General features: G+C 31.6%; 8 protein-coding genes and 2 long non-coding RNA genes across 10 annotated transcripts; 3 read left to right on the forward strand and 7 right to left on the reverse strand.

The window, feature by feature from the left end:
* Window positions 1-11,373: 11,373 nt before the first annotated feature.
* On the reverse strand, window positions 11,374-13,470 carry LOC131601243 (uncharacterized). The gene has a single exon (XM_058873018.1). It carries the CDS (start codon window positions 13,063-13,065, stop codon window positions 11,539-11,541), a length of 1,527 nt encoding a protein of 508 aa, XP_058729001.1. The 5' UTR covers window positions 13,066-13,470; the 3' UTR covers window positions 11,374-11,538.
* Window positions 13,471-29,751: 16,281 nt separating this feature from the next.
* On the forward strand, window positions 29,752-30,442 carry LOC131604109 (uncharacterized). The gene is made up of 2 exons (XM_058876597.1): window positions 29,752-29,800; window positions 29,913-30,442. Exons 1-2 carry the CDS (start codon window positions 29,752-29,754, stop codon window positions 30,440-30,442), a joined length of 579 nt encoding a protein of 192 aa, XP_058732580.1.
* Window positions 30,443-30,592: 150 nt separating this feature from the next.
* Window positions 30,593-31,955, forward strand: LOC131604110 (uncharacterized). Its single transcript, XM_058876598.1, has 2 exons — window positions 30,593-31,726; window positions 31,797-31,955. Exons 1-2 carry the CDS (start codon window positions 30,593-30,595, stop codon window positions 31,953-31,955), a joined length of 1,293 nt encoding a protein of 430 aa, XP_058732581.1.
* A 224-nt stretch (window positions 31,956-32,179) lies between these two features.
* LOC131604111 (protein MAIN-LIKE 1-like) lies at window positions 32,180-33,619 on the reverse strand. Its single transcript, XM_058876600.1, has 3 exons — window positions 33,011-33,619; window positions 32,516-32,899; window positions 32,180-32,398 (listed from the first exon to the last, which is right to left on the reverse strand). The coding sequence occupies exons 1-3, from the start codon at window positions 33,617-33,619 to the stop codon at window positions 32,180-32,182; spliced, it is 1,212 nt and encodes a 403-aa protein (XP_058732583.1).
* Window positions 33,620-37,621: 4,002 nt separating this feature from the next.
* LOC131601247 (uncharacterized) lies at window positions 37,622-39,407 on the reverse strand. The gene is made up of 3 exons (XR_009283601.1): window positions 38,747-39,407; window positions 38,383-38,503; window positions 37,622-38,238 (listed from the first exon to the last, which is right to left on the reverse strand). It is a non-coding gene; the product is annotated as an uncharacterized LOC131601247 (long non-coding RNA).
* Window positions 39,408-39,576: 169 nt separating this feature from the next.
* Window positions 39,577-40,743, forward strand: LOC131601246 (CASP-like protein 4B1). Its single transcript, XM_058873020.1, has 3 exons — window positions 39,577-40,008; window positions 40,152-40,287; window positions 40,413-40,743. The coding sequence occupies exons 1-3, from the start codon at window positions 39,779-39,781 to the stop codon at window positions 40,596-40,598; spliced, it is 552 nt and encodes a 183-aa protein (XP_058729003.1). The 5' UTR covers window positions 39,577-39,778; the 3' UTR covers window positions 40,599-40,743.
* Window positions 40,744-40,849: 106 nt separating this feature from the next.
* LOC131601245 (probable WRKY transcription factor 26) lies at window positions 40,850-43,698 on the reverse strand. Its single transcript, XM_058873019.1, has 5 exons — window positions 43,427-43,698; window positions 42,727-42,885; window positions 42,203-42,639; window positions 41,898-42,065; window positions 40,850-41,585 (listed from the first exon to the last, which is right to left on the reverse strand). The coding sequence occupies exons 1-5, from the start codon at window positions 43,667-43,669 to the stop codon at window positions 41,159-41,161; spliced, it is 1,434 nt and encodes a 477-aa protein (XP_058729002.1). The 5' UTR covers window positions 43,670-43,698; the 3' UTR covers window positions 40,850-41,158.
* Window positions 43,699-46,252: 2,554 nt separating this feature from the next.
* On the reverse strand, window positions 46,253-49,263 carry LOC131606200 (uncharacterized). The gene is made up of 5 exons (XM_058878468.1): window positions 48,533-49,263; window positions 47,653-47,710; window positions 47,494-47,535; window positions 47,036-47,304; window positions 46,253-46,900 (listed from the first exon to the last, which is right to left on the reverse strand). Exons 1-4 carry the CDS (start codon window positions 48,584-48,586, stop codon window positions 47,120-47,122), a joined length of 339 nt encoding a protein of 112 aa, XP_058734451.1. The 5' UTR covers window positions 48,587-49,263; the 3' UTR covers window positions 46,253-46,900; window positions 47,036-47,119.
* A 6,073-nt stretch (window positions 49,264-55,336) lies between these two features.
* LOC131601248 (F-box/LRR-repeat protein 3) lies at window positions 55,337-59,466 on the reverse strand. Its single transcript, XM_058873021.1, has 6 exons — window positions 58,670-59,466; window positions 57,739-57,870; window positions 57,521-57,625; window positions 56,610-57,428; window positions 56,278-56,529; window positions 55,337-56,173 (listed from the first exon to the last, which is right to left on the reverse strand). Exons 1-6 carry the CDS (start codon window positions 59,306-59,308, stop codon window positions 56,120-56,122), a joined length of 2,001 nt encoding a protein of 666 aa, XP_058729004.1. The 5' UTR covers window positions 59,309-59,466; the 3' UTR covers window positions 55,337-56,119.
* Window positions 59,467-68,498: 9,032 nt separating this feature from the next.
* LOC131606201 (uncharacterized) lies at window positions 68,499-69,194 on the reverse strand. Its single transcript, XR_009284759.1, has 2 exons — window positions 69,107-69,194; window positions 68,499-68,740 (listed from the first exon to the last, which is right to left on the reverse strand). It is a non-coding gene; the product is annotated as an uncharacterized LOC131606201 (long non-coding RNA).
* Window positions 69,195-72,089: the final 2,895 nt, after the last annotated feature.

The following is a 72,089-nucleotide window of genomic DNA, read 5'->3' on the forward strand; positions in this document are numbered from 1 at the left end:
AAAGTTTTTCAATCATAAAAATAATAATAATCTTGGGATAGTATTATACTCTCGCACCTTTTTTTTAGTTAGTGTATTTGAATCGGCCTTAAGTCTAAAATAAAGAAAACACAATTTTGCCTACTATATAAGTGCCACCATTAGCGCTAAAACATGTATGTTTTTTTTCTTTCCGTAATTCATTACATCTCCATTACTCAAAGACAGACTTGAGCGTTTGAGTTTTAGTCTTGCATATCCATCCTTCACAGCCATGCCGGAACAACGTGAGTCACCCTACAATCACTCTAGAGAAATATGTGTCATCAATTCAAGGATTTGCAACAATAACTTTGGTTCCAACGTAAAACGGTGGCACTGTATGGGGAATCGACTATGGATTCCTACGAACTTCCACAATCATATCTCTGATTTAGCCAGATCTCTTAGTTCAATCATATCTCCTCTTATTCATATCTTATCCAATTTGACCAATACTCTTAGATGGAAGTAATCATGAAATTCCCCAAATCCATTCCTTTTTCAACTTTCGATATAGATACAATCGATGAAGATTTTTTAAGACTAATTGAGTCTCTTCTTCTAGGATATGACGAATCCACATTGTAAGCAAGAACCAAAATGATGATGGGTCAATCCTAGGGTTTCTAACTCATGATAATGTGGATGGAATTCTAATGTTTCTCTTTTACTAATCATCACTGCCACCATCGTTAATCACTGTGTCATTGGGATCCTCGTGAAAGATGGAAATTCCTATAATTTGGTTTACTTCAGAATTTTCACCAAACTTGGTTTCAGTGAACAAGATCTAAATTCGTGTGAATATCAAAGTCTACTTGTCTTCAACGACTCTTGTACTCGTCTCTGCAAGCAGATGCACTTATCGCTCACCTTGGGATGTGGGGGTAGGAGAAGGAAAGTTGGGGTTCGTTTCTTTGTGGTTTCATGTGAAAGCGTCTACAATAACATCCTTTACCATTCGTTTCTAGCAGCTTTAGATGTTTTAGCCTCTTTTGTGCACATGAATTTGAAGTACCATGATGACTTTTTCCCACCCGTTGTAATTAAAGTCGTCATCCATGGAGCTCAATAGATATAGGAAGCAATAATGAAAATGTTTGTGCCTATCGCCATCTCCCTTAAAATAGTGTCGAGGAGGATAAGGATATGAGAAATGTATTTGACCTTAATGCCCATGAGGAATAACTCTCCTTAGGAGAGAAATTAGGAGTCTAGGTCGGGACCAAAGCGAAATTACTAAGACTAGATCTAGACGGGGACTTCGAGTTTGTTTAGCTGGACAACAACCCAATGAAGTTAGTAAAGATATGAGTCATTCTACCTACTGAAGTAAAAGAATGATTAATAAGATGTTTGAGAGCTAATGCCGACCTCATCTCCAAATCAAGTGAAGAAGAATAACATGACCAACACCTCACCAGAGTTTTTTTTAATAGTTCGACAATATAATATGAGGCTTAATCCGGAGAAATGCACCTTAAGAATGAGAACCGATAAGTTTCTGGGTTTTTATTTGACAGAAAGAGACATAGAAGTGAATTCAAACAAGTGTGAAGTCGCCATTTAAATGACATCACCCACCACAAAGAAGAAAATCATGAAACTTTACGGGATATTGACGGCCTTAAATATGTTCATTTTGAAGTCGGCACATAATATCTTTCCTTTTTTTAAGCTATTAAAGAATGAACCATTTTTCGAATGGACCCTTGAGTGCCAACAAGCATTCACATCTTTGAGGATGGCCATATCAACTCCTCATGTGCTATCTCGGTCTCGGCCTACACTATGGGAACCTCTATACCTTTATTTGGTAGTATCCGAGGAAGCACTCATTGTCGTCCTAGTAAGAAAGTCGGGTGGTCGACAAAGCCCGATTTATTTCATCTCGGAGTCCTTGGATGGACCCGAAACGTGGTATTAAAAGATAGAAAAAGAAGTGATGGCATTGGTAACGGCATCCATGAAGCCTCGACGCAATTTGTTTTTATAACATACCATAGCGATCAAGATTGATTTATCGTTAAAGCAGGTCCTCTATCTACTAGATTTAGTTGGGAGATTCACGAAATGGTCCATCGAGATGTAAAAATTTGATGTTTCTTATGAAGCTCAGAAGTCTCTGAAGGCACAATTGTTCACAAATTTCATAGCGGGAAATGGCCTTAGGCGTACCAGAGTCGGCACACGCTTAAGTAATATTTACCGATGGATCATCTAACAACAGAGAAGGTGGAGCATGTCTTATCCTAAAGAGTGAAGTCAGGCTAATCATTGAGATATCTTTACGTTTCAAATTTTGTATTACCAACCATCTGACCGAGTATGGAGCAATTATAGTAGACGTCACACTGACATTTAAGATTGGGGATGAAAGCATCAGGTTGAGGACAGACTCCCAACTTATAGCATCCCAAATCAAAGTTGAAGCCAGACTAAGCCATTACTACAATGGTTTCACCTTTTCTCATCAATATTTTGATTAAATTTTACCAACAAGAGATTCACGACATTATTTCTATGGATAAAAGGTGATTCACTTTTAGTTGTTTCTTCCACAAGATCCTCAACTACATTAACATTAAGAATTTTCATTTTGATGACGTATAACCTCACAAACATTGAAAATTCATTGAATTTTAACATAACTTGATCCACCTTATAACTATAAATGACCTCTTAAAAAGTAGCTCTAGATTTTTTTTAATTTATGATATTGGAACCTCATCTCCTCTACTACTATATCTTTGATTTTTTTTTTTTCATCTATTAATCTTCACCCACAGGACAGGAGCCATTGGCAATTGGTATATTAAAAATTTCTATCAGTAATATTTCCTTATTTCTGTGTAACTTTTACGATTTTCGTAAAATTCTAGTGAATAATTTAGGATAAGTTTTAATTGGTTGAATATTTTTTTCTTTTTTTTGAATTTATTCTCGGATTTTACCAGCAGATTCGAGTTCCCCTAATACTCGTGTTTATTGAATCTTGTTTATAAAAAAAAATTCTTTATATTTTTCAATAATTTAATAAGAACTCCAGCAGATATATTTAATTTTATCTCCAATAAATATATATAGTAAAACCATTACAAGTTTTTGTCTTCAGTTTCCTTACCTATTACAAAAGGGATAAAGAATATAATCTTAATATATATAAATGGAAGGTTGTCATGATGACAACCCTAGCCATGTGTCATCATGATAGTCATTCTTAACAAAAACCCTAATGTGTTATTTACTAATATGACCTTACACCTATTGTGTTATTTACTAATTTGACCCTACATTAAAAATAAATAATAATAATAATAATAATAATATAATATTTCGGCACTACTATTAATAATAATCATATAAATAATAATATAATAATATATAATAATATATAATAATATAATATACAATAATACTATCCAGATAATAATATTAGAAATAATTTTATTTATAAATATTATAATTTTTTGTATATTATACAATAGTCAAAAATAAAAAATATAAATACAATTTTAATAAATATATAATAATATCATAACAATCAACATAATAGTAATAATATTAATAAAATAATAATAAAAATAATAAACCACCAATAATAATAATAATAATAATAATAATAATAATAATAATAATAATAATAATAATAATAATAATAATAATAATAATAAAAAATCCAGATAACACAATTAAAAATAATATTATTAAACCGCCAATAATAATAATAATAATAATAATAATAATAATGATAATAATAATAATAACAATAATATTAATATTAATAAATTATCCAGATAACACTATTAGAAATAATATTATTTATAAGTATTATAATATTTTGTATATTATACAATAGCCGAAAATAATAAATATAAATACAATTTTACTAAATATTTATATTAAAAATATATAAATAATATAAATAATTTTCAATAGAGAAGAAATACAAAAATCTAAATAAATTTTTTTATATATATATTTATCATTTCTAAAATATAAGTTGAAAATCTCTCTCTTCTTCAATATATATTTAAATTTAAATAATAATTTTAAATTATAAGTTAAATGTTAAAAGTTAATATTATATATTTTTAAAATATAACTAAATATGTACAATAATATGACTTTTTGTAGCAAAAAATAATGTTAACATTACATTTATTAAAAATTAATTTTAATGTAATGTCTTTTGATATATCATTTTTCACTCAAAATAAAAAATAATTTATTTAAAAATAATTTTAAAAATTAATTAAAGTTTCTAATAACCGTTTTTACAAATAGTTTTGAAAAAGAAGCAATTTAAAATTTATATGAGTAATAGATAATAATTTTATTCTTACTCTATTTATTTTGTAACAAATTGTATTTTAGTAATAATTTTTAATTTATTTAATTTATTTAATTTTTATTTTTTAATGTTATCATCATTATATTGTATAGCAATTACATTTTAATTTTAGTACAACTATTAGTTACAATTTTAATTATATTCTTTTTAATTATTATAAAAATTAATGTTTATAAAAGGAAGAGTTTTATAAAACGGTTAATTCAATGAAAATTAATTACAATGTATTTTGGACCTATCACTCTAAATAAAAAAATTAATCTGAAAATAATTTTAAAACTTGATTAATATAAAAATACATAAAAATATGAGTAACTAAATCCAAGTATTTAGGACCTATCATTTTTCATTGAAAATGAAAAGATAATTTATTTATAAAGAATTTTATAAAATTTAAATAACATAAAATTATATAAAAATATGGGTAATTAAAATGAGTATTATATATATTATTAAATGTTATTAAATTAGAAATACATGAACTTCTTTAAAAAATAATATATTTAAAGTATAAAAAGTTTTTATTCTTCCATGATTTTTTACGATTATAATATAAGATATCTAAGAACATTTTGATGAAATCATTGAATTAATGGAATCAATGTAAATAGGTGTCATTAGTAAATAAATTAGAGGATTTGGGGTGACAAAATTAATTAGAGAATGTTAGAAAGGAAGACTGTGATGTAATTAATTAATTAATTTTTTATTACAAATTTTTAATTTTAATTACATTGTTATTATATTATTTTATTCTTAATATCTACCAACAATATTTGTTTTGGTTACTATCAATGAAGTTTCTAATAATCATTTTACAAATACTTTTAAAAAATGAAGCAATTTAAAATTTATATAAAGTAATATATAATAATTTTATTCTTACTCTATTTTTTTAGTAAATTATATTTTAGTAGTCATTATTAATTTATATAATTTTTTGTTTTTATATTTTAATATTATCATAATTATATTGTATATCAGTTACGATTTATTTTAAGTACAACTATCTGTTACAATTTTTTAATTATTGTAAAAGTTAATGTTTAAAAAAAGAAAGAGTTTAATGAAACGGTTAATTCAATGCAAATTTAAATTATAAATTCAATCACACAAATATATAAATTAAATTTAATAGTTTGTATTTTCTTTATAAATTCAATCAAAATATATGTGATGTTTTATTTCCTTCCATAATATCATTTTATTATTCTTAAACTATCCATTTGTCCCACTTTCTATATTAAATATATAAACTCCTCTTGCTGTCTTCATGACACGTATATTTTAGAACATGCATAAAATGGAAAAGCATGAGATGAATGGGCAAACTATTCAACACCCATTAAAAAACAAAATTGCTTTTTCTATCTTTATCTAATGAAAGATTTCATTTTTTTACAACAATTCAAATCAATTTCATATCCATATTTTTCTCTATAAATTTTAATTTTATTGTTTTGATCATATTCCAATTCATTTTATAAATATTAATTTGATCATGTTTAAATTCATTTCATACTTATATTCATATTTTTTAATATAATTTCTAATTGTTATTTTGCAGCTTTTGCAATTTAAATAAGAGTCCAATAGGCTTCAATTTTTACAAAGAAAAATCTTAGAATGAAGATAAAAATATAAGTCTCTTACTCTTACAATCATTTGGAGGGCTTTGACTAATATGCATAAGGATTTTACTTATGCACCATGCATAAGTTTACATAAGCCATTGGATCATGTTTTTAATCCATCATTGAGTATTGAGTATTGAATATTGAGTGGTGAGTATTGAGTCTTGAGTAATAACAATTGATATCTAGAATTTGATCCAATGATCCAAGGGTCCATAATAATCTATGTATGGTGCATAGATTTTTATCTATGCACGGTAACTGCACCCCATTTGGAGCATCACAATTTTAGAAACTGAGTTCAAATATTTTTTTTGTATTGATTTTTATTTATTTTTGTGGGTTTAATTTCCTTCCTCTTTCTTCACAAGTCTAAAATAACTATGTTTTCTTTCTGATAATTTTTTATTTATTTCTTTAATATAAATTCTAATTATTATTTTAATTTTATTTTGTACTCATAATTATTTTGATATAGGTTGTTTATTGTCTTTGTAATAAAGATTCACATAAATTTACACTGTCATTGCTTTCGTCTAGATCTACCAATTAAATTATTTTTATTAATTAATTTATTTTCATTCAATTGTTATAAACATACTTTTTAAAAAATTCTTCTATAAATTGACTTATTATTCTATATTTTATTCTGCTGCATAAAAAAAACTATAATTATGAGGAGATGTGTCAGTTGAGAAATATAAAATATGAAAATAATAAAGATTTTAACCTTCACGGAATTGGTAGTGACAAAAATAAATGATATAGCCGCGCATCGCGCGGGTCACACACTAGTAAAGAAAATAGACAAGTAGGGTAGATAGTGAACCCTAAAATCAAAACAAGTGGGGCAGAGAATGAACCGTTATGCCTCAAGATCATAGCCAATAGAGTTTCGTGTTCAGTTTCCTAATCTATGGAATTATTGGTTAGTGAGATGTTGGGATTCATAACTCTAAATTAAGTGTCTTAAATAAGACATTATATGCACACATAAAAAAATTATTTAATTTTAATGGTAATTACATTTAAAATTGAACAACTGTGTAAAATTATTTACATCACCAGTATATCTCTTATTTTCTAAAATAAACCAAAATTCAATGTTATTGAAATATGCATGGGTAAAAACTATTAAGAGAATATCAAAAAAAAAAATTTTAAGAAACAAACATGCATGAGTTTAAAATTATTATGTGGAACAAGTGGCACAAAGATTCCTACTCTTAACACTATCACTCAACCGTTATGATTCTTTACCTCTAGGTTCAAAATCTCTTGACTCTCCCAAAATCTCTTTAACTACTTTTCTAATCTCTTATGCCACTTGTTCCACATATCATTTGCATTATACTGTGATTGGGAGATGTTGAGAGAGTCAAGAGATTTTGAACCTAGAGGTAAAGAATCATTATGGTTGGGTGATGGTGTTAAGAGTAAATTTAGATTTAGAAATGAATGTTTTTAAGAATGGTCTATGTGTAAAAATGTCAAAACATGATAAAAGTATAAGAAAGCTATGAAAGAGGCTATGGAGTCGTTGAGTGAACAAAGAACTCAAACTTTTGATAAATTATATCAATCTTTAAAAACCGAGGGAGAAAAATCCAAATATAGACTTGCTAGGGCAAGTGAAAGAAAAATAAGAGATTTTGATTAAGTGAAATGTGTTAAGGATGAAAAAGGAAAAATCTTGGTTTAGGGAAAGTAAATAAAAGATAAGTGAAAGACGTATATTTACAATATATTTAACGAAAGATGATATCTCATCGGACTCTAATAAGTTTGAAATTTGAGAAGAGGGTCGAAATTATAATTAATGTCGTCGAATTAAAAAATAAGAGGTAAAAGAAGCATTGAAAAGGATGAGTACCAATAAGGCTGTTGGGTTAGACCACATGTTTATTGAAGTATGAAAAACTTGGAGATAGAGTTCTTGATTGAATCACTAAACACTTTAACATAATAATGAGGTCAAAGAAAATGTCTGATGAATTGAGAAAAAGCATTTTAGTTCCAATGTATAAGAACAAAGAGGATATACAAAATTGTGCAAACTATAAGAAACTTTGTTAAATATGCTTGGATCTCAACCTCAAAAGCTAGCTCAAGAGGTGAGGTTGTCCTCACATATTTATACACCTAACAGTCCGGGAACCTTAGCAATGTGGGACTTCAAACAAACTCTAACAAACACAAATACCAACTTCAACACCCACCCTCACGCCTAGCGTGTAGGCCTGGGTCAAATGCCCACATTGCAGTCCTGAACCCGGCTCTGATACCATGTTAAGAAGTGTGGTTGGGCCTAACTCAACCCTACAAAACCGGCTTGTAGGATGAGGATTACCCCCACTTATAAGGACATGTTTAGGCCATATATTGTCCGATGTGGGACTCTTAACAAACTTATGATTCATACCCATAAAATTAATGGAAAGAAAGATTGAACGAAGACTAAGAAAAGAGACCCAAATTATTGATATTTAATTTGGTTTTATGATTGGGAGGTCGACCATGAAAGTTCTATATACTACGACGTGTGATAGAGCAGTATCCAATGGACCAATACGACGTGTGATAGAGTGTATAGAGAGAGAGAGAGAGATTTTGTGAAAATTCCTGAAAAATAAATGGATTAGGATTTCCTATATTCAAGCTATCCAACATATGTACGAGAGGGTATCGACTAATGTCCGCACACATGCATGGTGAAAAGATGGACTATTTTCCCGTTACAATAAGATTGCACCAAGGTTCAACTCTAAGTCCTTGCATGTTTACTTTAATTTTGAATGTATTCACGAAAAAACATCTAAGAGTTAGCACCGAGATATATGTTTTTGAAGATGATATAATTACACTTGAAGAATCGAAGGAGGATTTAAATGAGAGGTTGAAGACTTGGAGACAAGCATTAAAAACATATGACTTTCATTTAAGCACGAGTTCGATGGAGTATATGAAATATCAGTTTAGAAAAGGCAGAAGTATTTCAAATCTAGAAGTGAAAGTTGAAACAATACCACAAGTTGTACGGTTTAAATGTCTTGAGTTTTTAATACAAAGTGATAGAGAAATAGAAAGAAATGTTAACCATCGAATTCAAGTCATGGGGGTTGAAATGGATTAGGACTTCAAGAATTTATGTGAAACAAAAGTGCCGTTCAAACTGAAAAGAAAGTTTTATCAGACAATGATAAGACATGTGATTCTCTTTTGTCAAAATGTTGGACGATTAATAGTTAGCACGAGAATAAAGTAAATGTAGCTGAGATAAGGATGTTGTGTTATGTGGTAAGACTATACAAGATAAGATTAGAAAATGACAATATTAGAGAGTGTTAGGATATCAATTATAATAGAAAATATTGTTGAAAATAGATTTAGATGGATTAGACATGTAGAGAGAAGAATTAAAACTGTTGTAAGGAGAGTAATTTATATACATATGAGTCAAATAACTAGAGATAAAGAGAGATTTAAAAATCATAAATATTATTAAGAAATATTTCAATATTAATGAATTGATTATAAACATGACTTTTTTTATCCAATTATAAACACGACATTGGATAGAACATTGTAGTCTAGTATGACCTTGTAGCCGAATTCGCGGAGTTCACTTAATGAAATAAGGGTTGGTCTCTTGGTAAAATCTTCAGTCTTAAGAGTATGATCTTCATAAGATCATAACCGTTAATAAACAAGATAATTAATCCCAATTAATTAGCTCTAAAATATAAAATTGTATACTAAATCTCTAAAATAATTTTTTTTTATTTAAAAAAACTGTATTATCTCATCCAACTTCAATAATATTCCTTTATTCATGATTTGTATTCCTTCAATAAGGGTTCCTCTATTTCTTTTTTCCCTTTCATTTTTTTGTGCTAATCCATGCCCTTGATATCAACATCAAATCTAAATTTCTTTTAATCGAGAAATTTGGTCTCCGTTTTTACTATCAGTGATCCTTTTCTCGTGCACGAAGTTAGCACTTTTTCAACTACATGAACCTTTAATATAACCCCACATACAATAGTTGGAAAATATGTTCAGTACATGTTTCTTCATTCCTTATAGAAATAGTGATCCAGTTAACGGCAACAAATATTTAGATTTTATTCTAATTTTAACTTTCTTGATTTAGGTACATAATTGATAACTGTCTTCTTATAATAAACAAACAAAACAAAGAAACAGTTTCGGTTTTAAGAAGTGACAGCTTAAAAATCAAGTATTAATAACAAATTGCTATATTTTGCATGTTGGCTAGACATTTCATATGCTCATTAATTATTAGGTTTCAATAAATGCAGAAAATCACGTTTTTGAGTCAAAGAAAAAAAAGAAAGAAAATCACGTTTCAACAACCATCATATAGCTGGAAATGGAAGAGAGCTCCATTAAAACAGTTGTACTTGACATCACATGGCTGCTCAATTAATGACATATTGCTTTCTTTCTATTATTAGTTATTAACTTATTAATCCATCAAACTTCATATATTACTAAGAAACCAAAGCATTAGCGTGTTCGGCTTCCGTAAAAATGAGTTGAACAACAAATTTCAGTGTAAACATCACGTTTAAACTTAACAAATTCTACCATCACGTATTCTCAACTCTAAAATACAAAATCAAGTATACTCAAGAGCAACCAAACATGTCAAAATCAATTATACAAGAATCAATTCTAAGTACTTCAGTCGTGAAACCAAACATACAGTTAAGAGATAGTACTATTCAAGTTTGAAAATTACCTTTAGAGCCCAACATGGTATTGGAGAAGAGTTGATGACAAATTTTTCATGTGTGAAGATGATATTGATTTCTGGACTCATCATCGATCATTTACGTTGCAGCTCAATCTCGTATAAAAAAAAATCAACTGTCTCATTGTTGACCTAAAGTCGCAGCTCAATCTCGTATAAAAAAGAATCAACTGTCTCATTGTCGACTCGATTATTAGTTTCGTAGCAGACTCAACATATAAACCACAAGATACCTTGAGACACCTACTAAAAACCCTAACTAACATAGGTTAGAAAGGAAAAATACAGGTAGCTATTTTCAGAGCTAGTTTGTTTTATGCAACAAGAAAACTAAAGAGGAATATACTTTGAGAAACCACAAACAAAAATTGATCAAATTTGTCCCTACAGCAAATTTTAAATTGTAACTGCAATCACAAGTTACAAAATCAATCACATTTTCAATCGTGATTACAATCACAACAATCATGATTACAATTTACCTATAAATGTGGCTAATAGAACCACATTTGAACACAACATAGTGGCAGAGTTCACAAATTGCAAAAATCATAAAACAAAAGAAGAAACATATGTAACAGATAAAATTATTGTAAAGTGCTGATTTTCATTTTCACTTGCCATTGTTACAAGTAAACAAAATCATTATAAAAACAGAGCAAATTTCTCTATTGGATTGTAAATATAAAACAAGAAAGCTACATAAAAGTGTAAAGAATTTTCACCATTTCACCTATGAGATAACTCTATCACTAAAACCATTGATGAACAAGAACACCACTTTCTCTAAGAGAATTGAAAAGCTGCAAACATTGACCATATGTTTTCTCATACTTCGGACTTCTTTGTCCCGGACAACATCTCTGCCATCTATTGTAATGACACTCAAGAAAAATTTCATCAATCAAACAAATCGCTCCGGTTTCAAACAATCTGGGAATCAAATCGAATTCCGTACCTTCCACGTCCATTTTCATCACGACGAAATCATTCATCGTAACCGTTTTCTTCAACCATTCCGCAAAATCAAACCCTTGCGTCGTCTGAACACCACCGCCCGCGCCACCTTGTGAATCCAAGGGCTGAATCCTTCCCATTCCTCTCCCTGCTTTCTCTTTCTTCTTATCACCCGGGTCATTGTTGATCTCGAAAACCAAACTCTCGTTCCTAACCCATGCAGCATAAGGCAACAGAGTTATCCCTTTCTTCGTCGCATACTCTTGATGAAAAGTTTTATCAGCCTCGATTGCGTAAACATGAAAGGTCTTATTCTGTTTCGGATACTGTTTCTTAAACCAGCTTCCAATACTCGAACCATAGCTTCGAGCCCCAACATCAACATACACATACCTATTCTTAAAGCTTATATCAACCATTGATGGTGCATACTTTATGTTCTTCACATTCTTCTTTAGGGTTATCCATGGCTTCAATGGTTCTTCCTCAATCAATTCCTCAGCATTCTTAACCAATTCTCTCTTATAATCTGAAACCAAACATTTCTGATTCTGACTCCTATTCAAATCAAATTCAGAATCAGTTTTTCTATAACCGGTTTTCTTCACGAAGATTTCTCTTATCACCGGTGAAGTATCGAAACCATGAATGTCATGGAATTTCACCACTTCACAACAAAATTTAAACAAATCAACAAATGAATTGTAACTGTATGAGTCTTTAGCATTTACATGGAACACTGCAAACCCTTCGGGTTTCAGCGTCCTCGCAATCTCAGCCGCGAATTCCGACGGTTTTATCGATCTCTCCAAACCTCCCTCACCGGAGAACACAAAATCAAAGGTACTATTACCAAACGGAATCCGGTGACCTTCACCGGATTTCACCAACGACTTCACCGCCTTCTTCGCAATTCCAACGGAATCTTCAACACCGATCTCCTTCAACGCGTACACATCCCTTCCGGTCGGTGTATCGACGCAGAGCGACTTCGCGTTCCGCGAAAGATCGCCCGTGGCGATCATGTTCTGGAAAATCGACGAGTAGAACCGAACGCCGGTGATCCAATCCTTGCTTGATTCATGCTCCGGCGTGGATAATTCGGCTGATGATCGGACGGAGAGTGCTCCGGAGCCAGATCCGGCGACGGCGGCGTTGATTTTCGCCGGAGATGAAAAGAAACAGAAATCTCCAACGTTGCAGTTTTCACCGGCGATGGTGATGACGTAAGCAAATCGGAAAAGAACGACGAAAACGCCGAAGAGAAGTAACCGAACCAGAACGTTCCGAAGGGAGCCATGCTTGCCTACGGTAGGGTCCATGGGAACAGATTGTGCACTTTTTTTTACAGAAAATAAAAATAATAATCAGAAATTTCTATAAAAAATGAATAAAATCGAAAAAAAAAAGGAAAAAAGAGAAAATGATTTTTGAGAATCTAGCGAGAGCAGAATCTGGCGGAGGTGTGGTTTGCACCGATGAGGGAAGGTTTTGCGGTGGCGGAAGTGATTGAGAAACGGTGAGGGGCAAAATGGGAAATCATGATTTTGTGTTTTTTTTTTCTATGGGGAAATGGAGAAGAACGAGTCCATGAAACGGAGTGTGACTCGGTTATGGTGAGTCTGTGGAATTTTATGGTAACGGGAACGCGGTGAGAGGTGACCGGTTACCGGACGAGAAGGTTTTGGATTATACGCGGAATGAAATGAATGAAGTTATAATATTGCCGTTTGCGTTTTATGGATTTGTTTCTATATATAATTATGTGTTTTGTGAAAGGTTGAAGTGTTTTTGTCACTTTTCGAAATGGATAGCCACGTCTCTATCGTGTAAATAAATAAAAATAAATAAATAAATACAATTGGTTGGTTAGTTGGTCAAGTCACATTATTCTTTAATTTTGTCAAAAATAAAGTCACATTATTCTTTATTATTAATCTCAAATCTATGATTGGATAGAATTGCTTATAGATTAAGAAAATCATTTTTTTTTAAGAGTCTAGTAGCTGAAATTCATCTTTTAAAGGAGAACAAGTAAATGTCGTGGGTTCAAACTCGTGTCTTTATATTTGATGTTTTTGCAAAGCTACCAATTTAACTGCCTTAATAAAACAGAAAAACAATATTTTTATTAAGCATATATTGTATTCTAGGCCGGCCACATAGGCTAAATCATAAGTCTAAAGTTATTCAACCTATGCATTGAAGGTATAATATAATTTGAGGTTAACACCAAATTTACGCCATAGATTGCTACCTATTATTAGATGTCATCGGGTAGTCTCGTGCATTCCACGTTAAAAAGCAACAGATGTCCATAATCACCTATTAGCCTGGAATTTCGATGTCATTGAGCTCGATAGATAAAGGAATTCAAAAAAATACTGTGAAATTTGTGCATCTTAGAGGAGTATTTTGACGAAGATAGCTTAGTCCAAATAAGTTGAAGTCAAAAGCACTTTGACATAAAGAGTTTTTTGTCTAGGAAGTCAAAGTCGCTAATTACAAAGTCGAAGTTGTGACTTAGTATTTTTCTCAAAGTTATATATATTCAGGACTTCGACATCAGCAGCTGGAACCAATTGCAAGTTCAAAATAAATAACTGATTTTTGATATTGTCCATGTCAAGAAAAAATGTGGAATTAAGCCTACGAACGAAAAGCATGCAACGGAATACATGTTGATTTTTAAGGAGAAAACCATTGTAGGCAGTTAGTCATGTTTTAGTATAAAAAAGAGTTCCAGCATTATGATTCAGGGTGTCAAATTCATTATAGAAACTCAAACACTCAAAGTACCCAAGCGAACAATGAGAAACGATTCAATTGAGCGACTATGTATGATCATGAACACCACTTTTACATATTTAAGTAAAGTTCTTTTCATTTACCTTTACTTATCTTTTGTCAGCATTTCGACTTCTTTTACCTTGCCTTTTACCAAGATTTTGACCACGTCGAAATCCTTTACTTTTTTCCTACAAATTTACTTAATTCAGTGTAGAATTTAGAATCTATTTCCATTTTATTCAACAATCAAACATACTTTTCAAGAGTTTATGCACATATGTCCTAGGATTAACTAGTCAATCCTCTAAGTAACTATTTTTAAAAGACTAGCGCTTGTTTACTAAAATTCACGGTAAACATCACCATTCATATATAAGGCATTCTACGTGAAACTTGAGGTATTCTCCGAAACGTAACTCACATTACTCTTCATTCTCTTACTAACTTGAGTGTGGGAATGATAACCTTGCAAGTTCACCCCGCGTCGTCGCTCTGGAGATTTGCTTCGCCATATCAAGACTATACTCCATCATTTCACCAAGCATTTCTGATTTCCTAGAAAATGGTGGCATTAGAAAATAGACTTCTGATTCATGTGAATTTTCACAGTCAAGTTCCTTTTAATTGAAAATCACGAATCACTACCGCAACTAATCTTGAACGAAGAAGATGACTTCTGATCCAACCGCCGAAAAATACGACATATTCTCTGACATCTAGGTTAGTTGTATATCGATCCTCCATCTAATATGTGGCCCAACGAAGAAGGTTGAAGAAACCATGAAGACAATCAAGAGTTTTTTATGCTAACTTTATATCCAAAGTGGTATATAATACAGCCAATTACAAACTCTTATGGTTTATGGATGTGTACTCTATTTATTACCAAATACACAAGTATGAATTAGGCAAAGAGAAAAAGCCTTCATGAATGAGTGAGCTAATTATCAATAAAATGTGATGCCCCGAGTTGTTCGAATTGGAAATGATTATCTAATGTAATATTTTTTATATAAATAAATTATTCACTTTTATTGAAATTGTATGGTTGTCTTTCTTAAGAGAAAATATATGATATGGGATGAATAAGGCGGACGAAGTCGTAGTCGACACACCCCTCTTGGTAACTAGTCACTCCAAAGCGTAGACACAAGAGTGCTAGATACGTTAGTCTCAAACCAGATCTTGATCTGAGGGCAGGGAATGGGAATCGATCCTTGGTTGTGTACGATTCCTATAGACATAAAAGCATACTTCAGTCTCCAACGGGGGGTGAAAACATGATGAAATAAAATCATGAGAGATTATATGATGAAATAAAACCATAAAAGATTATATAATGTAATAAAATCATATAGTATCACATGATGAAATAAAATCATGGAAGTTTATGTGGCGACTAAAGTCACGAAAAGCTAAATAATGAACAAAGGCAGGCAAATCAAAGGAAAACAAGCAAGTCAAACTATGCAGCAAAAGAAATAAATTCATTTGAAAGAAAAATCATAATGTGTTTGATGCAAAATTATTAAAATTGTCAGGATCATAATCAAATTACAAGCATTAATCAATACATCCATAAGGATCATTTGTCATCACTAACTAACTCCTTGTCCACAACTACTTTCTTCAAATTTAACGACTCCCAAGGGATAAATCAGGATAAAACAACTTCACCTAGTTGAGAGCATTCTGTAATATAGCATGAATGACGTTGATGCCATCATTGACAAAGGAATCAAGCTTCTTATTTACCTTAACCAAGCTATCTTCACAAGCTATCAGCTCCTTAGAACGGTCCTCTTTCTCTTTTTGGAGGTTTGTCTCGACATCCTTGAACTTGGAAGGCAATGCTTCTCGGGCTTTCTCAGAGTTGGCCAAAGAACTCTTAACCTTTCAAAGGTTATCTCTTTATCTTCCAAATATTCCTTCAGGAAGGATATCATCAAGGCAAACTCTTATGGGAAGTTATGAGTTTACATGTCCTTTTCAAGACTAGTAAGTTTCTCTTGGAGTTGATTTCATTCATAAAGAACAAGGTCATGTTAGCATTTCAATTTTTTTCTCCTTATAAGAGTTAGCATACGCAAACACCTCACCACAAGCAGTAGCCACCAATGACAATAAGGAAGCACCATGGTATATGTTGAAGGTCGTCTCCACCATTAGCTCCAACTTAGTTGTATCAAAGAAATTTAAAATGCAGGTGTAGTCCCCTTCGAGGAAGCAAGATTGGACTTCCATGGTAGTACGTGGGTCTCGAGATATGAAGACATATGGAAGCTTGAAGACAAGAGAAGCATATGGGTTGCCTCCCAGGGTTACCCTTTCAAGGGAAAACCCGTATGGCTTAGATATTTTGGAAGGATTACCCCTGTCATCTTGTTTTTTTATCACAATCCCTTTTGGGAGTTTTTCCAACAATGGATGAAGATCGATCATGAGATTTCTTGCTCCGGGTTTTAAATGATGGGCACCATCGGTCCACCATATTTTGTCGCACAGTGTGAGCCACTTGTGTTTGCCTAACAGGTGAAGTCTCGTTCTTTCCTAAGGTCGTTTCTACTCTTGTTTCAACTTGGGTAGTTGTAAGTTTATAGGAAGGTGATATAGTGGTATCCTTCTCCATGTGGGCTTTCTTCCTCTTAAAGATGTTCTGAAGCACCCCCATGCTATTTGCAAGATGAAATAAAGAAGACATTCAACATAAATGTTATCTGAATAATAAAGGAAAATATAAATAATTCCTTTTCCTCGCCAAAGAGATCTTTTCTCTCGATAACAGTGGTTGACTACACACCTAAATGTGTGTTAATATATTGTATTTTCTATTATGAGGGTGATACATCCTAAGGGTCGTCTCCTTTTTCATAGCCCAAGCTCTTCTTGAAGGCCAATAAGACATCGTTGAATGACTCTTCCTCCAGGGTCAAAAAGTCAAAGATAAAGGCATATGTTTTAATAGCACGGACGAAATAGTTTTAGACCCAACTTTTTCAAATCCAATATTTACATTTCAATGACTCCGAACAAGAGGATCAGATGGTAAAGGATCATCTTCTGGAAGGATGCAAAATACATAGTGGACCTCTTGATTCTTGGGGGTCACCAAGAAGTAATGGCCCTTCAAGTTTTTTCTGTGGAACCTTATTTTGCAGGTAATATACCTTTAACCAGGAATCATCTTTTGATGATGACAACTATAAGGACAACTAAAAAATACATCTATAAGAACAATCATAAGCAGTGTAAAATATAGAAGATAATATCCGACAAAAGGCTTGTAGAAGGAATTAATCTCCTAGGTTAGTAAGTGAGTGACCTTTTGTAAAAGCAAAAGGGAATTTCAGTAAAATTATATGGCTATAAGCATACACACACACACACGCTAAAACCTTTTTTCAAATATATTTTATCAAGAGTAAACCTTTTCAAAAATATCTTGATGTTGTGCCATATGACTTAGAAGCTGTGGAAATGACTAGAGGGAAATATTTGAATCATTTAATCGATTTGGGACTTTCGGTTAATCAATTAAATAAATTGGAACTTAATCCCCAAGACATTTAGGCAGCACCTTAATAATGTGCAACAGTAACATATCCTAATATTCCATTTTGGAAACATATAATCGATTGTTATTTGAAATTTAATCGATTAGCATTTTGGTTTAATCGATTAGCTAACTGTAAAAATCATTAAATGAGAATTATGTTTTCGGCACATCTCTTGCCTATAAATAAAGTCCTCATTTCTCATTTCAAATAATCTAGAAACGTGTTTTTTCACTTCCCTCTCTCACTCTCTCTCTCTCTCTCTAAAGTTATAATTAACTTTCTCTCACTATGTGTTATAGTCAAATGCTTTTGTGAGAATTTTTTTTTAAAGTGAGGATAATATTGTATTTCTGGAAGGATGGAATTGTAAAATTCACCGAGGCAATGTCTTATGAATAGCTTGGTTGAATAATGTCTAAATAAGGATTATATATGTGGTTAGAAGCTAAACCCGGTAAAAGCTTTGGTTGGAGATTATGTGATCAATTCCTTTTTAGGTTAAAGATTATCCGTTTTTAAAATCTTCCTAGGTTTGAGATTAGCCCGGTTAAAATCTCAGAGGTTATGGTTTATCATGTTAAACCAAAGTTGAGCTAAGATATTTGGAACTTGAAGACTAACCGCTACAAGGTTTGTGTTCGTGGAGAGGAGATTATCTGCTTTAATCCGTAGTTAGGAGGGAAAATTGGCCACTTCACTCTCAGTAGTTTATTGGAGAAAAGACGCAAACTCCCATATCTATCGTCTTGTATCAATTGGTTGAAGGTCAACCACCATTTCCTTGTATAAGGAGGTTCGCAAGTCTTTCATACTAAAAGCTCTCAAGTATTATTGAAAACTCTCAAGACCAAGTCTTGGAGAGAGGAGTAGGTCCTTTAGTTTTGGCTGAACCTCTATAGTTTTTTGTGTCTTTTTTCTTCCCTTAACTTTTACTTTCTACTATTTATTTTCCACTGTTTTTTATTTGAAAATGTTTTTAAACTCTGATTTAATTTGCCAAAAGTTTTCAAGACTAAATTTTTCCAAACCACACAATTCACCCCCTATTGTGTGTGAAGTCTCAAGTCCAACATTTCCAACTCTTGTCCCTAATCTTCACTAGTAGAAGTGCGCGCCACGTTGAAGAGGTGGAAAAATAACCTCAAAGTAGACATTTTCCCCAGTACTCACATCAGTACATGAATACTTTGACGAAGACCAAAGCTACCAGGTGCAATTAAGACGAAGCAATTCTTAAATGATTGAATATTCCCTCCTCAAAATTGTTAAAGGATAACTTGAACCTCAGCTTGTAAAACAAACATTCATAGAGAGGTATGGAACATCCATCAATTGAGCTATATATATATCCTCTTGTCGAGGTCGACAAGGGAAACAAATTAATCAGAGGAAAATCTCATATCTCTATAAGCACCTTCTAAACTAAGCGTGTTGTTGAAAAAGGAAATTGTCCCTACTAACCCTTCCTCTACCCAATGGTGTTGAGCAACATCAACATGCATTACCAAACCTTAACGATCCTTTCAAACCATATCCTCTTAACTGTCATGAAAAAGATAATGTATGTCAAGAATTAGGGTATGACTCTGAAAGTTGAGATTATCCTTAACCCCCTTATCACTAGGTTCCTGACCATTTACAGACTTAAATGAGTTAATAAAGAGACGAGTCTCTAGTTCATTCTGGTAAGCCTCAACATGCTCAAGATCCGTCATATGTTGGGCGGGGAAGTGTGACCAACATCAGTATTCCTAATAACCAGACGATCATAATTCACACCTCTTATTCTTTTAATTATTCTTACGGGTTTATCATTTTAATAAATTAATTTTTATTACTATGTACAAAAGATCACTTGATTCTACAAAGTAATCTTTTCTAGAATCAGAATCAAGGAGATGATAATGAATCTCTTTCAATTTAACCAGATGTATTGGGTTTGAACTCAATTTTGATATATCATAAAATTAATTTTTTTATTTATAATTATTGATATATCAAATTATATAAACTAAATACATATTAAATAAACAAACAAGTAAATTGTATTTATAATAGTAACGGAAGAATTATTTAATATAAGAATTTGCTTAAATGTCAAGTTATGATAGCTTTCGTATAGTTAAAGCAATTTACTAGTAGTAAAATTAAGTGGGATCTCAATCCCATAATATAAGTGGGATCTCAACCTGCATTTGGATGTGCTTGATTGCATCTATTGTCGCCAAGATGCTTGCTTACAACACATACAATTTCTTAAAATTTTAAATCAACTTGGCATAAGTAAAACTTGTACTATTTCTATTCTTTATAAGTAAAACTTGTACTTTTTCTATTCTTTATAATTTTCTTCTTCTATTATAGAATTCCATTTCTTCTAAGAATCTAGATTCAGTCATTAATTTTGAGAAAGTCAAAGCTGATATCTTAGTTATAGTTTTGGTAATGGAGATATCTGCATATTACCCATTAACAATTAGATCAAAATAGACTGAATTGTACTACCTGTTACATTTATTTTGGCTTTTAAAATTGGTGCCGTAAGCTTAAAACACTGAGTAGTTCTTTTATATATCTTTTACTAGAGACCTATAGTACGATGCTCAAATATATTGTTATTAAATTATTTATTGATGATTATTGTAGTTGAAAATACCACTCTATGATATATTGGTATTAATTTCTTTTATATTTTTATATATAAAACTAGTATTAAATTAATAGTTAAAATGATCTTGTTGAGTGTGTGTAAAATAGACTATCGCACAAGATTTAAAATTTGTCATGATTAAATTGTGATTGGATAGAGTCTCATAAAATATTTGTCAAAATAAATTATGGTTAAATAAAATCTCTATTTATTTTACTATAGTTAAACGGATGAAGTTCGGTAGTTAATCTAAATCTCATTGACCGGGACAAAAGATAACAAAGTTTAACAGTTACACCGATTCTCCACGAAGGGACAGGTGACAATGAGCTTCAAAGACCTTGTCGGTTCCTTCCCAAGGAGAGACCCGCGTAAGATAATACAAATGATACAAGTTCCTACTTAATGGTACAATCAAGTTCAATCATAACAAGGGCAAAATTTATAAGCTTGTTCGAAGCTAAGAGATTGAGCCAAGAATGACCTAACTAATATAACAGGAAGACCATGAAGAATACTAAACAAGTTACGACAGACATAAAGAAAACATTAGACGAAGAAAGGTAAATAAATTGATATTGTTGTTAATACATGTAACAAGGAAACATAAAAGCACAACACCCTATACACCATAGACATAAATATAAAGTCAGACCTCATCATCTTGAGGCACAACGTCATTGTCCTTCACCAAGGCTTAATCCTAAACAAATTTAAGCGGATCAAGTTGCAAACAAGGAACATGAATATCTAGATGAAGTGTTTCTAGTTGGTTGACAACTTAGTTAAAAGCCCAATACGCCCTTTTAAGGATTTGGTCAAGGGCCTCATCAACCTCCTTCTTTAATTCAACCACTCGTCCCTTGTTGGCCTCCTGCTCCTTAACTCAAGACTCTTTCTCCTGTTGAAGAGCCTTAACAACCTCTTCAGTACAGGATTTCATCACTGCAATAGTAGTGGTGGTCTACTCTTGAGACTTTTTCTCCGCTTTTAGGGAAAATTTAAGCTCAGTAGTCCCGACAGTAAGAGATGAAAGGGATCCATGAACTTTCGCCTCCTCATGAAGAGACTTTGCCCAACTCGCTTTTTCCAGAAGAACCAACACTTCTTATTGAAGTTTGGATCTTCTTGTTCAGCCACCTCACATCTACCCTTCTAGATATCCCTTTCATTGGAAAGATTACCCATTTCTAAAACATCACTTCGGCCATCAGTAGTCACCGAAATAGAGAAGCAATCTATTAAGTGTAAAAAGTGGCCTCCAAGAAGAGTTTCATCTTCTTTGTTTTAGGAATAGATCGCAACAAGTGTCTCTTGAGAAGTGCGGGGAATTCGGGACATCAAAATGGTCGACAACTTGAGCAGAAGGGTAGATGATCCAAAAGAAGCACCCCAAAACAAGCGAGTATGTTTGACCAAATCTCCCCATGGAGGAGAACTTTGATCTCGATCCCTTTTGTTATTAGTATAAGTGGATGGAGTATGGTCTTCAACAAGTGCAGTAGCAACCCCCCACATAGGGTTGATCTCGGGTAGATGAAATCATGGGGATTTTAGTAGTGGCATATACGTCAGGACCAACTCCGCGTATTTACCAGCAAGTGATCTATTAGTCGTCTCATTGTGAAATTGTGTTCCTACAATAAATTATTAAATTAATAAAAGAAATCAATTTCATTAAGTAGAGAAAATTAGAAATTAAAAATCAATTTAATCATAGAAGAACACAATTTGTCAATTTCTAATCCACCATTCCACATTTCCACCCCTTTCTTTTTCTATTTGAAACAAAAGAGAGAAAAGTGAGTTAAAACAATTAAAAAACAAATAATAAATTAATTATTCTAAATTTTATTATGATTCACCTATTCAAAATAGTAAAAAAAAAACTTTATTTAAAGTGTAAACTTAATACGTAAAAGATTCTCAATTGTTGATGTTCTAATCAATTTACGCATCACTAATACGTTTTATAAAAGAACCCCATATCTCAATTGTTGATGTTCTAATTAATTTAGGGTGTGTTTGGTTCGAGGTAAATGGAGGGGAGGGGAGGGGAGGGGAGGGGAGGGAATGTTTATAATAAATTGTGTTTGGTTCAATTCTTAGGAGAGGAGGGGAGGGGAGGGGGGCAAAATCCCTCCAAATCACACTTTTTGCATTCCCCCGAATCAGGGGGATTCGGAGGGGAGGGGAGGGAATGTGAGTGCTAATATTTAATAAATTAATATATTTACTAAAATATCCTCAATTTTTTTATTATTTCAAAATTATTATTTTCTTTCGTGTGCTTCTTTTTTTTTGTGATTTTTCTCTATTGCTTATATCAATTTATTATAATTATTTTTTACCTTAAAATTATTATTTTTATTTAATAAAAATTATAATCACTATAATTTTTAATTTTTTATTATAATTTTTATTTTGATGTTTATTTATATCAATTTTTTTTCTAATTTTATTATATATTTTTTATATAAAATTTTAAATCATTCATTTATTTTGTTTTATATATATATATATATATATATATATATATATATATATATATATATATATATATATATATATATATAAGTTATTTTATGTATTCAAAAGTTGTTATCAACATATAGATAATTTTGTGCCGAAAATTATAATACGTATCAAGTGTATTCAATTTTTTTAACGGTACGTGGTAAGTTATAAATTTTTAATCACTCAATATTATAATAATTATTTCCAAAATTTTTTTTATGAAATTTTCACTTTTGAATATCATATCAGTTATATAAAATCATAAGGATAAAAATGTAAATTATTAATATTACCCCTCCCCTCCCCTCGTGAACCAAACACATTTTTAACCAAAATCTCTTCCCTCCCCTCTCCTCCCCTCGTTTGAACCAAACATACATATAATTTATAAAAATCCCTCCCCTTCCCTCCCCCCCTCATTTGAACCAAACAGACCCTTACAGATCACTAAAATGTTTCATAAAAGAACCCCCATGTCAGAACTAGAAAGAAATGTGCCATTGTATTTTTGAAGCAAGGGAGATAAAAAAATGTCTCATTTTTAATATTGTGTTTTTTTAGTATTTTTATGTCCAATAATAAACTCCTAAAATTTAGGATCATGCAGTAGAGCAACATGCTCATTTGAAGGGCCGACCCTAGAGTGAATATTGTATTAGTTGAGGAATTTCATCAAAGAATTTCTCATGGTTTTTGGAGCATTGATATTAATGTTGAACCTGAACCAAATATAGGTAGATCTATAACATTAGCACCTAATTCAAATCAAACACGTAAATATTCTTTTTGAAAGGACAAACATGTAACTATTATTAACTTAAAAAATACTATTAGAAACACAAGAGGAGACTACTAGGAGTACTACATATATAGTTGATCATAAAATATTCCTAAAACTGAAAGTCAAAGAGTTGGGAATGATGATGAGGATTGAAACTTTGACACACGTTAGAACCTCGCATTTGATTCTTTACGCCTTTACGGTGGAAATTGGAATCGGTGGTGGTGGGTCACTCACGCGTAGAAAGAGTCATTTTGGTAGGCGCAGAATGCGGTACTTTACTATAATAGCCGTTACGTTACAACGCTTTCTTTTCTTTTTATCGTTAGAGAAGTCACTTCTAGAAGAAGAACCAAATTCCTGTGGGCCATGAGACAGGTTGCTTGGTTGTGGCTCCAGGTTGGTTTTGTTTGTGGCCTTTTAACATCGTAGTCGTGTTCTTGTTGGATGGACCCAACAAACGGTGGAAGGAATGCATATATGGATAACAAGTTAACAACTAGTAACACAAGTAACGACACCTATATGGGCCATGGCATATGGCATAGGATGCTATAATGGGACAAATGATGGATGGAAACAAATTATTTTAATTGTTTTTTTTTTTTACATTTGTTTAAAAAATTATGAAAATAATAAATAATTCTAAAGTGAGAGGGACAACAATTAAAAACTTGTTTAAGGCTGGCAAAAACAAAAGTAAAGGAAAACATATGGATATAGTCTTTGGTGATTTAAGAAATTGTATCCCTCCAAATATTAGATAGGATAGGAAGCGAAGCTCATCAAGGTTCTTGAGAGCAAAATCAAATCAAATTTAAAGATTTTCATCAAGAAAATCGAATTTTTAATTTTTTTTATCTAATCTGGTATTTTATTGGTTTATTTGCTTTTTGATAAGTGTGTAAATAAGTAAGAACAACTCTTGAATACTAAGACAATGCATACACATATTAAAAAGTATTTACAAATTGAAAAATGACTTCTAACTTTTACCTAATTGATTAGGAAACGTCCTGGCTAATTAGGAAAACAAAATTTCGTTGTCTAATGCGCTATAACATGTATCTAATTAGTTAAGGAGATTGTTCATCACCGAATCGATTAGAAACTCTTTTAATAAATTAGGATGTGAAACAAACTTAAGGGTTTTTTTATCTGCTAGGTCTAATCGATTAATGTTGCAAACTAATTGGTTAGAGAACGCCTAATATCCTGTGGAATATTTCCTTTATGAATCAAATTTTTTTGCTATATAAAGAAATTTTGTGCACTCATCCAAAACATAACTTTTATGAGTTCACACTCTTCTCTTCTCTTACTCTCTTCCCATAAATTGTTTTTTTATTACTATACATTGTTTTAGTGTCGGGAAAGCGAAAAGCTTATACTGAAAGTTGTGTAATTCTGTTGTTTATTTGTAGTGAGTTGTAATTGCAATTAAAGAGCGTAGTTCTCTTTTATCTTTGTAATTTGCATTGAGTTTGCAAGCTGAACCTGTGAAAAGATTGGTGTAAGGAAGGTTGATGGGTTAATTCTGGTGTAAAAACTTAAATTGTTAAATGAACATCTCAAGGGAAAATTCTAGGGGATGAATTATGTCAGATTGGTGTAAGGAAGGTTGATGGGTTAATCCTGGTGTAAAAACTTAAATTGTTAAATGAACATCTCAAGGGAAAATTCTAGGGGATGAATTATGTCACATGATTTAAGACCAAACTAGTGTATGTCACATGGTTTAAGACCAAACTAGTATATAACACGGTGTGATCTTTCTATCTCTCTCTTTTACTTTTCTGTATTTTTATTTCCCATTCTTTAATCTATGCTTCTTCTCATTTCTTAAAATCAATCTTTTGCAAAAAAAATTCAAAAACTAAATAACACAATTCACCTCCATCTTGTGTTTGAAGTTACTTGGTCAATAAGTGACATCAGAGCCTAACTCATATTATGTGACTAATTTGTTGGGTGGGAATACAAGAATGCAATAGTCTAGAGGTGGTGAGTAGACCTCCCAAATAAAATTGACAAGTTAACAAATATTTTGAAAAGTTTTCTTAGAGTTTGAAAAACAAAATAGTTTATGCGGCGGAAGCAAACTGCGTATAAAGAGATTATGCTTATTGAACAATATATACATAAAAAAACTTAATCGGTACGCAATGTATCAAATATCGAATCCTATAGTTAATCAAAATGACCAACCAATGTTGCATTTAATTTATACCAACTTTACATATGATGTGTATTTTGCATAAAAACAATACGACATAAATTCTAACACCAAAGTTTCCGGCTTTAATCACCAATAATGCTAAACCAAAGTATCGATTCTAACAAAACTTGCACTTAATCAATAAATCGCTTCCAAGTCAAAAATCTAGTGGCAAGCAATTCTAGGAAAGCGGTAAAAGCAACCTAACATGCAATATTCTACGAAATTAAAATAAGAGAGAGAGAGAGAGAGAGAGAGAGAGAGAGAGAGAGAGAGAGAGAGAGAGAGAGAGAGAGAGAGAGAGAGAGAGAGACTGAGAGAGATTGTGAGAGATAAATGTACGCCTGATTTATAATGGTTTGGCCGTCGTCCTCTCTAAATCTACTCCACTATCCAATTGTTTTCCATTGAAAATTTTCGTCTTCCAATATAGTTTGTGATAAATTACACGAGTTTTAGTACAATCACAGTGTCCAAAGTAATGCTGAAAATATAAAATCTTCGATATTAATCTCTTGACTTGTATAAAGTATCCGAGTTGAATTCTTGCAAAATCTTTATGTGAAATCGTCTTGAATTTTCCAGTCCCAACAATCTTGCTCCAAAGTCTCAGTTCTCCAGTGACCTTTCCTCAAACCTACCTATATCTTGAGTGTTGGTTTATTTGAATATTAAGAAGAACTCCCATCTTATCTATAAGCTTCCACATAGCACTACCAAAATGTGAATATGGAGAAAATAACCTCATTATTTTCCTACTCCTGGTAGTTGGTGACTAAGAGTTGTGACAGGCTTATATACCACCTTAATGCGATGTCCCTGAAGGTACTAGAGAGGATATTGCATTTTAAGGGATCATAAGCTACAATAATCACCATCTGCATCTTGATGGAGGCATCATGCTCTTGGGGATCACTTCTTCCAACAAATTTTGCAAGTGATGGCAGCTTGAGACTTTCTCTTACGAGGCCCCTCATATCTCGCCAGAGAGAGTTCATGGGTCCAGAACCTCTATCTCCTCAGTAGAGTCAGCCTCCTGCTAGCCTTGTTGGAGGTTAAGGATGTTGTCCTCCAAAGTCTGATTATGGAGATGCAGGTCATCTATAGCAACACATATATCTGCATTGGCACAATGAGTTTCCAGATGCATAATTTGAATTTTGAGATCCCTATTAAGACTTTAGAGGATATCTTGCACATCCCTACTGATGGGGAGGGTGGGGTCCCTAAGTCTTTTAACTCTAATAAACTCTTGGCCCAAATTACTAGTGAGGCCCCCTACATTGCGAAGAATGCTAAGGCCTCTTGAATTCAAAATCCTATTTTTCGTTATATTCAAAATGTTCTTGCATGCAACTTATTTGTTAGAGGAGATAACACATGGAATGCTTCCTTTAGGTAACTTTATCTTCTCCATGCCATGGTTAATGGCTATTCTGTTAATGTCTCTGCTTTTCTTCCCAAACAACTAAGTCGCATCGCTTACTTTGCCACAAGAGTAATAGTGATAAAGGGATTGAATACCCACATAGCGGAGCGCGTGAATGTCGATTTTTGCTTAGACGTCGAGGGCCCTCTTAAGGGTCGCTCACGCTGTGAATCATACTTCCTTTTAAATATGGGGATGATTTACCGCGATGGTGAATCATATGTCTTGATGGTGCACTGGAGGGGTGATTTTTACCTCCCAAACATGAGAACAAGAATAAAAGCTAAGAAAAATTGGTTGTACACTGTTGGAAATCCCTCCGAAGAGGAATATGAGGAGGAATGTTTTCCTAACTTTGAAACTAACCATGCAGCTGGTGTTGAGGATGGAAACGAGTCCCCATATCTATCAGGAAACTAGGAAATCTTATTTATATCAGGACAACTGAGGATAGATTCACTCATACGACAAAGTGATATGCTTGAAGACATACATACAGAGGTCGCTAAAAAACTCATGTTATGCTTCCCGCCTCCTCAGTGAGGCAAAATTAATCTTGACAAGAAAATCTATTTTTTGATTTTTTTATGAATTTTGATTCTTAATCATTATAAACAAATAATAGTGACTATAACTAAAATGATAAAATAACAATAAAAAAACCAATATAGAAAAATAATGATGCAAAAGTGAAAATAAAGGATAGATGATTAATAACTCCATGTGCGTGAAATGCGACCAATCATTGAATTAATTCTGAAAGATTGACATGGTAACTTAGTTATAGATAATCTTTGATGCAACAGAAGTTTTACTTACTCACCGCTTATTTCACTATTGAGTTTTTCTTATTGGGCCTTATGGTCAAGCCATAACAAAAATATTAAGACAAATTAGGGGATTTATTATTCAACCCATGCTTTTCTTACGCAACACACGAAATTACTTAAATTTTCCTCAAAACCGAAATCATATTTCTGATACGCACCAAAATTTGATAAACTATACATTAGAACCGAAATTTAATTTCCGGTTTTAACCCAGAGAAGTAATTCTGATTTTATGCTACACGCGAACCAGAAAAACATCATCGAATAACACCAATATCACAAACTCAAAATACAATTCATAGCATAAACATAGGAAATACATTAAGAATTTTAACATAAATCAAACATTACAAATCAACGTCCACGTGGACGTTGCAACATCATGATAATATCATCATTTTCAAGGAAAAACTGTGACCAAAAGTAAATAAATTGTTATTTACAATATTAGGCATCGTTTTCAAGCGTGGGATATATAATTTTTCATAAGTTGCAAAAACCATGTTTATCAGAATAGACCACAGTTTTATTTACTTTAAGATATGGTTTTTCATTGTTGCATAGGTTATTCAATGAAGAAAAATTACATACCGGAAAACTTGACTGCAAGTTATCCGGTGAAGAAAAATTATAAATCGAAAAACTTTACTGCAAGTTATCTGGTGAGGAAAAATTATAAACCGGAAAACTTGATTGCAAGTTATCCGGTGCACTTTGGTAGGGGTGTGAAATGGTAAATATTAAATAATAAAATTATTTAAGAAATTAAAAGGGTAGAAATAGAATATTTTAAAAAATATAGGGATGGAAGGATAATGATAGGGATATTAGGTGAAATTTTCTCGGTTCAAACTCCGATTCAAGTTTTAAAACATTGCTTTGGTCCAACACTTTTTTTGTGCTAGTAGCCCAACCCTCTATTTTTTTAAAAAAAAACTTAAAAATCATTCAAAATATTATTTTTCGGAAAATTATACCCCGTACCCCTACATTTATCCCAATACCCCTACAATTTTAAAAAAATTCCAATTTTATCCTTTTTTAACTTTTAACTTTTTATTTTTATTTTTTATTTTTTCATTTTTACTGTTTGTACGGGCGGAAACTGTTACGTTGCTTAAACCGGATATCCAAAAATGCATAATTCCGGTTAGTAAAATCCAAAACCGGACAACCCAGGGGTGGGTGTTCCGGTTCCTCTTTTTTTTCAATTTTCCTCAACCGGATATCCCAGTAATGGGTGTTCCGGTTTGTTGTGTGTCTCAACCGGATATCCCCTTTGTGGGTATTCCGGTTCCTTTTTTTTTCAATTTTTTTTTCGTTTTTTTTTTATTTTTTAAATTTTTTTTTAAATTTTTTTAATTATATATTAAACTAAATTAATTTGATATATTTAGGTGTGGATCCTCCTTTGATGAAATGCGATGTAACTCAAACATGTGTGGATACAACTGATGTTTTTGTAACTGGTAAAAAATTTACTACAAGAGAAGAGGAGATAAGTTGGATTAAGGAGGTTGGAATCAAGAATAAAGTGACAGTTATAATAACTCGTTCAGATACCAAAACAAGCAAGAGAGGAAGAAGTGATAAATTAGTATTTGGTTGTGATAGAGGTGGAAAATACAAAAAAACAGATAGCGAAACCCAAAGTGCTAGTAAGAGATGTGGTTGTCCTTTCAAAATTAGGTCAACACCGTCGAAAGATGGTTCTGGATGGAAGATCGATGTAAAATGCGGAGTACACAACCACGGCTTACCTGATAGATTTGAAGGTCATGCTTTCGTAAGTCGACTAAATACAGATGATAAGCAACATATTATTGATTTGACAAAACGCCATGTTCCACCAAGACACATATTATTGTCATTGCAAGAGCGTGACCCGGAGAATGTCACTTACAGACATCGATTTGTCGAAGCATGAATCAATCAAGTGTTACATTTGGGCAACACCACAACAAATAGGTATGTTTATGTGATTTTATCGACATTGTTTCTTTATATTAATATTACAGATAATTAGTTGTTTTGTTTTATTTAAAGGGTGGAGTCTGCGCATTGGAAACTTAAGCAAATGTTAGAGAATAGCTTAGGTGATTTATGCAAATGTTGGAAGGCTATGAATGACAATATCAAGATACAAGTGGGCAACATTAGAGCTTCATTTCAGAAGAGTTTTTATGAAGTTGAGCATGCACACACTAGTCCTTTTTATTCAAATTTGCGAGGTTCAGTATCAAGAGCTGCATTGAGGCAGATTGCTGAAGAGTGGTTGAGGATTGACATGGTAGGTACCGATACGCAAAAGTGCGGATGTACTCATAGAAAAGTATATGGGTTACCATGTGCTTGTGAGTTAGGGAGATATACATTGAGTGGTGATGCGATACCAATTGAGGCTATTCATATTCATTGGAGGAAACTAAGTATGGAAGGAAATCAAGATATAGATGCAGATGATGGATCAGAAATAGACATGACAAATGCAATCGATGAAATTTGGAAAAGGTGGAAGTCATTAGATGTTGTCGGAAAAAGAGCATTAAAACGCAGAGTGTGTGAGATTGCTTATCCGACTACAACAAAGATGTGTCCACTGCCTGAAAAAATTAAAACCAAAGGAGGGGTTAAGAAGAAAGGGAAGAGACCTGTGGGATATGATGTTTATCGTGATCCTTCAGGATATAAGTATGTTGATCAAGCACATTCGAGTTCTCAAAAATCTTCAAAGAGGTTATATTCACAACTATCCCAAACCTCAAAAAATAGAGAATTTGATAAATACATTGTACAATTTCCAGATTACATCAGACCATTTATTGATGACATTGTTGATGTAAGAGATGATGGAAATTATGGGTTTAGAGCCATTGCATCTTTGCATGGTTATGGCACAGATGGATGGTTAATGGTTCGCCGGGATTTGGAGAAAGAAATTATAGGTCCTAGAAGTAAGTTGCATGAGGATTTATTTGGTAAACGCCTTCCAACAGTGAGATCATCGTTGGTGATAGAAACTTTAGGACAACAACCACCAAATAAATGGATGACGTTACCTGAGTTGGGCTATGTAATAGCTAATCGGTATAACGTTGTTCTCGTCTCTTTAGGTTACCTTAGTTTGAGTTACTTTCCTATGACGAGTGCACATTCACTTAATGCTTCCATTTACTGCATCGGATTTGTCAATGGAAATCATTGGGTTCAGGTAATTAGAAACACAATTTTGGTACATTCAATCCCTATTTGAGTTTTTCTGATATTTATTTTGTGTGCAGGTAAACATGAATGAAGGATTTCCGTTGCCACCTGTCACAACTGATTGGACGAAATATCGCACAAAAGATACAACTTCTTGGATGGTAGGATTTGCCGGGCGGTTACAACATTGGCAACGGCTTATGCCTATACTACCAAAATATGTCAGCTTAGATTGATTTTATGATATTACAACATTGGCACTATTTAGTTTGATTTTATGATATTAAAACATTGGTACTATTTAGTATGATTTTATGATATTGGATTTTAATATGTTGACAAATGGATTATAAATAGTTAATCTCAAACTATAAGTCTTATAATAATACATACGTCTACAAGTCTCATAACAATACATAAGTCTCAAACTAAAACATAAATATAAACATAAAATGTGACATCAATCAGACTCATTGTCATAAGTAATTGGACCTTCCCTAGGTAATGGTCCGCCCTGTGCAAGTCTGAGTGCTCTAAATATCTCCAGAAACTGTTCGTCTTCAGGAACAGCCTGATGACGCTGTAAGTAATGATGAAGCTCATGAGATATATATGATAATCTCGGGTCTGACGGTCCTTCGTCATAGACAGGCACTGGTACCTTCATCGGCTGATCATCCTGTGGTGCTCTCAAACGAGGATGTGACACCGTATAATACCACGACAATTAATCATCGTCTGTCTCATATGGCATGGTGGCAAACGCATCTGGGGGATCATCGTGGGATCGGATCACCTGCAACACACTCTGCATATATGTAGCCCACTCAACATCCACATCAAGTGTGTCTACATTAGGAGGAGCAGTCGGTATGTACTGTCTGTATCCAAACTGACGCATGCATCTGTCAGGTAAATATAGAACTACAGTACCATACCACTTCAAACCACCCCGGTACAAACAGATATCATCAAAAGGACGGTGCATCCTAGGGTCCTCAAAAGGGCGCCAGACGATATCGTGAGGAGTCAACTGATCTAACACAGCTCGGATGTCAGCCACTTTTTGCGTCCCCTGCCTATATTCCCATTTCATCGCCCTAGCCATCGGACTATCAATGCCACATAACCCAGAAGTACCTCTCTTTCCAACAGTTGGAAAGTACTCATGAATCCAACACTGTAACAAAAGTAAAAGTTACTATTATAAATTAAACTAAATTATAATAAACTGAATTAAACTAAAATAGTAGATATTAAGTATAATTAAATCCTAAGTAAAATTTTGAACCTGAAGAAGAGAGGCATAACCGCCAAGCTGCTTGCATGAATAAAATGAGGCATCCCCTAAGTATCTGTACAGAGTAACCAGTGCAGCTGCCCCCCAGCAATATCTTCCACAAGTATTCAAATCTCTCAATAGTGGTAGATATTTTGCCTCGACAAGAGTAAAAGTCTTGTCGGCAAGAATAGTACAACCTAATAGCAACATCATGTATGCTCTCATAGCGCCTGTAAAGTTATTTGCAGCTCTTTGTTGCACAAAAACTTGCTTCAACCAATCCAATTTATAGTAAGGACCCCTTACAGCAGAAGCCTCTGTAGTTGCATCACTCAGTGAAACACCAAACAACTCTACAGCTAGATGGATAACATCATAATCGGTGACAACAACACCGGGGTCAACCAGCTCGCCCCTAACCGGTACATGAAGAAGGCATGAAACATCATCTAACGTGATGGTCATCTCGCCGAACGGCATATGAAATGACGATGTTTCAGGATGCCATCTCTCAACAAAAGCATATAATAGATGCGTATCTACCCTGGCCAAACTAGTATGCTGCAAAGATGACAGGCCAGATGCAACTAACCAATCTTCCATCTGCCTTGGGAGCATTGCCGGAACCCATCCTATTAATTTGCTGCCATGTGCAGCAACCTTTAAGGTTGGCTTTGGTCGTCTCTCCTGAAAATAATTTGTAATATATGTTAATATATAAGTACATGTAATTTAAAAAAACATTTAAGAAAACATTTATGTACCTCGCCCAACCATAAATGATAGGCAACATGACTCTGATATCTAACCAATAAATATGTATAAGTAGGTCCTCCGGGAAATGCCGGATGCTGCGGACCAACCTCGGGTGCAGTGTTGGAGCAGTAAAGCGGCAAGCAACAAAAGTTTTGGAAGTATCTATCCGGGAAATTTTATCGTCTCCACAGCGACTAGTGCATTGAACTGCCGTTCAACAGTTTCCATAGTTATGAGTTTGGATTGAATTTGTTAAAGATAAAAAAATGGAAAGGTAAATATTAACACAAAAAGAATTCATTCTTTAGAGTGAAGAAACTATCAAGTATTGCATATAATCTACTCTTCACAAACTTAAACTTATTGACCGATTATACTCAACTTGTAACCTATCAATATTACCACATGTCAACAACACAACCCACAACATTATCTAAGTGACGATCTCTCAGACACCTAAACAACACATGAGAAATCCGAGCTTCCCGTAAATGTCAATCTCTCAGACAAATACGACCACTCAGACGCATTAAGCACTGACACTAAGTGATTACCAACCTAATCCATCTCTGCAATTAAGTTAATAGAAAATCATCCTAGATAAGCCTTAGAGCCATACATCTCTATAGACTCAAACACATAGCAACAAAGCAACAATCTAAGACAATAATCCATAAAAATATGAAAGCAAGCTTTATATAACATAATAGTCAACAAATATACATGAGATCAAAGTATATACATAACAAAACTCACAAAAGAAACTACAAAGAGAAGAAATGGAGAAAAACCTAAAAATCTCCCGGTTTGTCGGCTCCGATTGATGAAGGATTCAACCCCGGATCATCCATTTGACAGCTCCAATGTGTTTTCTAGCATCATTCCATTCAAAAAATGCTATTGGATGGATTGGAGCTCTAAAATATCCAACCATCCTTGAAAAAATGATTTCCAACAGCTTTATTGCGTTTTCTGCCGACACTGCTTCGCCCGACGACTAAAATGGTTCGCCCGGCGACTCCAGGAAGTAGCAAATCAAACTTTTGGGCCAGTCGGGCTCGCCCGGCGAGCCTAATCCTTCGCCCGGCGAGTGACACTAGTAGCAGAAAAATTCTGCACTGTTTCGGCCATAACTTGAGAACCGTAACTCCGATTTGCGCCTGGTTCGAAGCGTTAGAAAGCTTATTCAATGCTCTATCTAATAATGAATGAATGGAGACCATTTTGATGATTTTTATCATCCTTATTTTGAGCCTTAGCCACCAAATGAGTTGATTCCGCCGCTCAAAATCGCGCGTTTGAAGCCGTGTCTTCGACACTTTATTGCTCATGGCCCAAATACGCAAGAATACCTACAAAAAGAGTAGAAAACTATCAAAAAGTATAAAAGTGTATGAAAATATATCTATTCACAAAGTATATGTATTTATGCACAAAACGGGGAATTATTCAACGGTATTAACAAAAAGTATCGATAAGTGCCACTATTTACACACACAAAATAACGACTTTCTGGCACTCAACACTCTCCCCAACTTTATACTTGTTTGTCCTCAAACAAGAAACAAACAACTCAAAGAAATAAAAGCGATCAACCAAAGAATCACGATTCGACAAGTTTTGAAAAACGGAAAACAAATGTATAGTTCAAACAAAAACGCACAAGCAAAGTAAACACTTACCTCAATCCTACAACGGATAACATAAACATGAAACAAACGCAAAGTACAAAATAATATACCAAACATTCTAAAACAATACTAGTTCAAAAATGAATCACACCTAGCAAAATGAAATCATCGGTAGATGACAAACACACAAAATAAGGTAATTTCACTCATCCACAATCTTGCAAACAAAAGACTAAATTATGCAGTCATCCAAAAATTATGTTGAAAACACAAATGCAAGAATCACAAGGACTTTTCAAGGTTGTAATGTGGCTTGGTTAACAAACAAGGGATAATTCCTAAGGCTAATCGAAACAAAATTTTGCCCAAACCTAAGGGAGTGATCAACTCACAAAAGTTCAAACACAAAATTCCAATCAAACTTCCTCATCAACCCACATTTCACACCAAAGCACCATACTTATTTGCACAATTATTCAAACTCTTTTTTTTTCTTTTTCAAAACTTTTCTCTTTTTTCTTTCTTTTTCTTTTCACTTTTTTTTCACATATTTTTTTTTCTTTTCTTTCAACCTCATAGCAATCAACCAATAAGTACACAATCATTCTCTCCCCAACTTGAATTCAACCATATTATCAAAATGTGAATACTCCCTACTTTCTAAGGCAAGGTAAAAATTCAAACCAAAAATCATGGTTAAGGGTTCAAGAAAACAAAGAATCAACATCCATACAAAAATGAGAACCAAACACTCATAGACAAGCATTTAGCAAAAACAACATGGACATTGACAAAAAGGCTCAAAGGAGGTATTAATGATCACACACTCACAAGGTGAATTGACTATTTGGCCAAGGTAGTTGTGCTCAAAATGAAACAAAAATGCCTTGATCCTTTTCATGCTTTCATATAATCAACACAAACAAAAGATTAAGCATAATAAAACCCAGTTAGAACAAGAATGTGGTCTCCAGCACATGTAAATAATGGAAAGCTACCTCACAAAAAAGGTGGGAACTAAAGTGATTCACAAATGAACAAGTATACAAAAGAATGAATGGCATAAAAGTTGTAAAAAGCCTAAGTATCAAGAATATGCTAAAGTCTAGAAAGCGATAAAAACATACCTTGAATGTGTACAAAACTTAAACAAAATCATTACCATACACTCGCAAGTCAAAATGATCAAACTTGGAAAATCACCTCAAATTCCTCAAGCTACTCAAAACAAGCTCAAAGACAAACACACAACTATTAATATACACAAACTAAAAGACCATATGAAATTGTCTAAACAAATTTAAAAGTGAAGATTTGAAATTTAAGAACTGGTCCAATCTAAATTTGTTTAGACAATTGCATCACACTACCTAAACTAAACAAAAACTAAAAAGAATACACATGCTTGTTTTACGTCGTAAGCTCAACGCCTGTTATTAAAGAAAGTTCCTTCAAGTTACTTCTGTCCGGCTATTCCTAACAACACACAAGCAAACGTGAAAAGAACAAACAATGATATAACAAATTCACAACTATAAGTATAAATATAAACAAGTAAGACTATACAATATGTGCGATATAAACAAACTCAAAACAAAAGAAACTATTGCGATGCAAGTTCAATAAAACACCAATCCCCGGCAACGACGCCGTTTTGTTGGAGCGGTAAAGCGGCAAGCAACAAAAGTTTTGGAAATATTTATCCGGGAATTTATCGTGTCCACAGAGATTAGTGATATCAAACTGCCATTCAACAGTTTCCGCAATTATGAGTTTAGATTATAATGGGTTTAGACGGTAAATGCATAAATTTAACTTATGAACACAAAATAAATTCATTCTTCAAATAGAAGAAACTATCAAGTATTGCATATAATCTACTCTTCACAAACTTAAACTTATTGACCGAATATACTCAACTTGTAACCTATCAATATTACCACATGTCAACAACACAACCCACAACATTATCTAAGTGACGATCTCTCAGACACCTAAACAACACATGAGAAATCCGAGCTTCCCGTAAATGTCGATCTCTCAGACATACACGACCACTCAGACGCATTAAGCACTGACACTAAGTGATTATCAACCTAATCCATCTCTGCAATTAAGATAATAGAAAATCATCCTAGATAAGCATTAGAGCCCTACATCTCTATAGCAACTCAAACACATAGCAACAAAGCAACAATCTAAGACAATAAACCATAAAAATATGAAAGCAAGCTTTATATAACATAATAGTCAACAAATATACATGAGATTAAAGTATATACATAACAAAACTCACAAAAGAAACTACAAAGAGAAGAAATGGAGAAAAACCCAAAAATCTCCCGGTTTGTCGGCTCCGATTGATGAAGGATTCAACCCCGGATCATCCATTTGACAGCTCCAATGTGTTTTCTAGCATCATTCCACTCAAAAAATGCTATTGGATGGATTGGAGCTCTAAAATATCCAACCATACTTGAAAAAATGATTTCCAACAGCTTTATTGCGTTTTCTGCCGACACTGATTCGCCCGGCGACTCCAGGCAGTAGCAAATCACATTTTTGGGTCAGTCGGGCTCGCCCGGCGAGTGACACCAGTAGCAGAAAATTTTTGCACTGTTTCGGCCATAACTTGAGAACCGTAACTCCGATTTGCGCCTGGTTCGAAGCGTTAGAAAGCTTATTCAATGCTCTATCTAATAATGAATGAATGGAGACCAAATTGATGATTTTTATCATCCTTATTTTGAGCCTTAACCGCCAAATGAGTTGATTCCGCCGCTCAAAATCGCGCGTTTGAAGCCGTGTCTTCGACACTTTATTGCTCATGGCCCAAATACGCAAGAATACCTACAAAAAGAGTAGAAAACTATCAAAAAGTATAAAAGTGTATGAAAATATATCTATTCACAAAGTATATGTTTTTTCGCACAAAACGGGGAATTATTCAACGGTATTAACAAAAAGTATCGATAAGTGCCACTATTTACACACACAAAATAACGACTTTCTGGCACTCAACATGCAGCTCCCTGCTGTCCCTCGCCATCAGCCTCTCGACGTTGTCTTCCTCTTTGACGCATCCTGTCGATCGCACCTCCTCTTCTTCGAACCACTAAAAATAAAAAATAAAAGTTAACAATTAAATAAAATGTTATTAAAAATTAAATATAATATTAAAAACATAAAAAAATTAACTAAAAACGAAAAAAAAAGAATCGGATACCCCAAGGGGGGTTATCCGGCTGAGGGAAACAAGAACCGGAAACCCCATCACTAGGTTATCCAGTTGGTAACGAAAGGAACCAGAAACCCCATCGCTGGGTTATCCGGCTGAGAAATTTTTTGGAAAACTCACTATTTGCTTGAAATTAGAACTGGAACTGCAGAGACTGGGATATCCGGTTTTGGCTGAAAAAATTTGTCTTCTCTCCACTGCTAACGGAACGGTAAGAATGAGGGAAAAAGTTAAAAATTTTGGAATTTTTACTATTTATACAGGGGTAAATTTGTCCGAATTTTTTTTTGTAGGGACGTATTGGGATAAACGTAGGGGTATGGGGTATAATTTTCTATTTTTCTTGGGAATAAATGTCATTCGATCCAACAAAATGGCCCAACCAGTATTATCCAAACCAACCCACATGTAACTCCGTATCACTAGTAACTTGTACAATCCATTCACATCCATGGTCGGCTATGTGCCATTTCACCTAGATTCGGTTTGATTCGAACAAAATTTTGACTGCAAATCCGGCCAAACCCATCTCATGCCCACCCAATAGAGGTCAAATTTTGTGTGATAATACATATTGAAATCACTTGAACTTGTTTAATCTAGTTGCTAATAATCATAATTTACTATGAAACATTTACACAGTTCTGCACCCTTAAAGTCCTCTTCTCATTTTCAAAACATACTTTACACTTTTATTTATATATTCATCATTTCCACTTGAACATCACCTTTTCGCCTATGCATAAACATATGTACAAACCTATTCAAAATAAAAATTTAGAAGAATTATTTTAACCCTTTGATATAAGGAAATAATAGAGATCAATGCAAAAATATATAATACAATATCTTTATATAAATTTTAATATAACCCCTTAGGTAAAGGAAGAGGTAAAATACAAAGGAAGAGATCAAGAGTATAACATAATCCTATGAATTTTTTAAAAATGTACTTGTTCTTATGAGTACACTAAGTATGTATTTTGTTATTTTATTGTTCTCTTGTCTTTAACAATTTAACCTAATCTTTCTTCATTTAGGTGAAGAAGAAAACACACTATATCAATATTAAGCATGCATATTTCTTGAGTCTCATTTTGTAATCTTATTGTATAAAATTTTAAACTCATAAGTGCTATTGATTATCAAACAATGATGTTGGATTCTACCAATTCAGAAGTGAAGGTAGACATGAGTCCACCGAGGCCGCCGAGTGGAGTCGGCGACGGAATCCTACAAAGATGGAAGAGGGAGGACTCTCTCAAGAGAGGCTCATTAGGATTGAGAGGAGTTGCTCTATTTTTCTCCTTGGTTTCTTTCCTCCTCATGGCAAGTAATAACCATGGCAAATGGCAACATTTTGACATGTTTCAAGAATACAGGTACAAAATATAGTCACAAACATAATTTAAAAAATAAAATAATTGTGGTTATAATTTCTTTTAGAAAAATCTTACAATATTAAAAATGACTTCTGCAATTTAATTTTTTAAATTTTAATTTGTATCTTTTTATTTTATTTTAGGTATTTGCTTGCAGTAACAATATTTTCTAGTTTATACACTGGAGGGCAAGTGTATAGACAAATTCATGAACTTTCAACTGGGAATAATATGTTTAGGCCTACCACTGCAGCTTTGATTGATTTTCTTGGGGATCAAGTAAGAGTGTTCTTTTTTTTTTTTTTTATCATATGATTTAATTTTAGTAAAATTAATACTAGTGAAAATATTAAATTTTGTCCTATAATTAAAAAAAAAATTTAATAAAAAGTATTTAATTTCAGGTGATGGCATATATGTTGATATCATCAGCATCCACAGCAATTCCTGTAACAGATAGAATGAGAGAAGGAGGAGATACTCTATTTACAGACTCATCAGCTGCAACCATTACTATGGCCTTTTTTGCTTTTTTTTTTCTTGCACTATCAGCAATCATATCTGGATACAAATTATCAGCCCAAAGTTAGTTGAATAAAGTTTACTTCAATTATGTTTTTTTTTTTTTTCATCTATTTTGTTTTTGAATAAAATACATTTGTATGTAAATTTGTCGAAGAACTGAGTTTATGAATCTCTGCCTTTTTAAGTTTTTGTGTATGCTACAATGAGATGTGAAATTGTACTAGTTGTTCCTAGATTGAGCTAACTTGAGGATAGTTGAAATTGCCATGACAAGTACACATAGTCTTAGGGAGTAATTGACTGCAATACAGGACTCAGCACAAGAAAATATTTTATTTCATTCTAAACAAAATAATAATAGAATTAGTCATCCAACATATTTTATAAATATGTTATTCTTAGATTGAACTAAATTAGTATATGCTTATGGTTACTTCCTTTTCTATATATTTTACAAAAACATATCAATGATATGTAAAACATAAATCCCTTGCGTTTATTTAGTCGGTGTTGCAAAATCTGGACCGTTAGATTGAAATCAATTCAAACTAATCGATGAGATTTGTTTACACCGACTTAATAAGTGTAAAGGATTCTGAGTGACGAATGATGTTTGATTTTCAAATTATAAATTCTTCGACAAAAAAGACTGAAGGAACGAGTTATCCTTAGCCGAGTATTGTTCATAATCTACATTTGATCCGGTTGATTTGTCCGAAAGGTTTGTAGAATTCAGCATCATGTCTAGCTGAAAAGGTTGTTGTACTTGAGTTCCAGAATTTGGTAGCTTTGAATCATGAAGTGCATTTGTGAAATTTGATAAGATAGAATAATTAGTCACTGGTGAAGGCCTTATAGGGGTTACATTACATGTGATGTTGTTGTTGTTAAGAGATGTTTTGTTCATGTGATAGCTTGAACTTCCTCTTCCTAGAGGTACTTCATGGTTATGTTTCCCTTCATATGTTGTGATCACTGCTTTCATATCATGTGCTGCTCTCTCAACATGTTTTCTCACAGGACAACCTTGGATTACACATTTGTAGTAGCTCCTACATAAACAATATTTTCGAGATTAGTGTTGAACAGGGACACAAGAATACGTATCAGATATCAGACACACTTTCAGTTTGAAGTTATAATATTAATATTAAAACACGTATCAGACAAACATACTTTCAGTTTAAAGTTATAATATTAATATTTTCGGAATCACTATTGAATAGTACATGTATTAGATATTATATACACTTTCAGTTCGAAGTTATAACAATAATATTTTCGAGGTTAATGTTGAATAGTACATGTGTAAGATATGAGACACACTTGAAGTTCGATGTTGTAACACTTAAAAATTTAAATACCTTGGATTTGGATTTCCTTTAACAACTTTTTGTCCATATTTTCTCCATCTATATCCATCATCAAGAATATCAATTTCACTTGTAGTTTGAACCACAACTCTAGCTTCCCTAACAGTTCTACTCCCTTCTGTGGAATAACAATAGCTATCATTCTCATTTTCTCCCTTCCTACAATAATAAAAATTATAAATTAGTATTATCGAAACCAACTCACAAGTCTGAAATCTAAATCGTCTGATCATAACGATCTCGATTCAACATCAAGTAAATAGAGTAATAGAGTGTATACAATTTATCGATCTTACCATCTTTTGGCCTCGATTCCCAACTCATCGTAATCTCCTCCAGAAAAACTAGTTTGAGACATTTGCTCAAACTCATCCTCTCCCAAAGAAAGATCCGAAATCAACGAATTGTTGCTCGATGAAAAGCCTTGATGAATAGATTGAGAACTTGTTTTTCTCTTTGAACACATAGGCTTAGGATGGTTATGACTTCCCTTATACACTATTTCAGTAACATGTCCCTCCAAAGACCTTTCAACTTTCTTCCTCATCAAGCAAACTGGATTAGTGCACTTGTAATAGCTTCTAGGATTTTCACTTCCTTTCACTTGTTTCTCTCCATATTTTCTCCACTTGTACCCATCTTCTTCTGATCTTCTTTGTTCTTTGATAGACATAGAACTAGAAGCATTGGTTTCATTGAATGTTAATGTGTCATGTTTCTTTGCTGGCTCATCCTGTTCAAGATGAACAAGTATTAGTTAATGACAAGATTAAAGAAAATTTAACTAAGTAAAATAATAAGAGAAAAGAAAAAAACTTACCACTTGATACATAGTTGTTGAAGATTGAAAAGATTCATGCATGTTTTGTTTTTGTGTTTGAAAAGGTAGCTCAGAGAAGTTTCTCTCTTCTAATTCCTTGTTATGTTGTTGGTTGATGATTTGGTCACAAGATGGCTCAGTTGTATAAGATGAAGGAATCTAAAAGAATCATATAAAGAAAGACTATTAGTAACTAGTTAGGACCCAAAACTAACACTGGAGTTCAAAAAGTTGGAGATCATATCTAGATTAGTCGCAATTTTACTATATGACAAAATAATTAAAAGTTCTATTTAACCACAATTTAAACATGACAAATATTTTATAAATTATAGTTAACCAAAATTTAATCAGACAAATTTTAGACCTGTGCAGTAATGCGTTTTACACGTCCTCAAAGACAAGTCTGAGGCACGAGGAACGACAAAACATTTGATGTCTCTGCGAATATTATGTAATGTAACCAAAGTTTAAGTCACATGACCACATGTATGAGTTGCATGTGGACATGATATTTCATAATACAAATCTATAACTATAGTTTTAAATTGCGGTTGCAGTCTTTTTTTAGTCTCTGCAACAAGATAACAAGAATTTCAACTATATCACACAAACTTTGTCATAACATAGAAGTTCATAATGAGGGTGATTTGAAAGCTAGAAAATTAATTATAACATGACAAGTGAGAATGTAACATACATTATTGGCAGGAGAAAGAAAGGAAGGTGAATCCAATAACTCTGAAGGACTAAAGCCAGGTGGAAAATCAGAAGAACAAGTGTTATAAATCACTTCATCAAGTTCAAAATTATCATCATCATCATCATGAGTTTTGAGTTGAGGAGAAGTTCCAACAAGTTTTGCAATATCAAAGGTTGTACTAATAAGGTTATTATTATTGGTATTGAAAAGGTTGTTGTTGTTGTTGAAACTAAAAGACATAGTTGAGAAAACTGAGGTTGTTGTGTGAAAAAGTTTGGAGTGTGTTTGAATATAAAGTTCATAGTGTTTTATTTATATGGTTCATATGTTGTGCTGAGCAAAGTGTTTGGAAGCTACTTGTGAGAAGTTGAAGTTTGACCGTTGAAAAGGCAATAGGTCAAGTGTTGTGGGTTTGACTTGACTGAGCCTATCATTGCATTATTTTACATGGCGTTCTCTCCTTTGCCACCTGTCTCATGCGGTGGCACTATTTTCTACTACCCATAACTAGTAACAAACCCGTGCGTACGCACGAGTTCTCGTCTGATACGCGTATTTGCTTGCATAATATATTTATTATAAATATAAATTTAAAAAAGAAAAAATATTTAAATTAATAATAGATTTTTTTTCGTATATATTTAAGTCAAAAATAAATATTTTTCCGTATATCATTTTTGAAAAAAAAATTTAGATCATAAAATAAAAAGAGTTTATTATTATTTCATATATACAAATATTTTAATCAATATCATATCTTTACTGTACTTCTTTTAATCAATAACAAACCCGTGCGTACGCACGGGTTCTGGTCTGATACGCGTATTTGCTTGCATAATATATTTATTATAAATATAAATTTAAAAAAGAAAAAATATTTAAATTAGTAATAAATTTTTTTTCGTATATAAAATATTTAAGTCAATAATAAATATTTTCTCGTATATCATTTTTGAAAAAAAAAATTAGATCATAAAATAAAAAAGAGTTTATTATTATTTCATATATACAAATATTTTAATCAATATCATATCTTTACTGTACTTTCTTTTTTTTAATATTATTTACAAAAAAATTTAAATCAATAATAAATTTGTTCCAGTAGATAAATTTTAATTTTAATTTTTTTTTGGATCTAGTCAAATCTATTTTAAAAAGGTGAATTCTTATCTACCCAACTCAAAAAGTTGGGTAAGGTTACCTCTTTTGTAAAATGTTTTGAAAACAACACATATTTGTAGTATTTTAATAAATAATTAAATGCGTTAAATGAGATGGAATCATGTAATTGATTAGAGGTAGACTACCCAACTTTTTGTGATGGGTAGAGAAGTTGTCCCCTTTTAAAAAATAATCAAACATATTAAAATCAATTATACATCTTTAAAATTAAAAATTATTTAATGTTGTATTAAATAAATCATTAAAAATTGACAACAATCTAATTGTATTAAAATTCATACACAACTATTGCCTTAAGAAAACTTTGTTATATATTTTTTAACAAACATTAAACTACTATTTTTGATTCCGCTGGATCCTTTGGTGATCGCATGTACTTCATGGATTTTTTGAATTAATAAATTCTTTTAGTTAAAAAAAACAGTTTATTATTTTTTTTCATATATACAAGTATTTTTATCAAAAAAACATTTTTAAAAAGTAATAGAAAATATAGATAATAACATCATACCATAAATTTAAAGTTTAATACTAATAATTATATTTTAATGTAATATTTCTAATTTTAGACATTACATTATCTTCTTAAAAAGTAACAGAAAATAAATAAATATTAAAGGAAATGAATTGAAAAAATAAAGTAAATTTGGTAATAAAAGAAAAACTATTTAGTGTTTTGATATACTTTGCTTATTCTGATTTCAACACCTCATTTATCTTTTAATATTAAATATTTTTAATTTTCTTATTCTGATTTCAATACCTCATTTATCTTTTAATATTAAATATTTTTAATTTTCTGTACTATTCATACTCCATCCTACATTTCTATCCTATACTTCTATCATTTAATTTAATATTAAACTTTTTAAATTTTCTGTACTATACATACTTCATCCTACATTTCTATCAATGTCATTTTTTTTCTTTTTTCAATATCATTCAATGACTACTATTACCTACTACGTTGTTTTTGCCTACTATTATCTATTATGTTGCTTCTGTTCAGTGTACTCTAAGAATTGTCTAATCTCATTTATAATTTGAATCATTCATCTATATATTTCTATTTAATATATAACTTATACAATATAATATTTATAATCTTATACTATATGGTATTTCTATTAATATATAGTATTTTTATTAAAGTGATTTTTATGTAAGTAAAAAAATACTATATTTTTGTGGGTAACATAAATAGAAGATTATTTTATGGATAATATATTATAATATTATTCTTTCAAAGATAAAAAAATGAAGGTTTGATTTTGAAAAGATTGTAATAAGAATAGTAAGATATTATTTTGAATAAAAACCAAATCATACTCACTAATGATTACGTAAAAAAAAATGAAGGTATCATTTTTGAGAAGATTGTAATAAAATAATAAGATATTATTTTGAATAAAAAATCAAATCAAATCAAATTATTTGATCTCTTTCACGTTCTCTTTTCACGTTCTCTTACTCAGTTTACCTGTAATTTTTTTCTTCCCTACTTTTCTATGGTAAAGAAATCTTAAATATAAAGAGGAAGAATATTAGTAAACCACAAATATATATTTCTTTTCAATCAGCCTCTCTTCTTTTTTTTTTTTCAAAAAAAAACTTATAATGATTGAAGCAAAATCGCTTACAACCACCACCAGAAACCGTCCTATGTCACCGAAATATATAATGGAGCTACTATTTATAGATCTATTTTTTTTTAAAAAAAAAGTTATTTAAAAAAATATTAATTTTCATATGAATATTATGGTCCTTAATCTTGGTAAAAAAACTATAAAAAAAATATTGAAAATAATTAAAGAGAAATCTATTTGGTGAAGGAAATGATGAAAAACAAAGTCATGTGTAAATGACAAATCATAAAAAAACACAATCAAACTCAATTAAATGGTCAAGCTTGGACTTTCAATATGTATGGCTTTCAATTTCAGCAAATTTCACATCAACTTTCAAAGGTTATCAAATGCAATAAAAAGATATAAATACAATAATAAAGTTTCATATCATAAAACCATATTCTCAACATTAAAAATCAATGATATGCTGCAACAACAAAAAATCAGTTCAGCACCCATTAATATTTGAAAATGGAACAAAAGTTGATAACTTTCTTCATGATGATGAAATCATACATTGGCTTTCCTCCTCATTTTTGTTCAGCATGCTTTACTCTACTTTAAATCTTTTACTCTATTTATTTCGGAAGCCAATTCAGAAGAAAAAAAAGTACACCATATCCATTAATTTACACCTTTCTTAATGTGAATCTTTTTCAACCTGAGAAAAAAAATATTATACACATCATCAGATCCATCCAAATAAAGTAAAAAACAATATATCAAAAGATTGGAAATCAAATATCCAAAATAGAAAAACACAAAAAAAAAAAAATAGGTATGATTAGTTATTTACCAGAAACAATTTTCGCTCCTTCCATTGTTCCATTTCAGGATCATATTCATACATATAACAAAGTAAAAACCTGAAATATGAGTTTTAACTTTTAAGATAAAGATTAATGTTGAATGCTACAACAATACAAACTTTAAAATCTATAGGTTCAAAGTGATTAAATAGAATATATGCAAGTAAGAAACTAATGGGAATTCCAACAACAAAACTGAAAACCCCCAAGCAAACTGGTATGAAAGAAAAGTTGAACAAACACAAAGGCAAAAAACCTGCAACATAAAAAACAAAAAAGTTAAACAAAGTGAAATCTAAAAGAAGAAGATGGTGAAATTTGAAAAACACAAAAGGTGGAGAATAAAAAACTACAACATCATAGTTTCAACATTGCAACACACACATATTGCTCACGGTTTGACCTATCACGGTTGCTATTGCAAATATGCATATTGTTCACTCACATGTTTCAACATTACAAATAGACACCATTTTATCATAAGCTCCTGCAAAGAACAAATCAACATGCTAAAGTTATAAAAAAAAAATTCTGAAAAGCACTTGTCTTTTGCTCTCCAAAAGAGCTAATGATTCAATTTGATAGAATAAGTCATAGCACTTACTGGATGTCCAATGCCTAAAAATCCAACTGCTTATCCAATGGAAGCTGATAATGCAAAGCTGCATTATATTTTACCCCAGCATTATATTTAATAAGCATACATTTGATTAAGTATGAATCTTTCATTATATATAATAAGATTAATTAAGCCTAAGAATATAAAATAATCCTTCAAATTAAATACTAAATATTAATTAGCCAATATCATCAAGTAGGCATGTTTGGTAGAAACTCTTTTAATCGGTATATATAATCAATTTAAAAAATCTGAAGAAGCTCCACCAAGCAAAGACTTCATGAACAAAGCCAATCACTAAATTGTGAATAACAACACCATCGTAATTATGAAGAAAAGCATCTCAAATTACAATATTAGTTTTGTCTATCCCTATTTCAAACTCAATAGTTGCACATATGCCATTTCTTTTGAACAACAACTCTATGTTTGACAGGAAAACTAACATGGTAATATGTTGTCATAATTTTACATTTCTCATTCAAAATATTTGATATCTCGACACATTCACTATTTGACTGAAAGTATACAATCCCGCACTGACTCTTGAAACAAAATCTAGAAACAAATTAACAAAATAAAGCAATAAAATCATATAGAAACAAAATAATCAAAACAATGGAATATTACACATTTGAAAATTATTATATAACCTCTTAGTTATTTTGGATGACCATTAAATACATGTACCATTTATCAAACAGGTAGAGTGCAAAAAACTAACCTTTAACAATACCATTCTTATGTTTTCTTAGTTGTTGTATATGGAACCAGACTTTAAAAAACTTAAAAAATGTTCAAAATACCAATTTTATAATTAGAAATAAATACTAACAGAGACTAAGGAAAGAGTAAAAAAGAGTACCTTAATTTTGTCAACAGACACCTCTCCATCAAACAGATTTTTTACCATCATCATTTCTGGTGTATGGAACCCTAAAATCTGCACATATAAAATACCAAATAATATAAACACAATATATGCAAAAAATTTGGAGCTTTACGACAGATCTACCACCGCGAAATTGCACACCGCCGTAAAATCGCCGAAAACATCAGATCCGTCGCCATCAACTCTTCGCTCGAAACAAAATCATAACCCACAAACAGATCTCCATCTTCTTCGCTTGAAATCGAATCGAAAACCAAAAACAAATCTCCATATCTTTTGCTTGAGATCGCAACAACATTATGTAAACAGGTTTATCGTTTGATCTCATATGGTTATTCTTCTTTGACATCTATGTGGCTTTTCCAAAAGCAAAAAGAAAGTGAAGAGGAAGAAGAAAGAAGCTGCATCTTGAGAAGCTTCGGGAGAGAGAAAAAAGAAAAATAATTTTGTGATGTTTGATAAAAAAGAGAGAATAATACAGAAAGAATAGGAAGGTTTGGAAAAAAAAGAATCACAATAGAACCCGATGACATCATCAAATGAATTACACCTACCAAACAAAGGCCTAATTGAATAAATATGTGGTTGAAATAGAACAAAGTGACATCACTGGTTGGAAAAAGTAATTTTTAGACACAAATTGCCCCTAAAATGTTGTGGTGGCAGCCAAAGAGAAAAGGGCAAAAATGTTTTTTCCAGAACAATTTCCTTTCTTATATTATAGATTTATTTTTATATATTTTATTCTCACTATTTTCATATTGTTCAGCAAAATATTTTTTTTATCTTTAAACACTAAGTTGCCATAACTATTAAAAATTTGAGATTAATTTGTATGCACTTGGAAATTGTTTTACACGTTATTTGTAATTTGTATGCACTTGAAAAATGTTTTAGTTTAGAAAATTTCTTTACCCACCTCCCTATGGGTGGTCACCTCCTGCGAAAAATCAAAACTACCCCTGCTTCGGAAGTTCATTTCCGAAAGCGTGTTTTTTTTAAAAAATTGACTTACTTCGGAAGTTCATTTCCGAAACAATTATTTCGGAAGTTCACTTCCGAAATACTGCGATTTCTGCAGATTTATCAAAACACTCCCCCTCCCCTAATCATTTACCCTAAATCAAAACAAAAAGTGGCTGAGGCGAAAATTTGTGCAAACAGAATTCCAAAGCTGCATCAAGGCTCCAATCACACTGCTAAACAACATTCAAAAGCCCTCAATCCTAACACTTTGTAAGTTTTGAAATTTTTAGATCTATTATTCAAATGCATGTTATTTAGGGTTTTAATTGCATAAATGATATATGGCTAGGTTGTTAGTAGTATTTAGGTTGTTTAGAAGCATTTTGATTTGGTTTGAAGGTTGATTTAGGGGTCTGCCATGGAAGTTGCAGGAAATTGCATCGCAGGGGTGTTTCGGAAGTTCATTTCATAAAACACCTCCATCCCAGTTTTCGGAAATGAACTTCCGAAATATATCAGAAGTTCAAATTTTTTTGTTTTTTATTTTGTCTCGCATATTAATCGATTTCAACTGTTTACAGGAACATGTCAGACAACCAACAAGCACGCAGGACTGCGTCTTCTAAAGAGGGCGCTAAGGGAAGAAAGAGTTCTTCAAAGAAGGAGGTGAAAGAGGTGAAGGAGGTGAAGGAGGTGAAGGAGAAGAAGAAGCTTTTGACTGGTTCTGCTTCTCGTCCCCTGGGAGTCCATGGCTCGGACGCGCAGGCTCAGCCTTCAGGCGTGATCAACGCTGATGGTTCTGATAATGAGTGGGATGAAGATTGGTATAATTATCTTCATTCGGAGGAGTTCGCTCGTCGAGAAGAATAACGTGTTTTTATTTTGTTTGATGTGTATTTTGTAACGCTCGTCGGGCAGAATAACATGTTTTTGTTTTGTTTGACGTGTCTTGTTTTGTTCTGATTTTGGATTGTATCGAATAATGTTTTTGTATTGGATTTATCATCTTAGTTTTTGGAAGTGGTAACCGGGGCTGGAACATATGACGGAGGAGGTGGATGTCCGGAGGAAGAAGAACCGGAGGTACGTCCACCGCGAGACAAATGAGCCAATCAATGTAAGCTATAGTTTATCATTATCATCTGGGGACGTCATTTCTAAAAAATCAAGATTAAAAATAATAAGATTTTTTTCCCAATTTTTTGTAATGACGTCCCCTGATGATAATGATAAACTATAGCTTACATTGATTGGCTCCTTTGTGTCGCGGTGGACGTACCTCCGGTTCTTCTTCCTCCGGACATCCACCTCCTCCGTCATATGTTCCGGCCCGGGTTACCACTTCCAAAAACTAAGATGATAATATTATCGTTGTAATCTTCACCCGATTAAATAAAGCGAATTGAAACTTTAATTTTCGTTGGAAGTCTTTTTTTCTCCCCACCACTCTCTCATCCCCACCTACCAGTGTTCAACAATATGTAACTTAAATTTTATGTAATATTATCGTTGTAATCTTCACCCGATTAAATAAAGCGAATTGTTGTTGTTTTTCATTTTATTCTGTCCAGACATATTTTCGGAAGTTCATTTCCGAATTCCTCCAAGGGGGTGCGTTCGGAGATGAACTTCCGAAACACCACATTTTCTGAAAAAGTCACTTTATTTCGGAGATGAATCTCCGAATTCAATATTTTATATTAAAAAAAACACGTTTTCGGAAGTTCATTTCCGAAAACACCTTTTTCAAGAAAAAAAGTACAGTTTCGGAAATGAACTTCCGAAACAAGGGGTATTGTGGTAAATTCACCGGAGGTGACCAAGAAGGTTGGGAGGTGGGTGAAGAAATTTTCTTAATTTATACCATCGTTACGAGTGCAAAAACGGATATGGCCGTTGTGCATTTCTGTTTTACCTGTATTTTAATGTAAAATATGACATTTTCACATGATATACCATATATATATATATATATATATATATATATATATATATATAGAGGAGGGATATTCTTACTCCAGGAGTAAGTTATCAACACTTACTCCTCATCATGACCATTGATTCTTTTCAATTCAATGGTTAAAATTAATGAGTAATTAAATGTGGAGAGAGAAAAATAATACTCATTAATTTTAACCATTGGATTGAAAAGAATCAATGGTCATGATGAGGAGTAAGTGTTGATAACTTACTCCTGGAGTAAGAATATCCCTCCTCATATATATATATATATATATATATATATATATATATATAGGGCATATCATATGAGAATGCCATATATATATGAGAATGTGAGAATGAATCTGAACCGTTGGATTTTAAAATAAATGGTGGAGATTATGAGTGAATCTTTTTTTTCTCTCTCCTGCATCTTGAAATAAATGTAGTAGAGAGAAAAAAAATATTCACTCATAATCTCCACCATTTATTTTAAAATCCAACGGTTCAGATTCATTCTCATATTCTCATATAAATATGGCATTCTCATATGATATGCCCTATATATATATATATATATATATATATATATATATATATATATATATATATATATATATATATATCATATGAGAATGTCATATTTATATGAGAATATGAGAATGAATCTGAACCATGGGATTTTAAAATATAGGAGAGAGAAAAAAAGATTCACTCATAATCTCCACCATTTATTTTTGAATCCAATGATTCGGATTCATTTTCACATAAAAAAGACATTCTCATAATATGCCATTTATATATATTTTATATATATATATATATATATATATATATATATATATATATATATATATATATATATATATATATATATATATATATATATATATATATATATATATATATATATATATATATATATATATATATATATATATATATATATATATATATATATATATATATATATATATATATATATATATATATATATATATATATATATATATATATATATATATATATATATATATATATATATAGTTTATAGTTAATATCGATTTTCCGTGTCATATGGGGCGAATTGGAAAAACGCCGCTTGTAAAAAATTAAAGACTATCTCCTTAAATTTTTAGATTCTCTTATTCTATCCTTTGATTCCTTTCAATAGATTTGGTCAGCAGAATCTTTGATTTGGCATTATGATATTTTTATTTTTATGATATGGATTATCCATTTTATCTTTTATTTATTTATTTAAAATGTCAAGTTGAATTTCCTTTTGATTTTTATAAACCATTGAAATCTTAAAACACCCAAATAATGTTTGAATATATATATATATATATATATATATATATATATATATATATATATATATATATATATATATATATATATATATATATATATATATATATATATATATATATGATTGAGATTAAATTGTGATCTTTAATAAATTATGTGTCATTAAGAGAAAAAAGAAATTATTAATCAAATTTAAAAAAATATCTTTTATTCTCAACTATTAAATATAAATTCAATGGTTATTATTAGATTCTCACGTACTCATATAACTTACTCATTCTCATATGATATGTTAAAGATTATGAGAACATGAGAACATGAATCTGAACCATTAGATTTTAAAATAAATGGTAAAGATTATGTGTCAATCTTTTTTTCTCTCTAATCCATTATTAAAATAAGGGTATTGCTAACCATTGCCTTCAGGGCAATGGTTAAGCATTTCAAAAAAAGAACTATTTTATAGAAAATTTAATATTTCAATTTTCGAGACATTAAATGCGTAGATTATCGAGATAAACTTACTATTTTTGAATGCTTAACCATTGCCCTGAGGGCACTAGTTAGCATTTCCCTTAAAATAAATGATGGAGAAATAGAGAAAAAACATGACATATAATCTCTACCGTTTATTTTAAAATCTAATGATTCAGATTCATTCTCACAATCTCATATATATATATATATATATATATATATATATATATATATATATATATATATATATATATATATATATTGAAACGAGAAATATATTTCCAATTAGTCCCCTAGGAGTGAAAAACCAGAAACAAAATAAATACAATAACTCATTCAAAAAAACTCATGTATTCAAATATTCTATTTTGGTTAAACTACAAAAATGACTATATTTTCACTGCATCATACATGAACAAAATGACATTTACAATAAAATGATACCTAACTACTTAAACGAGACAAAAAAATTGTCGACAGCCAAATCCACCGGTGCCACCCCTTTTGACTTTTCTCTATTTTTTTTCTATTTCAATTTTGGACGGTACCAAGTTCAAAGTCATGTCAGAAGCACATGTCTTCTCACCCAGAAGGAGCTGACATGCAATTGGATGACTGACTAACTTTTGACTTAAATCATGGTTGCGTAGATCACATATCACATTAAATCTCCATTTCTTATTTGTCAAAAGATAACAACGCAACCTAGATGGACATTCACATTTTCTTGAACCGGTGTCGTCGCTTATCAATTTTTGGATACAACAGATATATTTCTCAAAAATGAAGATTTATAGTGGGAAAATGGTTGAGAATTGAAGGGTTTTTGAGCGGTTTTATGAAAAGAAGAAGAAATTGTTTATTAAAGTTGACTATGCTGGTTACTCTTTTAAGCATAATGAATTTTCTATAATACCGGAAGTATACTTCCGGTTTTATATGAAATGACAAGGTGGCAGAAAAAATCAATCTTTCCGCTCTAAAAACCGGTAACATAATATCGGTACATAACCAAAAATATATATCCGATTTTGTTTTTACCTTTTGAAAAGTGAAATCACATTTGGTCTGTTTTTGTGAAATATATGGTACAAACCAGAAATACATTTCCAGTTTTCAATAGACAAATTGCAAAAGATCTTTCTAGACATGTGATGAAATCAGGAATTTCCAAAATTTATCACTCCAAAAGAATTTTTCTGATAAATATATAAACATATCTAATAAATTGAAATGAAATTTACTAAAAAAATATAGGCTCTGTTTGGCAACACAAAATTTTGAGTTTATGGCTTATAACTTATAAGCTTATATGGCAATTTAGACCTATTTGGTAACAGTCTTTTCATCACAGGCTTATAACTTATTTTATTAGCTTATAGCTTATTTTTCATAAGCTATTTCAAATAGCGTTTTAGCTTATAGATTATAGTTTATCATTTTTTATTTCTTTTTTATCCTTATTATTTTAATAAAAATCCATTTTTACCCTTTATAATTTATTTTAATTTAAAACAAAATAATTACGTATTCAATATCTTTTATGTCATTTTACATTTATAAGTTAGTTGAACCACTAATTTTACCAAACACTTCAATTAGCTTATCAGCTATTAGTGTCAATCATCAGTTATAAGCTATAAGCTATCAGTCATCAGCCACCAGTCATAAGCTCTAAGCTATCAGCTAGCTTATCAGTAAACCGCTATTTTTACCACACAGACCCATAGTCGCTTAATATTCAATGAGAAAAGTGATAGTGCATTGACAGTGTAAATTATTTTATTACTTTTATACTGTCAATCAATGACAACCATGTATCCTGCCAAATCAGACTATAAATTTTAAAACACTTATATAATTTGACACTTTAAATTATTTTGATTGGATGAATGTGTAATAATTCTTTACACCGACGTACACTATCATTAAACTCATATTCAATTTAATAAAATAATCAGAAGTATCTTTTGTTAGAAATGTTTAAAAGTTGAGTGTGCTAAAGTTGAAAGAAAGAAATTGCTATGTAATTTTGCATCTATTCAGATCTAAATAAATAGAAAGTTTTCTAGAAGATCCTTTAGAAAAAACTTAAAATTGAGTTTATGGTAGGACCCTGATATTTGTGGACAGAAGGAGAATTTTCTAATTCAATAAGAATCCATAAATAAGAACCTTAGTAATGGCCACAACTAACTTTTCTTATTTAGACAACTCAAAGTGGGCCTTGTACCTACAGATACTTATAAGGAACCTACCACATGTTACATTGGTTGTTGTTAACAAAAATCCTTAAGTGATAAGTTGACTAATAAAAGACACAAAAACAGTGTCATGTCCTAAGCCATGCATGTGATATGCCAACTATCAATGCTTTTTTAGTGGAAAATGCCACTTCATCCTTTGTAATCTTTTCTTCTTTTTGTCCTTGTCTCTAACCACAACCATCATCCACTAATTCTAATCATCCATAAGCAATTGCAAATATCAGACCTCAGTATGGGGGTCTGGACTGACCCAACATAAGAATTGTTAGCACTGACTGGAATTTGAATCAGAGACTTTGAGAGAAGCACATTCTCGGATCTCATTCCTTCACCAATTTGATATCGGACTTATGTAAGCTACTTGGTTACCTCCATCAATGGATTAAACAAAATACTTCTAACATCTTTCATTCATGTCTCTTTCTTTTATTGCTTGATTCTTTCCTCTAGTATAAGTGGAAGGGTAGAGAGAAGAAGTAAACATAACATGGATTCTTATTACATTTACATTTGAGAATATCTCAAAGATGTAAGATTCTTCACAAACTTGGTTGTATAAGTCATCTTTATCAACTTCAAACAATCTTACAAAATCCTATTGCATCACATCTTCTAACTGTAATTTCCAACACTTGGGGTCCAATTCAGCCTGTCCATAAAAATGAGGAAGAACATGAGCATTTTAGTAAAATACGTCGGGATTTTGCGTTTGTGAAATCTAAGATAAGATCGAGAGATAAATATTGAATATACCTGAAAAACTTTATCTCTCCATTCAAACACGCAACCGCGTGCTTCTACATGTCTGATGAGTATTTCAGGTAAAAGAGATCTTAGTTTAACATGAAGCTTTGCTTTGGTTAGCCCTCCGCATGCCAATAAGGCCGCCGCAACTCCTTGTGGAGCTACACCCTGCAGGTGAAGCAGAGTAAAGTTTTGAAGGCAACTGATACCGGCAAGGGATAGAAGCCCCACATCCGTAACCGAGCTATACGACAAGTTTATCTGCCAATCATGAAAGAGACATAACTATATTAGAATCTGTGATGTTTTGAAGAAAAATGAGATATGAGGAAAATAAATACCTGTCTTAGATTTTGTGAGAAATGAGCTAGCGGAATCATGCCACTATCGTCAATATTGTAACACTTTTTTATGTCGAGACGGCTTAGTTGTTTGCAGTTCATTGAAATAGATGCTAAACCTATAGATGTAACAAGAAGACATCCACGGATTTCGAGTGTCTGCAAATTTGCACATTTTGATAAGCAGAACAATGCCCTATCGGTAATGTTAGTGCAATAAGCGGTATTTATCATCTCAAGGCCACGGCAACCGTACGCAATTGCCGAAATGCCCAAATCTGTTACTCCTGTGCACCTGTATAGATCCAGTTCCTTTAATTTTGAGCAACACATGCCAACATAGGCAACTCCTCTATCGGTTATGTTCAGGCAGATTCCTAGTTTCAGGCTGGAGAGCCTCGAACAACGAGATATGGACTCGAGGCCTTCATCGTCGATCTCATTGTCTGTGAGGTCAAGCTCCTCGAGAAAGTGACATTTCTGTCCAATCAATATATACGCTTCCGATGAAACTAGCGTGCACGATTCCATTTTGAGAGAAGTGAGACTTCTGCAAGAATTCGTAATGCTAGCTATCGAGACGTCGGTTATCTTCCGGCAGCATGTGATGTCGAGCTTCCTTAGATCTTTGTGTTTTGAAACAAGATAAGAGAGAGCTTCATCCGTCACTCCCAAACATTTGCTTAAACTCAGTTCCTTCAGCGAAATGCTTAAATTTCCAATGGCTTTTAATCCGTCGGAGGTAACAATGCAGCCGTCGAATTTGATTGATTGTAACATAGAAAGTTTATTTAAACTATCAACTAGAGCAAGAGTTACCTGAAAAATCAAATAATCAACAAAATTAGTTATAACTGAATTTCTCATCCTTAAATTCAAAATAATAATAACTATAAAGACAGAAGATTTACCGGAGAGCCATCTGCTAATACAAGTTGTTCGACACATCGAGAAACGTTTGTTAGCCTTGACAAACCGGTATGACTAATGTTATGACAACCCGAGATATCAAGTTTCTGCAGAAGGAAACGATTTGGTCAAATAACAAACTTAGATAAAGATAAATGTACATTCAATCAATTGACGCAATCGAAAGTTGCAAATAGCTGCATAAATGTGCGATCTATACCTTTAATGTCTTGCACCCTTGTTTGAAGACTTCATTGCTGAGGCTGTCGTCGCCAACGCCAAAGCATCCTTCGAGGACCAAATCTTCGAGATGTTGCAATTTGAAGATCGAAGAGAGACATTTCTCCGTGATCTGCTCATCACAAGAAACCAGTAACACTTGTTATAAAGAATATCTCTAACACACACCACATGAAACATATGAAATTTCAACATAATCCATAAATTACTCCTTTTTGTTGTGCTGATCAATTAGGTCACTGAATTTTGAAACTAAAACAAATTTGAACAAGAATTTTCAACTTCAATGGACATTTTATATTTTCACTAATTTTAAGGACTAAATTTTTAAATTAAAACAAATTTGAGCAAGTATTTCCAACTTCAAAGGTCATTTTTTATTTTCACTAATTTTAAAGACTAAATTAACCTAAAAAAAATATGCAAACCCTAGCTCAACTAACTTTTCAACTGGCAAAAGCCGATATTGCAAGATTGAACATCATCACCAGAGTTCAAACCCTAGCTCAACTAACTTTTCAAAAGTTCAAATCCCAATACTCCGGGTTGTGTGTCTTGTTATTATTACCACTCTATCTAAAGATAAAAATAACCACCTCAATTAGGAAATAGAACCTAACATAGCTTAATCACACCCCACTTTCTTCCACACATCAACCTCCAAATATATCCTCAAAAAAAGAAATTTTCTAAATTTAGAAAATTAAAACCACAATGACTTATTTAAAAAATTCAAATAAAATTTACAAAAAAAAAAAAAACTTATTATCATTCATACCCCACTTTTTCCCACATCAACCTCCAAATTTAGAACATCATCATTCATCATTAACAACATCATCATCATCATCATCAACATCAAGAACAACAACAATAATGATAACAATGAAAAACTAAGAAGAAAAACTTACAGGCAAATAAGAAAGATCCAAACTTCGAAGATCTCTACACTTAATAGCAATCAAATCCACACCCAAATCAGCAACACCAACACACCATTTCAAACTAATCAACTTCAACTTCCTACACCCCACCGCCACACACCCAATCCCCATATCCGTAACCAACTTACACCTATTCAACCAAAGCCTCTCCAAGTTCCCGGCGCGTGCAACACCCACCATCGCCGCGTCTCTCAACTCCGTCGCGTTCGACAAATCAAGCTCCACCAAATTCACACATCTCGCCGCAACACTCAGCAAACCGCTCCCGGTGAAGAATCTCGACCGCGACAAATCAATCCGCATAAGCGTTTGTGTATACTTCTCAGCGATCATTGCAAGAGACGTGTCGCTCACGCGCGGACATAGCGAGAGATCGAGGTTTTGGATGGAGGAGTAACGCGCGAGGATTGAAGGTAAGTGTTCGGCGCGTAAGGGACGGAGGGCGCGTCGGTGTTTTGATTCTAGCGCGTGGAAGTATTTGCAAGTTAAGGAGAATGATTTGGTGTTGGTGTTTGGTTGTTCGAGGAAGTCGAGGATTGTGAATATGAGTTCTTCTGAGAGGGATTCGAATGGGTTTGTTGTGTTTTGCTTCTGAATCTTCTTCATAGAGTTTTTCTATTCTATGTGTTTTTGTTCTTGTTTTGGTTGTGGTTGTGTCTATTCTATGTGTTTTTGTTCTTGTTTTGGTTGTGGTTGTGTTATTTGGAGTATGGTACGGTTGGTTAGTTAAGGTGGGAGAAGGTATGGGTTTTGTTGAAAAATGAGTCAATAAAGACCAAAATGCCATTTATTTGTTGTTTTTGATATGGGGTAATGAGCTGAGCTATGATTTGTGTTTACTGGTGAAAAGACTGAATTATCCTTTTGTTGTCGCAAGGTACTAAAGTTAGGTACCACTTGGTAGTACTAGAAAACTGTGGGTTGGTGTTTGACTGTTTGTGAAAGAAAGAATTGTGGGGATGGTAAATAAACATGCATCCACGAATAGGAATGGTGGGAATGGAGAGTGATTGGAATAGAATATTTTGATATTTGTTTATATATATGTTTGTTGAAAAAAAATATGTAAAGATGATATATGGTAAAAAGATAAAAAATATTTTTTAATTAATAGAATAAAAAGGTTTTACGATGATTATTATTATTATTATTATTATTATTATTATTATTATTATTATTATTATATATGTATGGCCGAATTGATACTCAAAAATTCATACTTAGTACTTATGTAAATTTTTATAGTAAATTTTTGCTTAATTTTATAGTTACTTATTTGTGTTTGTCTTCATACTAATATTTAGTATGCGAGTTATTTTTAACAAAAAATCCGAGTCTAAAAAAGGAAAAGCTATACATAGAGATTAACATAAGAACAAAAACTCGTAACAGATCATCTTCTAACAATCAACTATGTATTTAATAAAATTGTAATTTAAGCTGTATTTTTTATTTGCTATCGCATCTGCCCACTTGTTAGCTTTACTCATACTGAATATTTATTAAGTATTTATTTATGAAAATGTTTTTATGAAACAAAATTTCATATCAAAATATTATACATGTATTTTGTATGAATATTTATTAAGTATTTATTTATGAAAATGTTTTTATGAAACAAAATTTCATATCAAAATATTATACATGTATTTTAAGAAATGATATTTTTAACTCTTTTAATAAAAAAAGTATAAACAAAATCAAATTGGTCAAGATCTTTAAGAAGAAAATTACATTCACTTTTTTGGTCATGATACAACAAAATTTTATATTAATATGTATGTTAAGAAATGGCATTTTGATCCCTTTATGACCAAAAATTAATATGTATGTTAAGAAATGACATTTTGACCCCTTCATGACCAAAAAAGTATAACTGAATTGGTCAAGAATCTTAAAAAGAAAATTACAATAAAAAATATCAAATGCTTTCTTGATGCAACTCTTAAGAGTTATGCTTTCACAGAATTTCATATTAATATTGTACATGTATTTCAAGAAATTATATTTTGACCCCTTTATCACAAAAAAAGTATAACCAAAATCAAATTGGTCAAGAACTTTAAAAAGAAAATTATAATCAAGGGTATCAAAAGCTTTCTTATAGACGTAAATCTTAAGAGCCACGTTACTACCATGAAATTTTATGTCTAGGGAATTAATAGTTTCAAAAGTGATGCAAATAAAATCAGAAATACCTCTACCTTAATAAAACTTTTTAATTTTTAGTGGTACGATTAGGAAAAAGAATTGTCAACCTATCCAATGGAATTTAATAATAATTTTAAATTGAAAATTTAGAATAGGCAATAGGTATGATTCAAATTCAAATTGTTTGAATCATGTGTAAAGAATTGAAGCACTTGCTCATACACATCAAGCTAACATTATCCTAATATTCTTGATATAAATATTCACCATAACATTAGGTTTAGGGATGGAAATACTTGTCCGTTGAACATGCTCTTTTTATGCAGAGTGGACAAAGGTTTCAAGCCTTCACTCTTTAATGTGACCACCATGTCCTGTCCCGTTTTTTATGTGGATTTTTGCAGACACGAAAATTAACATAAATTTTAGTATTTTTAAGCTTAAAAGGTGTAGCGCCCGCGGGTTTAGTCCACCCTTACTTTTTTACAAGCGAACCAAGGTTTTAAGCATGCACCCTTAACTAAGACCGCCTCGCCCTATTTTTTTGTAGGCTTTTATGGGATGAGTCTAAACGGGACGGACATGCCCGTTTGTCACCCCTAATTAGGTTTCGGAGCTGAAGTCTCATCCATATCAAAAACATATAGTATAACTTACTTCAAACTAGATATTCTAATTAACATATCATTATTAGCTTGAGCTTCCTAATGAGAAATAATATATGATAAGACTATTAAGAGGCTATTCCCATAGCTTCGAGCTCATGACAGAGGGAATCAGGCAGCCTATAGCAAAAGTTAGCCACCATAGCTTCGAGCTCATGACAGAGGGAATCAGACAGCCTATAGCAACTCATTATATATGTGGGGATAGTCTGTGCGACAGCCTTGATGGATGAAAAGAATTTTTATATATGTATGCAAATTAATTTGCGTTTTCTAACTGAAAGAACTGCACTCGTGACTTGATGGATAGATAAGACAAATTGAAATTGAATGTTGAAATAAAAAAGTGAAGTAACTTGTATAAAAATTTAAACATAACATATGTATGATTTTTTTTAAAATATCATTGCACTCCTGACGTTAACCTAAGATCGGCCCTGATGAAGTAGACAAATGAATAAGATGGTTTGTATATCTTTAACCTCTAAACTCATCACTAAAGGTTACCTTTAGCAAATACTTTCCTTTATATGATCAACCAAAATATGATTAAAGTCAACAATATAACACCAAAGACCAATATGCCTTTGATAGATGAGTTTTATCTATAACTTTCTATGATTAAGATGGGAAGTACTAGCATATATCGTTGGAATATAAGTAGTATGGTTATTAATAGATGAAGAAATGAAATTTGTTGATCAAATATACCAACCACTATGGAATAGTTGTCTTTTTTTAAAAAAGTTATGGAGATTAGACAAGTCACGACCTCCTCAATTTCATGAAAAAATTCAACCTCATACATATGAGACAAATTAATAAGTAAAATTGATTTTTTTAAAAAATAATTTTTTTTGAGAATGGTTCATCTTTGATTTTAGACTGAACAAAATTGATTTATTAAGAATTCACAATTCATGTAGTGATCATCCTTCCATAAGACTTATCTTTATTAAGAATTAAAAGAGTGACGTTTTCTTTGTCAAAATTTCTATCCATTTATTCTTTTCGGTGTCTTGTTATAAAATCACCAATACTTTTGTTAACCCTTATAATTTCAAAATTCATTCATATATTTCTCACAAAATATAAGTGTGTCTAAACAAATCACAAGAACAACATATAGAAGAAGCTTTGATATGTCTCATTAAGACAGTTTAGTTGGTAGTTATGTAGATACATCAAATATAAAAGTGTGAATTCCAACATGTGATCAGTGACAAAGTCAGAACTTTAGGTTAGACAGGGTGTAAAAAAGAACACCAACTAAATAAATTAATGATGCAGATTGCTTTCAAATGAACTTTATATTGACAAAACCCTTGATCTGTGGGTGCAAAAGTAAATGAATTCTAAATCAAGTGATCAAATAGTGCAAATAAAATTTATATAAACAAAACTTTTTTTTTTATCAATTATAATGATTTTTTATGTCAAAATACATTTATTAATAAAATTGTTAAACACTATTTATATGATAAAAAATTGAAAAATATTTTGAATTGGTTGCACTGCAGGTCTAAATCTATAGTTCTTTATCTATATGTAGTGTGTGTGGGGATGGATCTAGTTACAGTCTCTAATAACAAACAAATAATTACCTGGCACAAATGTTACATAGAAGTTTGTTACAGGGTATTTTCGTCATATCCTCCCAACAAACCCATCCGTACGGAGAAGGACAAAGAAGGACGGAATTAACAATAAAAACCACAAAGGGCAAAAAAGTAAAACCACCCTTGATATTTTTCTCCATCTAATACAGATGACATATGGTGAAGGATTATATGAGGAAGGACAAGTTGAAGTGCGGGGCAGTACGAATGTGCCAATCTCACACAAAACGACACAAACTTTAATTTTTTTCTTCTATATTCTAAAAATAATAACAAGATTATGAAAATGAAATGTGGTTGAAAATTGAAATGAGAAAATTATTGTATAAAGTTTTTGGAAAAAAATAATAAAATATTTTGCCGTACTTATTAGGTGACCTTGTATAGTACCTGCCTGACTCAGATAAGAACGGTATTAGAGAGAGAAAATAATGCTTTTTTTTTTTTTTTGTTATATGCTTTTTGAATGAAATGAATGATAATGAGAGGAAAGGGGTAGAGTCAACATTATGCAACATTGAATTACAAGATTGGAATTTAGAATCTCGAATTTAGGTCACATTAAGTTTGTGGCTCATATGTGATCTACTTTTTCCTCTTCCTTTTTTTATATATGATTAAATATTTATTTAATTTAATATAATTTTTTTAATAAATTGTTGATAGTTGTTGATAAATAAATAGTGTTATTTAAGTGGGACTAAGCTAGAATTTCAGATAGTATCTAGAAAGTATGCTATCTGCTTCTTAATATTTTTTTCTTGATCATTTTATTAAACATACTTTTTTAAATTATCTTAAAAAGTAAATAATTTTTTTTATAAAACTTAACACAATTTATTTTTTATCTGCTTTATCAATTTTGTTTATTTAGGGGTGATACAAATGAAAATTATTTTTGGAATGGTTTAAAATTCAGTTTTTAATTTTGTTCTCATTTCTTTTAAGGTTTTTAGTTATAGTGTTATTGGTTGTTGTCAACCCCCTATTTCGATATTCGTGTTTGTTGAATTCGATGCTAAGAAACCATGTGTTTCTTTTGCTTAGTATTGAGTTTTGAGTTGGGTCCTTATAGGTTTGATGATCGTTCTAATCTTCTTTTGTTTGATCAGTATATTCTAGTTCTTCCGAGATTTGGTGTCATCTGGAATATTTTATTGTTGTTCAAGATTTGGAGTTGTTGGAGGTGATTGATGTTCAAAATTGTGGTGCTCTTGAGTAGATTGTGGCGAAGGATCTTGATCCTCGGCCGTTTCTTTTGATTGATTAACAATTGCTCCCTTGACTGGATTTTCAATGTTGTTGGTTGAATTGGTGGCTAGCTTGTTGTTAGAGGAATCGACCAATGGATGCTCGATTTAACGTTCAGTGATGGAGGTACGGTAGAAATAGGTTGTTCCTATAAAGAAGAGGATAGTCGAATGATATAATAGAATCGTGGGATGTAAATCGACAGAGAAATATAAGTGAAACTTAGAGTACCACAGTTGTTCTGAAGCCATCTCTTGAATATGCACTCTCTGAACTTTCTTTAAGAGTGGGCTAACTTTGGCGCTTTGTTTTTCTGCAGGTTAACTGAGGTTCTACTTCTTTTTCATTATCATTAATGTTGACAATGATTCCCTCCTTGGTTCCTTTGGAGAACTAGCCCCAAGAGCTTGAGGTTTTGTTTTCTTTTTCTTGGCCTGTCGAACTTCTGGAGCTTCAACAGAAACCTTTTTGTTTTTGGCATCTCAAAAATCATAGATTGCATGTTTCGCTGGCCAGGTACTCTGATATTTGGGGGGTACAGGTTTATGAGAGACCTCACTACTTTCTTCATAACTCTCACTCTCATCCCTTTTATCATCTTTATTATTCTTTTCTCTAATCCTCAGATCAAACTGGAAGGTTCAAGATCATGAGTATAATGACCGGTTTGTCCAAAGAAATAACAGACATTAATGAAGTTAGAGTTTTAGCCCAAATTTGTGTCATGTCGCTATCAAGAGTATCAAGAGCAACAACTGATTTTTCTTTCTTTGCTATTTTTGTACTTGGAGTATTAGTTGTGGAACTATTACCTCATTTTCAACTCTAAAAAGTAAGGACACAAATAAACAAGGGATAAAGAAACACCTATTGAGAAAAGAGAGAGCGACTGTTTAAAAGGCTTACATGTTTTGTTGTTGTTAGATAATCAAACTTCTCACCATCGTTGATAGTTTCGATTTGTTTCTTCTTCGACTCTTTTGGAGCAAGAGGTATAGCTACAATAGTTCAACAAAAGTAATTAAATTGGAACATAGAGGAAGTTAAGAGGTTCCTAAGAGTCATGCATCTCACCAAATGAACTGATGGATATGATTAGGACATGTTCAATATCAATAGTGAGAGGTGTAACACTCTAAATCCCAAACTACAATTAAAAGAAAACATGCGGAAAATAATTATATGAAAGGGTGTTACATCTCAACTCAATATTTCTCAAAACATCATTTATGCATAAATCAACTTTATTTCATAATATAAACTATTTAATTAAACAATTCGCAAAATAATTAAAGTATTCCCCAATACAGTGTTACATTATAATAGCGACACACGAAAAACTAAACAACTGAAATAAGTGCAGTAATAAAGTAGAAAATAAAATGCAATGAAGAGGCCAACTATGTCATCCTTCAAAAAAAAATCAACAATTACTACTTATTAGCTCTACTCATTAGTCTCTACCCGAGAATCTGCATAACAGGCATAGGGAACAACATTGGAACAAACAAAAAAGGAGTGAGAAATACATTCCATATATTACCGGTGTGTAAACATCAAGGATAATATAAATATCACAGTTAAATCAATCATGTATCCAACACAAAATAATTAACCAACATATGAAATTATATATGCAATGTATTCATCTCCTCTACTCCAATGCATGTGGTACCAATAACTGAGATATTCAAAGGTGTGTTACTAAAGTATCTAACCTGTCACTCAACCGAAGCCTTACTTGTCACTAGACCGAAGTCCTAACTTGTCACTAGACCAAATTTCTAACTCATCATTGAACCAAATTCCTACCTATCTCTGATATACATAATGCACGAATGTAACAAATAATGCAACTCGACATCCACAATCCTCCAACCCCAATATACTCGTCACGGGTTCTTCTCGAACCTAAACTCATTATCATCAAATAGTTGTCGATATAAGGCCACGTCACTGATTCTCATGAACCTAAACATCTCAACACCAACATCTCTCTCCTCATGACGTATTCATCAATTCAATCAGTCACAACAATTAAAATTCTTTTTTCATTAATAACCACCAAATAACAATTAAACAAATCAGGGTTATCTCCTCGTTAATATTCATCCTATAAACATCGTACGTAAAACGTTATATTCATGTCCTCATGTTCACATTTAACCTCTTGGGAAATTACCATGGGGTAGTCTTATGCATCAACTTTCCAACGCTTCAAATCGTGCCACAATCAGAGTCATGGAATTCAAGTTATGCCATTCTCAATTTTACTAAAAACATTTCATGTCAATCTGCGGTAATCAATTACCAGCCCCAAAAATGGCTTAAACCCCCTGTTTTTTGTCGGAAATTGATTACCAATATATGGTAGTCGATTACCATGGTACCCAGACCAAAAATACCCAATTTTATGCGATTTCTTTACGGGAATTTCACTCTTAAACCCAATTTTTTAAACCTAAGTTTATCCCCACTCAATTCTAAACACGGAGTATCATAACTAATCCCTATACCCATGACTCAACACTTAATTCCCTTACCTTTCTTATTAATGATCAACATCATATCAATAATTCAATACTAATTTGGTAGCATCACTAAATCAACAACTCAATTTTTGACAGCACAAGTTCATGCTAATTCAATAGAGAACTCACCAACCATAAAATTTCAACACGTATAATATCAATTAATAACATTCATTCAACATAGCATGAAAATTAGGATTAACAACAATAATCTAAAGAGGTTCTGCACATATCCCTTCAAGGTTCAATTTATTCATCAATGAAGGAAAATAAAAGAGAAAAAGGAAAGAGGATAAAGACTCCCCACTACCCCTCATGCTTAAACATCCATATATTGAACATCTCCCCTTACCTCGAATTTGTAAAAAAGATTCAAACTTTAGCGATGGAGGTTCTCTTCTTCACTTGCTCCCTTAGGGTTTCCTCCAGTCTCTTCTTACTCCTTATTTCCCAAAACATCTATGTACTCTCAATCTCTCGTCCTTCTGTTCTATTTAAAATAAAACTTTATTTTGTTTTATTTTATTAATTCTCACTAATTCCCTTAATTCCTCATAATTCTACCCACTTCTTTATTTTATCTAAATTCTATTTTATCGCCCAAGCCTCACTTTCTCTAAGAACGCGGAGCTGCTCGAGGGGGGTTAATGTGTGAGGAGCGAAGACGCGACCAAGATCTAAGCTTCAGAGGACGAGTTGGACTACTTTGAGTCTGTTGCATTGTACTCCTTGCTAGTTGCAGAAATGGGTTTAGAATGAAGGAGAAGAACTTGGATTGGGATAAGATGAACGCGATGGATTTTGAACTGAAGGTGTGTTTGTGTTATTTTATGTACAAGGAAAATTTGGACTTTTCATTAGAGAATAAACACATGTGGCATAAATTCTGAATTAAAAATAATAAAGGGTGATGTCACATCAACATTTTTGATGATGTGTCCTGCTTAAGGTTAAAATTAAAATATTTTGAAAAAGTTAGGGCAATCTATGCAACTTTTTCTCACGGGTTTTTTTTCTTCAAATATCGTCTATATAGCAATGGCGAAAAAGTTATTTTCCCTATATTTAAAAAGAGAATATTTGAGAGTAAAGCCATTTTTAATTTTTTTATAAAAGTAAATCCTTATAAAAAAACAATATGACTCTAATTTGTTTATTTCATCAATAAAATCTATAAATTAAATATAAAAAAAGTTGTAGACAATTAAGAAATTGTTTTTACTAAAATTAACATTTTTACAAAAATAGTATCATTCTCATGCCCATTGAAATTTTCCGTTTTTTAATAGTCTCTTATTTTTTTCCTCGAATACAACTTTTCTTTATAGAATGTTTTTAACTTGAAGATTAATCATTTATTTTTATTTTTAAATCTTAGATATTTATATAGTTTTTTTAATAAAAAAACTACGTATTGGCTAACCCACATATTTAAGTTTTTAAGTCTATCATTACAATAATTAATGGCATATTTTAAGAGATGATGATATATGATAATACATCAATAGTCCATTAAGTTTTCATAGTTATAGGACATCTGTATATGTGATTTCATAAGTTTTCCACAATTCTTGTCAAGTTGTAAGTTTAAAAGCAGATTCAAACACATCATTTATTTATTCTGATGACAATCATACATTATATTTTTGTTACATACATTTTAAACTTATTTGTGAAAACAACAACAAATTGCCTTTAGAACATGAGCAAAACATTGTCCACCTTGTTCAAATCCTTTAGCGAGACAGTCCTTGTCGCAAGTTGCAATACAAGGTCCTATACATACTCCTCCCGGAGGAACCACGATACTAATAACATATCCTAAATCATTCAAAAGATAAAAATATTATATAAATGAGTGAACGACATCATTTGTTTTATAAAAAATATAATTTCAATTAAATGTTATTTTGACATATGCATTGATTAAGCAACTTAGTATGTTTACATAAACAAGTTATTATTGATTTAGGTATATTTTTTTTTTTTTAAATCAAATCAAAAAAAAAAATTACAACTATATAAAATATAAAAGAGTTGTTGATTCGTATTGGTTGTATAATTATAATTTTTCTTCCATTTGAATAGGTGGAGTATCAGCATTCAATACAATATAACTTACAATAAGTTATTTTAATTGTACAAAAAAAATACAATTCAAAGGATAAAACTGACTTCAATCCTTACCTGAACTGATGATCAAAATAATGCATAAAACAAATAGATAGGATTGATTTGTGTGAAATGCCATATTATAGAATTTCAACTTGTATATATATATATATATATATATATATATATATATATATATATATATATATATATATATATATATATATATATATATATATATATATATATATATATATATATATATATATATATATATATATATATATATATATATATATATATATATATATATATATATATATATATATTTTTAATGAGTAAGCATAAATTACTTCTTTATATAGGCATCAAAAATGTATTATAATGATAAAATATTATAATTTTTACTTTTAACATTAATATCATTAATTAAATTTCAATTGACTCTAAGTATTTTATATGTTTTATTTCTTTTTAGATATTTAAATATGAGATTTGCTAACATAGACCAACTTGATTTTATGAATTTCTATTTTAGCAACATACACTTTAGGATGTATTTAACTATTTTTAGTTAAAGTTTGCTAAAATACACCAACTTATTTTTATGAATGTTTGTTTTAGCAACATGCACCTTAAGGTGCATTTGACCATTTTTTAAGTTAAAATTTATTAAAATAGACATTCATAAAAATAAGTGGGTCGACGCTAACAAACTCCTTTAAATATATATTAAATATGAAAAATAAATAATATACACTCATAAACACAGTCAAATATATATTATATTAAAGTAAGAGAGAGAGACACACACACACACACACACATATATATATATATATATATATATATATATATATATATATATATATATATATATATATATATATATATATATATATATATATATATATATATATATATATATATATATATATATATATATATATATATATAAACACGAATGTGTCAAATTTATTAACATGACATCTTTGATAATTCTTCACTCCATGTCCGTATAGTGAAATTACCGTTGGATTGAATGATATTATCATATAGACCATGTCTATACAATTTCATAACAATTGGAAATCATTTGATATGTTAAAGAGAATGATAAAAATTAATGGTCTTCATGAAGTTTTGTAAGACGTTAGTTTTTATGTATCTCGTTGATATATCAAATAATTTCTGATTGATGTTGAATTTTATAGACATGATCTATATGATAATATCTTTCAATTCAACAATGAATTTTATATACAAATATACGGTAAAGAGTTATCGAAGGTGTCATGTTACAATGTTTGACACCTACCAACATGAATTGGGTTTGAATCCTGTCTAATGAAAAATTTTAGAATTTTTTTTTTTTTGGAATTTTGATGACCTTGATGATAAATATATGTCAAGTCAGATGCCACACTTACAGAGAGATGCCATATCGGATGTCGCCCGTGCAAAAATTCACGCCGTTTGTGAAAATTGAACGTAAAGAACTTAAATGACATTGTTTGAATAAATAAGAGACTATTTGACACTTTTAAAAATTAAGGAACCAATATGGACCCTGAGGTAAACATAAAGGACCACAAAGAGTATTTCACTTATAATAAATTTTACTATATTCATTCTTAAATCCCTTAAATCAGATTGTAAAGAAAATTATCGTGTTCCTACTAAATCAATTTTTTTAGATATGACTATTTTGAATTTTCATTCAAATCAATGGAGGATTTCAACAAAATTTAGAGTGTATGAACATGGGATGTTAATCTCTCACCCCTGCATTTGTTTTGTCTGCACGGACACTAAATTTTAGACCAAAAAATTTGAAGATTGCACATGCTTAAGTATGGTTCAGGATTCATGTTCTTCTTTTAGAATATTGGGAATCAGCTATTTTTATTGCAATTGCTTCTAGTATCAACACTCCTTTATCAATTGACGAGCTTCTAGTATCAACACTTCTTTATCAATTGCCACATATATATATATTTGACAAAATTTACTCTAGTCAATGGGAGGAAATGTGTTGCTTACTTTTTTGTTATGCTTGACAGAGCCATTTGTAATTAGAATTGACTTGATAATTGGAACATAGTCAATTGCTTCACTTAGATCAAGAGTCACTCAAACCATTACCTTATTCTTCTCCGTTATAAAAAAGATGGGTTTGATCCCGCTAGGTCATTCAAATTTTTGAAGGTTTAGGCTATGGATGATATTTGTAGACAACTGATTAATGATAATTGATATACTAGTGCAGTTGGTCTCCCTATGTTTATTTTATCTGCTAAACGGGGATCTCTTAGACATATTATTAAGAAATAAAATAAAAAGACTTTTGGAAATATTCATCTTAAAGTCACTTAAGCTACTGTTGAAGTTAATAGGATACAAGGTTTAATTAATGATGCATGTCACAATGATTATCTTGAATTAGAGGAATAATACTCAACTTCCGTCGGAGCCAATTTTGGAGGTACATTGTAAGAATACAAAGTTTTTTTCATAACATTACCAAATGAAGATATGCTAGTAACAAAATCACTAGACTAAGGCTTCCTAATTAAATTAGATAATCAAGTATCGACTTCTACAAGAAAATGTTCAATTTAGAAAACATATTTAAGATTTAATAATTTTATAGAGAAAAATGTTCAATTAATCATTTATTTTTATAGAAAATAATTAATAATTTTTTAATCTTAAATTTTTTTATTGTTTTTCTAAACTACGTATTGCCTAACTCATATATTTACGATTTAAGTCCAACATTGCACTAATTAATGACATATTTTAAATTTTCATAGTTATAGAACATTGTGTATGTGATTTCATAAGTTTTCCATTGCAAGTTAAATGATAGAGAAGAGAAATTATTTAGATAAATAATTTAGTTATTTAAATTAATGTCTAATTTATATTAGTAGTTCTTTTATTTGTATTGTTATGTAATTGGGATTTTTATAGTGTTTGGGCCTTCTAGTTTAATATCACTATGAGGACTATATATGTAGTCCTTTGAGACTTTGAAAGGTATGAAAGAAATCAA

This window comes from Vicia villosa, linkage group LG5, assembly GCF_029867415.1.
Source record: "Vicia villosa cultivar HV-30 ecotype Madison, WI linkage group LG5, Vvil1.0, whole genome shotgun sequence".
In the NCBI taxonomy this organism is placed as follows: Eukaryota; Viridiplantae; Streptophyta; class Magnoliopsida; order Fabales; family Fabaceae; genus Vicia; species Vicia villosa.

Coding starts and splice junctions, on each gene's coding strand:
- LOC131601243 (XM_058873018.1), bottom strand. CDS start 13,065: ATGGACCCTACCGTAGGCAAGCATGGCTCCCTTCGGAACGTTCTGGTT.
- LOC131604109 (XM_058876597.1), top strand. CDS start 29,752: ATGGGTGTTCCGGTTTGTTGTGTGTCTCAACCGGATATCCCCTTTGTG. Junction 29,801..29,912: donor ACCGGATATCCCCTTTGTGG/GTATTCCGGTTC, acceptor TGATATATTTAG/GTGTGGATCCTCCTTTGATG.
- LOC131604110 (XM_058876598.1), top strand. CDS start 30,593: ATGTTAGAGAATAGCTTAGGTGATTTATGCAAATGTTGGAAGGCTATG. Junction 31,727..31,796: donor ATGGAAATCATTGGGTTCAG/GTAATTAGAAAC, acceptor TTTTGTGTGCAG/GTAAACATGAATGAAGGATT.
- LOC131604111 (XM_058876600.1), bottom strand. CDS start 33,619: ATGCTCCCAAGGCAGATGGAAGATTGGTTAGTTGCATCTGGCCTGTCA. Junction 32,900..33,010: donor GTTATGCCTCTCTTCTTCAG/GTTCAAAATTTT, acceptor CTTTTGTTACAG/TGTTGGATTCATGAGTACTT. Junction 32,399..32,515: donor ATATGCAGAGTGTGTTGCAG/GTGATCCGATCC, acceptor AGAGCACCACAG/GATGATCAGCCGATGAAGGT.
- LOC131601246 (XM_058873020.1), top strand. CDS start 39,779: ATGATGTTGGATTCTACCAATTCAGAAGTGAAGGTAGACATGAGTCCA. Junction 40,009..40,151: donor GACATGTTTCAAGAATACAG/GTACAAAATATA, acceptor ATTTTATTTTAG/GTATTTGCTTGCAGTAACAA. Junction 40,288..40,412: donor TTGATTTTCTTGGGGATCAA/GTAAGAGTGTTC, acceptor ATTTAATTTCAG/GTGATGGCATATATGTTGAT.
- LOC131601245 (XM_058873019.1), bottom strand. CDS start 43,669: ATGTCTTTTAGTTTCAACAACAACAACAACCTTTTCAATACCAATAAT. Junction 42,886..43,426: donor TTCTTTCTCCTGCCAATAAT/GTATGTTACATT, acceptor TGATTCTTTTAG/ATTCCTTCATCTTATACAAC. Junction 42,066..42,202: donor GGAATCGAGGCCAAAAGATG/GTAAGATCGATA, acceptor TTATTATTGTAG/GAAGGGAGAAAATGAGAATG.
- LOC131606200 (XM_058878468.1), bottom strand. CDS start 48,586: ATGATGATGGTAAAAAATCTGTTTGATGGAGAGGTGTCTGTTGACAAA. Junction 47,711..48,532: donor TGTCTGTTGACAAAATTAAG/GTACTCTTTTTT, acceptor AATATAATGCAG/CTTTGCATTATCAGCTTCCA. Junction 47,536..47,652: donor TTTTAGGCATTGGACATCCA/GTAAGTGCTATG, acceptor TGTTCTTTGCAG/GAGCTTATGATAAAATGGTG.
- LOC131601248 (XM_058873021.1), bottom strand. CDS start 59,308: ATGAAGAAGATTCAGAAGCAAAACACAACAAACCCATTCGAATCCCTC. Junction 57,871..58,669: donor TGGATCTTTCTTATTTGCCT/GTAAGTTTTTCT, acceptor TGTGATGAGCAG/ATCACGGAGAAATGTCTCTC. Junction 57,626..57,738: donor AAGGGTGCAAGACATTAAAG/GTATAGATCGCA, acceptor TTCCTTCTGCAG/AAACTTGATATCTCGGGTTG.